Consider the following 72,089-nt stretch of genomic DNA (forward strand, 5'->3'; position numbering starts at 1 on the left):
ATGCTGGGGGCCTTGTCCCAGTAAGTATGTTTTCCAGTCAGACTCATGATAGAGGTTTCATAGACTAGACAAGTCAGTTATGTCATGTCAGACATTTGGAGTCGTATAGCCATTTTGGCTCACTCATGTTTAAACAAGTATTTTATTAAGTATTATGACTTAACATGTTTTATAAAGGCTCATCATCCATTCACGTTATATTCCGCATATGTTATGTATCATGATGATTCAGCAAGCCATGTGGTTCGCTCGGTCATATGCAGTCAGGCACCGAGTGCCGTGTTACGTCCAGGCCATGGTTCGGGGCGTGACAATATATGTCAATGAGACTAACATCATTTACACTTTATGTTTCTTTTATTTTATTCCCAACAAAAGTTGATTCGTGTTGACACTCGAGCTGGCTGACCATCCTTACCTCACAAGGTCAAAGACATCATCATTATCGCGACGTAGTTAGGCTATTCAAGGAAAAGAAATTATTATGTCTGATCCAGCCGCATCTATTTCAACTGGTTTGGAAAACATCGTGATCTCTAGTGATCCCCCCGAGACTTCCGAACACAGAACTACTATTCAACATGATGAACATATTGCCCGCCTGACTCAAGAAATTGAGAATCTACGTGGAGAACTAAATCGGGTTAGGGACTTGACCAATTTATCCCTCACACTCCAAAGTCCACCTCCTGAACCTAGAAATACTGCACCAAACCCCCTCGTTTCCCATCACTCGAATCTCCAGTTCCTCAGCATTTTCCTCCACAAAACAATGCACCTACCAATAACAACTTACCTCCGATCACCCCCGCAAATCCACCAAATCCATCATCCGCCTATACTCCCCCACAAAGTCAACCACCCACTTACACTAACTATACTCCTCCATAAAATCAACCACTCACTTACACTACCTATACTCCTCCACATATTCAACCACCCACCTACACTACCTATACTACTCCTAGTCCACCACCCGTCAACCCACCAAGTCAATCGCTAGTTCACACTCCCTATGTTCCTTTGCCCACCAACACTAATCCACCACCTACAATTACTCCTCTAAACCCACCAAATCAACTACCTTCAAATATCACTTATAACACACCACCTCCAGTCCAAAACACTCCCACCGTCCAAACTTATCCAACCCAGCATCTACAAGGGGCACATTTTGTCACTCCAAATACACAGTATGTGCCTCTGGTGTATGCAGCGGAAACACAAGCCTTTACCAACCCAGTAACGGTCAGGTTCCAACCCGAGGTAGATCAATATGAGGAAATGGAAAAGGATGCAAAAGCAGGGGCAGATAACATATTGCTAAAAGAGATCCACAGTCTCAAAGAAGCGATGAGAAACCTTCAAGTCGCCAGGGGAAGCAAAAGTGTAGAATACGAAGATCTGTGTGTTCAGCCTGACGTCGATTTGCCCGTAGGCTACAAGCCACCGAAATTTGATACATTCAATGGAATAGGAGACCCCCATACACACTTAAGGGCCTATTGCGACAAACTGGTTGGAGTAGGTAGAGACCAGAACATAAGGATGAAGCTCTTCATAAGGAGCTTATCTGGTGAGGCTCTTACTTGGTATACACAATAGGACGTCCGTAAATGGCGTGGTTGGAGCGACATGGCGCAAGACTTTATGGACAGATTCAGTTTTAACACCGATATCACGCCAGATAGAGTCTACATGACTAAGTTGACCAAGAAGTCAACTGAGACGTTCCGCGAGTATGCATTACGCTGGAGGTCAGAAGCGGCCAGGGTTCAACCTCCGATGAATGATAGAGAAATGACTGCTACCTTCATTGAATGCCAGGCTGGCGTATTTTATGAGAAAATGATAGGTATGATGGGACAAAAATTCACAGAAGTTGTCCAAATGGGAGAAGCCTTAGAAGAAGGAATCAAATCGGGAAAAATTCAGGATCTTATTGCTTTGCAAGCAATAAGCAAAGCTATTCAATCTAGTTCTGTCGGCGGGGTTAAAAAGAAGAAAGAAGATGTCGCTGCAGTCATGAATATCCAAGGGCATAAGCCGAGCCAAGCCATTACATACCTTAACCACCCACAACAACCTTTCTATCCTTACCACTACCCTGAACCCTACCTAGCTCCACTATCTCCTTACCCTATCTACAACACCCAAGCAAACTACTACCAACCCCGAGCACCTCCATATCAAAACCCACGTCCACATCAATCCGTTCAAGCTCCAACTTACCAAAATCGACCACACACTACACCTAAAGCCCGTCCAAACCATGACATCAAGAATACCCGTAAGTACACTCAGATCGCTGAACCCTTGGCTCAGTTATTCGAAAGACTGAAAGCTGCAGGTCTGATACGACTGGTTGAAGGGAAAATTCCCGATCCTATTCCAAGATGGTTTGATGGTTCCAAGCGTTGTGCATACCATTCTGGAGTTGCTGGGCACAACACTGAGGATTGCTTTGGTCTTAAAAACAAACTTGAAGCCTTGATCAAGGAAGGAGCGATCCAGCTCGCTGAAGCTAAGCCCAATGTGGTCCACAATCCTTTACCTACTCACGAAGAGGCCAAGATTTGAAAGAATCCAGTGTGTCAATTGGAAAGGTGGGAAGGGGACATGTCATCAACTTTTGTCGCTCCCGTAGGAACAATCCAAAGGCAAACACACATGAAGATTACTGCTACAACTACTCACAACACCGAGACACCTACCGAACTAGGAGGGACTCTGAAGAATTGGACTTGTACTCCGTCCCTGATTCGCCGGGAGTCTTGGTAGTATTAACATGTAGTGAACTTGTTTTTTAAATTGAGGCTTGAATCGTACCCAAAACTTTTGTTTGTTTTGCTTCATCTTTTGGAAGATTAAATTGCAAAAACTATGAATGCATTTCTGATTTTCCTTAATCATCCATTATTGTTATTTTCTACTTTATTTATCAAAACTGCCAACTCTACGATTGTGACATAAAATTAATGATGAATAACATAGTCTTGAGAAAATAATAAAGAATTTAGAGGATAAAACAAGATTCCAAATGAAAAAGATCGAAATAGACGATAGGTGATGGCATAAACCTCAAAGCTAGCAATTCAAGAAGAAATCAAAGTACGACATTAGGTTAGACAACCTAGTTTGCAACCTTTCCTTTAATACAAGTACGAACTACGTTCCGACCTGATTCCCTTGGTGGGATACGTAGGCAGCCCACATAGGGTTCGGTTGCATTATAACGAAAATCCAAAAATCCTTATGTAAGGAGAACTACGCATGGCCTGATTCCCTCGACGGGATTCGCGGACTATCAACATACGAACTGTCGTATTTAGTTAGAAATCCAACAAACCTTTAGCCATTTACATAACAGAACTACTCTAACCTGATTCCCTCGGTGGGATACGTAGGCAATCCACATCGGGTTCGGTCTCTTTATTAAATTATCAAACCATTTTTATGAACCTTACGAACTACGTTCTGACCTGATTCCATGGAGGGATACGTAGGCAACCTATATAAGGTTCGGTCACACCACAATATAAATTTAGTATACCCTTCTGAGCCAAAAACTGGGGCATATTTTGAAAAGATATAGACAAAAAAACGGTTGGACATCGACAATATTAAGGCTACTAGAAAGTATTATAGATGAATAACGTTTTCTATTGTTTCAGAAGTGTCACAATTTGAAGTTGGTAGAAATATTTTACAACTTACATACATATATGTATATATATATATATCTTTCCCTACATACATACATTTACATATATATATATATATATATATATATATATATATATATATATATATATATATATTTCACAATTTATATATAGTTAAGGCTACTAGAAAGTATTATAGACGAATAACGTTTTCTATTGTTTCAGAAGTGTCACAATTTGAAGTTGGTAGAAATATTTTACAACTTACATACATATATGTATATATATATATATATATCTTTCCCTACATACATACATTTACATATATATATATATATATATTTCACAATTTATATATAGTTATATTTCCTCATACATATACTTACATACCTACCCTTCAAATGAAATACTTTCTTTCAATTGATTCACTACTGTTCATCTACCGAGGCTTGAACGGAGATTACAAGATCCAAACAAACAAGACGAATGGAGAGCCAACAATGTCAAGCTTCGAGTCAACACGAATCAACTTCCCCTTCCCAAACTAAGAATTTTTCTTTGAGTGCAGGAATTAAAAGGCCGCGAGATCAACAGTCAAGTCTATCGATCACGGCTAAAAGCATCATGGCCTCGCCTTAAAAGCCAAACGAATTTATTTCCAACTTTATCTTTAATTTTATTTTATTTTTATCACAATAACTTTATAACTTTATATATCTATTTTTGTAGGTTGACAAAATTGAAGGCGAATTAAATCAGGATCACATGTCATCAGTTCGGCCTATCACGATACCATCAACATCATCAGCCAAACGGCTATGCTATCACCTTAGTCCATACTTTATCAATTATTTTATCATTCACTTTACCTACTTTAACCACTTTACCCTGAACTTTACAAGAATCAATATTAAGTCTTCGAAGACAACCGGAGGCATCATTTGGCTATTCAGCCTCTTTCGCATTAGTCAAACGGCTACACCACCACTTTACTTTACCAACTACTTTATCATTCACTTTACCAACTTTAACAACTTTATCCTGAACTTTGCAGGGATTATCATCAAGTCTCCGAAGACAACCGAGGGCATCATTCGGCTATACAGCCTCATATGTATAAGCCAGACGGCTACACTATGACTTTACCAACTACTTTATCATTCACTTTACCAACTTTAACAACTTTATCCTGAACTTTCCAGGGATTATCATCAAGTCTCCGAAGACAACCGGGGGCATCATTCGGCTATACAGCCTCATATGCATAAGCCAGACGGCTACACTATGACTTTACTCTCTACTTTATCATTCACTTTACCAACTTTAACGACTTTATCCTGAACTTTACAGGGTTTGCATTAAATCTCCGAAAACAACCGGAGATATCATTTACATTTTATCCTGAACTTTACAGGATTGCATCAAGTTTTCGAAAACAACCGGAAACATTATCCTGAACTTTACAGGGTTTGCATTAAATCTCTGAAAACAACCGGAGATATCATTTACATTTTATCCTGAACTTTACAGGATTGCATCAAGTTTCCGAAAACAACCGGAAACATTATCCTGAACTATACAGGGTTTGCATCATTAAATCTCCGAAAGCAACCGGAGACATCATTTACATTTTATCCTGAACTTTACAGGATTGCATCAAGTCTCCAAGGACAACTGGAGACATCATTTACAAACTGTAACGACTTTATCCGAAACTTTGCAGGGATTATCATTGAGCCTCCGAAGACAACCGGAGACATCATCCACTTTACGACTTTACCCAGACTTTACGAGAATCTTCATCAAATCTCCGAAGACAACTGGAGATATCATATCATCGAGTCCCGACAACAACCGGAGACATTACATGGCTACACGGCCTCATCTGCATAAGCCAAACGGCTACACTTTTACTTTACTCTTTACTTTATCACTTTACTTCATCATCTACTTTACCTTAAATTCTGCAGACATCATTTATCATCGAGTCCCGGGAGACAGCCGGAGGCCTTATTACTATCATCTTCAACTGCAACTAGAGATATTATTACATCTTCAGCATAAACATCAAGCATTCATTCAAGTCCCTGAAGACAACCAGAGACAACATTTGGACACGAGACTTCATTATAAGCCACACGGCTTCATCTTCAATCCCACACTAATACCTATTATCATTTTACACTCTTTATAAATTTTACACTTTCAACTTTACTCTAGACTTTATTACTAATTTTGACATGAATTTCAGTTTTGACAGAAAATACATACAGAGACAAAGCGCAACGTGGAACTTTATCTTACGCAGTGAACTGGGGCAAACATGCTGAAGAGGAATATCAAAATCACAAGCAAAGGTCATGGATCTACTCTCGAACTCGACTCCGCCTACGTCCACAAACAGGTGATACGTAGGTTATCCAAAAAAATTCTTTCATATACACCGCTAAGACTCTACTTAATCAAGTCCTCTCACAATCTTGTAAGTCTGTCTATATCCCAGTGTCTCCATAACTCAACACTGGGCATTTTGGGAGAATTTACATCGTGTCTAGTAGAGTCCTACTTATGGGTGTGTTGTGCACCACATTTAAAATTTGGAGGCTATAAACGTACGGTCCATTCTCAAACACTATCGTCATCTGTCTTCAACCCGCGAGGATACAAATGATATCTCCTCCAACATCTTTGCAAATCATTAACACCTCTCGATACTCTGTCAATCTTCGTTTCCCAACATCCTAAATTCCTTCTGCCCTCATAATATTTTTCACCAAAACCGTATTTCCTTACAAATTCGTATTTGTTCGTCGGAACAAAATTGGCTACTACGTCAACTTCTTCGCCCAAAAACTCTTACATCATCTCTGGTCGAAGAGGGGCATCTGTTGACACCCAATTTTGTCCCTCCTTTACTTCAATTTATTTACTCGGGCATCTAAATTTATTGAAAAGCTAAACACTTTATGCTCAGTATTATTAATTTTTTTACTATGTTTACTATCAACATTACTAGTATTACTTTATCACGAATTTTAAATGGTTCGTCATCGTTTCATCTTAGGATTTGTACTCGTTAAATTAATTTTACTTTATTAAACCCTTTTCTACATACTAATTATTATTTGTCTTCACATAATATATTTTGTATTAGTTATTAAGTTAAAAGCCCAAAGGAATTAAATTGAAGGAGAAAAGGCCATCATTCTAAATTCGGCCAGCCCAACTCAAAATGAGCATCCCATGTTTAATATTACCCGGTCCAGCCCAAACGAATTATTGACCCGGCCCAACTCCCCTTTTAACAAAATGAAACCCTAGGGTTTCATTTTTGTTTCCTCACCCGCCTCTTTCGTCCCTCACTCTCCTCTCCCACGTTCCTCTCCACCTTCATCTCTGCCATCTCCATGCCTCTTCCACCTCCACCTTTCCTTGTCCCCCCATGCCTCTGCTCCACACTTCCTCTTGTTCCCCACACCGTTCGTCTCTCTCCCACGCTCCTCTCTTCACTTTAACACAAACGAAACCCTATAAATCTGTGGCGAATTGAATCTTGAAAGGGGGGTGGGGGGGATTTTCAGGGTTCTGAGGGATTTTCTTGAGTATTTAGAGGATCTGATTTGAGTATTTCAAGGGAGGATGATTCAGTGTTTTGAGGGGATTTTGGGAGCAAAAACCTAACAAAAACAAGCAAGAACAGACCGGATAATCACAAACACAAGTTTCGGTCTCCTCAAATTTCCCCAGAAATCCTTAGATTTTACTTGATTATCATTCCAACTTTAAGACTATCAAATATTCATTTCTGTCTTGGTGGACTTTGGCCACGATAGAAATATTCGAATATATTCGAGTGAGGTTCGGTTCGTTCGTGTTCGAGCGTAGATTCGCGACTTCGACATCCCAGTTCATTGCGCACAAAACAGGTAAACCTCAATACATTTATTACTTCTAGTCTTTAGTTTCTGCTTTTAGTTAAATTTTAGCGGATTCTGCTATTTTCTAGTTATGTAGTTTCTTTGTCGTCATATTATTTCTTTGATGTTTGGGAGCTGTTAGGATAGGATGATAACTGCTAAAATGAATTTAAAAGACGTATACTGTAGTTTGATTGCTTAGACTGAATTCCCAGGAGTTAGAACCTATTTAAAGCCGAATATACATAGGATATACAGTGGGTATCAAGGTAAAGGGGGAAGGTATGCATTCGATATACATCTGATGTACACATCATGGTGTATATATCTTAGGTATATCACGTATATGATTAAAACAGGTAGTAACACATAAGGCCTACATGTTAAACGAGTAAAGTAAGATTTGCAGAATTGAGAGTACGAGTGCGATTTCGAACTTAGAATAGACAGTAGCCTCCTTTCATGTACTTTGATCAAGTTTAGTTTGTTTGTTTGCCGCATGTTTTCCAGAGTTTGTTCTATATCCATTTTACTACATGAACTTAGCTTTGTGTTACTTTCTTTAGATTGGTTGCTACTGGTTTTATCCTTTGTTCAGTTATAGAGTGAGCTTTGTGTTCTATATCTAATTTAACTATTTAATAGCTTTCTTCATCGTAAACTGTAAATCTTTGTTTAACTCCTATGTTGGGATTGTTTACTTTAGGGTTGGAATTCTAATTTTTATTTGAGATATTAACTTTGGACTAGGGAAATCAAGTCTAAAGCTATTTTAGTTTAAAGGTGGACGCATTCTTGTTGCATAATTGAATTCCATTTTCTTTTAAAACTAAAATAGATACTGATCCTAAAATTAAGTTTCTTCTGGCTATAAACTCGTTAATTGAAGCCCTACTAAAGGGCCATTGTTTCTAATTTAGAATATTAAAAGAACTTTTGCACCTGCTGATTATTGAACTATATCGAATAATCTGCTTCTTCCTGGGTACTGTCCATTAAGAAATTATTAACCACGTAGATGAGTAATTTAAAGAATATTGTGCCAACATTAGTGTCCTGTTCAGTTTGAAACTACTAGAAATGTTTGGATGCTTAACTAATAGGCTTGATGATTCACTTAATCTATGTGCGACTCAGAATTGTTATTTGATAGCATGAAGACATATCTAACTAGATATGCGCATTTGGTTCTCGGCCAGTAGAATTGGCACTTTCTGCCTAATAGCTAAAGGGCCCGACATATGTATATGAAGAAATAGTGGTCATCTAGATTGAAGAATATTAAATGTGATGCACTGTTTTGTCTATTGTGTTATTTTGCTCGGTACACTTCAGTTTGCTGCCACCCTTCTTTTTTTACATTCGCTGCTACTTTGAATTTTCATGGTGTTCAGTGTGCTGAAATGATTCTTTTTTACTGCACATGTACCTACTTTGATCTTTGCTGTATATGTATCTTCTGCAATCATTTTAGAGCATATTTTCCTTTAATCTCCAATGTGTACAAAATGGGAACAGTTTCATCCAACTGAGTGTACTGCTTCGGATGATATATTTTAGGATAGAGTATCATCATGCTCGAGTCTTGTCCTCCTTCCATTATGTGGAATGTTAGTTTACAGAATGCAAGTGATTTAAATGGTGGGACTGGTTCCTTTATATTTATAATGTCCCCTATGGTTGAAACACACGTCATTTTGCTTATGTGTTATATGCAAGTCCTTTGATAATGAGAAAATCTTTCGTTCGGCATTACTTGATATGACATCTGTTGAAAGAAGGCAAGCTAGTCATTAATTTGTTTAATTTATGATTATACCTGTTTGGTGTTACCTCTGCCTGCTGGTTTGAATATTTTGTGGTCACATGATGTTTGGATTGATTAGTCAAGCTACAGTTGTATGTACTCTAAATCTGCCTGCTATAATTCCCCTTAGTTTTTCCTCACTTCTAATCTTTGTTGTCATATTCTGGACTGAAACTGCTGTTTTGTTATACTTACTGCTGCATTTTGAGGATTAGTTGCTGCTGGTTCAGTCTGTGTATGCTTGTCATTGGGGTAGAGGAAATTAATATAGCAGGTTGTGGGTCGAAGAAATCATCAGAAGTTATTGTATTCATTCAGTTGACTGCTATACATCGGGCAGCGACTGAAAGAAAAAATGTCCGTTGAAGTATTAGTTTAATATCGTAGCATGTGGTTAAAATAACAATTTGTAGTCTGACTATAATGCCTTGAATATGTGTTGGCATACATTGTCATTCTCCTGTTTCTTCATGGCATTCTTTAAATTTGATTATGACGGTCTCTTTTTGGGTCAATCTACTGATTTGTTTTGAGTGTATATTTTACGTGTTTTATTCATCGATTATATACTAATCCTTTTCTTTTCCTTCATTTTTATGCATGACATCTCGCATATGAGTCCAAACGACCCGTCATCTCCTTTCGCACTCGGCGTTGGGCTAAAAGCCCAACATGATCTCCATCATATCAGTCCATCCGCAGCCAGAAAAAAATAAAAAAAAAGAGTTCTGGCCGAGGCCCATCACAGTGGCAGCTAACTGCAGCAGCAACCCAAAAAATGGGCTGAGCCGCCATATCATTATATATACATATTTTTGCACTCCTATTTTACTTTACGGTATTTAACTTTGTTTTGTTTTGACTAACACTTCATCTTATTCTTATTTTCTACTTAGCTTAGACGAATCATAGGAGAATTAGCATAGATAGTGTTAGAAGTAATGGGTAGTTAATTCAAACAGAAAACTAACAATTAGCTTCACGGGTTTCATTCCCCTTTTATGTCAAAAATTATTTATAGTATCTATAATATTTATCTTTTAGAATAGTTGACTTTCAAAATCATATGACCATATGTTTTGGCTAAAGGAATCATAGTTTACGCTTACTATCTTAGAAGTTAAAAACGTCACAAATTCTACACTAACGTTATCTCATTTTAAGAAATGAAAGGTCAACTAGTTTCAACGGATAACTCTTCCACTTTAGTTTCTTTCTAACACTTGAAATATATATTTGAATTAATAGTATTTCTATAAAACTTTATTAAATAACTCTTTTAAATTTGTTAGTCATTTTCTCCAAATACATATAAACATTGCACATCTTATTCCTTTTAGCTCATTTATGACTAAACTCTTTTATGCAACTATTACTTTTTTACAACTTTTATTTTAAATCACATTCTATTACTATCTATAACTTTAGCAATACTTACAAGATATTTTCTTAAATATTTACATATTACATCTATATTTCTAGCCTTAATTAAATAACATAAGTCCGGTCGGTTAACCATTGTTAATGAGTCTTAAAGGATGCCTAATACCTTCCCTTTAGACTAATTGAACCCTTACCTAGAATCTTAAGTTTCGCAGACCTTAAACAGAGTTAACTTTAAAATAACTTTAATAAACTTTAGGTGTCCTAATTCACCGTAAATAATTAGGTGGCGACTCCTTAAAATACAAAAAAAAAAAAAAAGAATCACCAATATGTCGTACTTCTAATTTCACCCGGTTAAAAAGGGGTATGACAATGAGATCACGAAAGTTACTTCTAATTTCAAAACAAATATTTAGTAACCTGATATTTACATAAAATCTTTTAAGATGAGAGGGCTATACTTCTAAAGAATTTTGCCTTTAAAGCAAGTAAACAATGGTAAATTTCTAGATTAAGTCTTAATAAAAAATCCTTTAAGAATTCAGTATTTTATGAAACATTGACACATGAACTTTCCCATGTTCTGAAGCTGCTTAATTTCTTAATGATATAAAGAAAAAGACTTATATTAGAAGGTAATAAAAAAATTCACAAGAAGCATTCTTTTATTTTCTCCATCAAAGAAGCATCAAATATACAATAAGCTTTTGCACACTACTCATCCGTTGTTTATAATATAATAACTAGTAAAGGGCTTAAGGTAAGGAAGGAAAACCTTGTGTTCTTGTTTGATTTGTTGATATAAAGAATAAAAATATTATATATATATATATCATTTTCATTAAGTTTTACAAACTTTTGTTCCTTTCCTTAGAAATTAAAATTGCTACTAGTTTCTTCTACAAAACAATTTCCTATAAGTATATAATAATTGTGTACATAATTACATATCTTTAAACCATAAAAAATACTCATGAATCTTTCTTCTCGTAGTGAATATTAAAATTACAATTTTTGTTCAATTCTTAATTTTAAGCCATGGCACCTAAAGTTTTTCTCTTTTCCCTCTTCTTCTTATTCTTTGCCCTCTTTTTGTGTAACACAACTAAAAGCCAGTCCATGCCCAAATTTACATCAATTCTTGTTTTTGGTGATTCAACAGTTGACACTGGAAATAATAATTATATATTCACTTTATTCAAAGGAAATCATATACCTTATGGAAAGGATTATTTTAACCATGTCCCAACAGGTAGATTTTCAAATGGAAAACTTGTACCAGATATAGTGGCTATGTTATTAAAACTAAAAAAATATGGTGTGCCACCATATTTAAATTCAAGTTTATCAGAAAATGATTTTAGAAGTGGGGTTTGTTTTGCATCAGGTGGATCAGGATACGATGATTTAACAACTTCAATTTCAGGGGTAATTTCAATGAGAAAACAGTTAGAATATTTTGAGGAGTATTTGGAGAAATTGAGAGGTTTTTTTGGACAGAAAGAAAAAGAAAGAATTGTGAAAGGTGCTTTGGTTATTGTTAGTTCAGGAAGTAATGATTTTATTTTTAATTTCTATGATGTTCCAACAAGAAGGATTGAGTTTAGCATGAAAGAGTATCAAGATTTTCTTCTAGACAAGCTGCAATATTTTGTCAAGGTTAATTCTCTCCATCACATTTATATATATATATATATATATATATATATACTTTTTTCAATGTTTTATAATAATGAAGGGGAGTTTTTGAGTAATGATAAAGTTTTCTCCGTATAATATAGAGATCACAACTCGAACATTAAAATCAATCACTAACACTTGTGTCAGGATAAGCTGCATATATTACACTTTCTTGGGATGAGACCTCTATCCGAATCCTGTGTGAACGCGAGAAGTTGCATACACTAGCTAGGTTGCAATGTTTTACAACTACGGTATTCGGGCCGGGCCATATTGGTGTAACATTTTGCCCTACCATTATATTAGTGATACTGTTCACTCTGGAATAAGGTTCCACCTCTCACTAAGGTGTCACTAGTGTTTAAGGCTTGAACATTTATACATATAATATCTTTTCCGTGTTTAAACCAACTCATATCATATTTTTTTAGAGTGTGATATTTGCGCAGACTTCAATTATTAAATCAAGTACTTATTATCTCCCATCAGTATCAATGTCACGAGAACTCTATCTACCAAAATTTAGAGAGACGGGATATGTTGCTTTTCTCAAAGGAAAAAAATTAGACAAACAAAATGAAATTACCTAGTATTGACATCTTTGTCTTCTTATCACTCTCTGTACATTTTTTGATGAATATCTTAGCAAAGTTTGAAGGTTTAATACTGTGTTTATGATGTATCAATGAATGTCTCCCTTTACATAGGTATCAGGATTAGCGTGTCATGGTCTTAACTTTCATGATTTTTTTTCAAAGTTGGACTTATTACTTTTGGTTAATAAAAAATAACATAATATACTGACAAAATAAAAAGCTTTTTTCACTAGCGATGAGTTTTGCATCTTTGATAACACGTTAGATAATATTATGTGCAAGTCACTACTTAATACTGAGTCTAACTCATATATATACCGATAGTGTAACAAAAATTACATGATCACGTGATCTTTACATGTTGTAGCGGGTAACTCACTTTATTTTCTAGATTACAAATCCCAGTCTTTTATGTATGATTATCAGTAAATGTCTTATGTACGATCTAATAGAGTAAAAATCACTCTAAATTATTGATGTTATTTATATTTATCTATAATTACCTTATAATTGATATAATTGTATTATTTTTTTACTACATAAAACTTATAGAATTTTTTATTTTATTTTGCTAGGAACTTTATGAACTTGGATGTCGTCAGATTATAGTGACTGGGCTTCCTCCAATTGGTTGTCTTCCCATTCAAATGACATTAAAATCTCCACTTCATAGAACTTGCATTGATAAAGAGAATTCAGATTCTCAATCGTATAATAAAAAACTTGAAGAATTGTTGCCACATATACAAGCACAACTTCCAGGAAGCAAAATATTTTATGCAGATATCTACACTTCTTTATCAGATCTGATCACTAATCCACATGAATATGGTAAGCTTTCAATTATATGTTGCTCGAATTCTTTAAAATTTTTACTGGATGCATATCGATTTCCTCAAAAATGAAATTTTTTTGAAAGATCCAATATAAATGCACCATTTGGAGAATCCGAACAACATAAATTTGCAATGCTTCATTTGAGTTATTTAGTTATGTAACGTTTACTTCTTTGTGTTCTCTTAATATTAATTAGAAAATATTTGTGTGAGTACATCACAATTCTATTACACACCCTTTAGAAAAGACTGTTTAATGTTAAGCATAGTTATGATTCTTTATCTCTTTTTAAATAACTAACTTAATTTATACTGACTGATTGGTACAATAAGGGTTTATTTGACAAAGGAAAAGAAAACAGATGATTTCTCGTCTCTTTAAAACCGCAATATCATTTAAAATAATTCAGTTTGTCAAAACAATTAATATTTAATACATGAGATTACATTATTATTGAAGAGGGATCAAATTCTATGTAAACTTTCCTTTTTATCCAATTTTAAAATGATTGGAAGTATTAGTTTGGAATAGTTGCGCCAGCCGCATTTTCATATATACACATAAGAAGGTATATTACAATTTCATATTACAAAATCGGGTAATATTTTAATGTATATTACAATTTCACACACTTTAACTATTTTATTGAGCATTTATTACTTTTACCAACACCTTTTTATTCTTCTTATTAATCTAAAATGCTTTTTGTTTTCTTATTTTTACATAATTATAACAGGATTTGAAGAAACAAAAAGAGGTTGTTGTGGAACTGGATTATTAGAAGCAGGGCCCTTGTGTACAAAAAAATCTCCAGTGTATTCAGATGCTTCACAATATGTTTTCTTTGATAGCATTCATCCCACTGAATCAACTTATTACCACATTACTGAGTATTTAGTGAAGGAGCTTCTCCCAAAATTCTCAACCATTGACAGTTTTTAATTTGCTACCCAAAATAAAATTTGTAAAACTTTTAGGTGTCATTTGGTTGCTCATTAGGAAGAGAGTTATTTACGTATTAAAATTAGTATAGCTATTTGGTAGCTTTTTAGTTGCTTTGAATAAAATTTAACAAATCAAATACGGTGTTTGGTTTGTCATCTTACAATCTCACATAAATAAAACATGTATAAGTTATGAATTCAATTTATGTTTCATTTTATGCAGGGTAGAATATGAAATCACAAACAAGGAATTAGTGATAAACAAAAAATATTTTTTTGATAATCGAGAAATATTCGAGGGTCGGTGTTCGAACCTCGGTGAATAATAATCCTGTCCCTCTACCCTTCTGCACTCAAAATACCAAGATATTGTCTGCAAAGAGTTCAAACTCATGACATGCGCCTAACTTACACATCACGTGCTAAGCTCTTACCATTATATCAAAGATCCGGCAACAAAAACAAAAATATATATTAGTTCATTGTCAAACTTTTTTGGCTCACTAAATCCTACTGAAATAAGAATATCTTTACAAAACTTAACCAAATGCAAGATTATGATTAACAGAAAAGGGGATAAAAACTCAACATTACAAAGAAAAACAAAAAGGACAATAACATGACCAGCTTGATTACATGATGTCCACAGAAAGGTAAGGAAACATAATTATGTATTATCTTTATCTTTCCCCAATAAATCCATATTTACCTAAAAAAAAATCACCTTTAAATGACCTTAAAAAATATTCACAAGAAGAAAGAAGCACAAAATGAGAATGAGTTTAAGTTAATTACATAGCATTGAGTGATCTAATATTCTGATTGTATAGTTGGATCCAGGATTTTAAGTTCATGGATTCTAAATCATAATCGTTTTTGCTTACTGGATTCTGCGTGGATTATTTATACATATTAAGCGAATTTTTTAATATGCATACAAGGTCTGGATCATCGCTATTAGGTTCTGCTGAACACGTAATTTTAGTGATAGATCTTCCCTTTCTTGATTGTATAAAAAATAATCTTTATACTGACAATATATGCACTCAAATTCGATGAGAATATATTGGAAGGTAGGAGATGTGACAGCCCAACAATTTTGTTTGCAACTAGAAAAATAGAAACAGAACACTAGTAAAAACAACACGTAGAAGACAGACAAATGTATTATGTAAGGTTAATACTATACCATTTTGTCATGTTTGGCCTCCCTCCAAAAAATCCAAAATAGCACAACAAATTTCAATGAATAACACTTACTTTCATATATATACGTAATAATTCAATTGTACTTTCCTTGTATTAAATGGTCTTGAAACTGCAATTCATTTGTTTTCTACTTCCTTGTGATTCCTAGGGCTAATCACAGCTCATTTGCACATCCATCCCTTTGGTTGTTGAATCGTAACTTAAAATCGATCTTGTTGTTTAGTAGTTTTGAGGCGAATCCTACACAATATAGGTCATGGTTTTTACTCACTTGAGTAAGGGGGTTTTCACGTAAAATTCTATTTGTTTATTACTTATTACACTTTACGTTTAGGTGTGTCATACACAATTCAACCCCTCACCCCCCCCCCCCCCCTCTTGTGCATCAGTGCACTCTAGAATAACAAACTGCAAGCAATTTGGGGTGTGTGTTGGTACAGACAAACATTTTTTAGAAAATATTTTTCAATTTTTTCATATTTGATTGGTTAACATTATTGAAAAATATTTTATCGAGGAATTAAGTTTCTTAAATATGAGAAAAATGACTTCTCTAGTTGACGTAGGAAAACAAGTTCCGCGAGTCATGTTGTTCCACATTGATTCTCTATCCCCACCCTCCAACACATCCATACTTACACCCCACCATCATAGCCCCATCCCCACCCACACTCCTACCCCGACTCCCACCTCCCATAGTGTCTGAGTAGATTATATATAAATATTTTTGGCAGAACACTTTTTATTTATATATTAAATATAAGAAAATAAGTAAGAAAATCACCTATATTCCAAAAAAAAACACTTTCAAGAAAACATTTTCCTTCGCACCAGACACACCCTTGTTCTCTACTTCCTTGTGATTCCTAGGGGCTAATCACAGCTCATTTCCGCATCTATAACTTCTCCACCATGCCTCTTTCAACATTTGATCATAAAAGACTCAGAAACTCAAGAAACAAACAAGACTCAAACACATCTTCCCAAAGAAATTATTATACTCAATTCTGTTTTGAATTTTCGTTTTTCAAACATGTCTACCAAAAATGGTTCAAGGGAATCAAAGAGTTCTTAAGTAGAAGGCCTCAAAAGAAGAAGACATTCATGTCATTAACCTTTGAAAAGCTTGATGTAAAGGAGATCATGTAGACCCTTGTAAGCCAATGAAGAAGAACATGGTCAGGAGAAAGAAAACAAGATTGTTAAGTGTCAAAAACCAAGCACATGTTGTAGTTGATACTCATTATATATGTTATGCTCCACGTGGGATTGGCTCTATTTCTGATGTTGTTCCTAGGCCTAAAATCACTTCTCAAATATCGAAAAACAAAGAGGTATATACAACTATCTTTTCTTCTCAATTGTCAATTTGTTAGTAATCTTGGTAACTTCTCTATTTGAGCTCATTCCGAGAATTGTTCCCTATCCAATTCTGAAATTTCTTGATTTTATAGTACATGTAAATTGTAATTCCACATTTTTTCAGCCGACCCCAACTAACCTGAGATTGAGTAGTAGTTGTTATATGTAATTCTGCAGTGAGTTTAATATCAGTGCACTAACAGTGTATAGCTAATTTGCACCATTAAATTAAGTACCTACATCAAGAAGATAATTAATCATAATAAGTTGTTGTAACATATTAAGATACATTAATAATGTAAAAAATCTTTATATTATAAACTGCATATAAGTTAAATCCTTTTGCAATTTTATCTACTGTTTGGACACAATGTGGAGTGATTCATGTTGCAAGCACTTCTAAATAGGTGATCAAAGAAGTTGTCTTTTTTTTTTTTTTTCCGGTTAGCCCCATTTAATATCCTCAAAGGCCATGTTTACATTTCTTGAAAAACAAAAACAAACAAACAAACAAACAAACGAAAAAAAAAAAAAACAAGCTGATGACAGGAAGTTCGTGAAATGTTCTTGAAAAAATTCAATTCCAGAAATAACTTATACTGTAATATATTTAGGATCAATGGGTTTCTCCAATTCATTTAATTTTGGTACGTTAATACCCTAACATACTCAAAGTATAACAAAATAAGTTCTAAATAGCAGAGTTCTCTGTTTCTAGTAGTTATAGTACTATCTTCAAGTTGCGTATGCCAGATAGTACTTTAAAATCGTCATTATAGTTTCTACTAGTGTGGAAACTTATGATTGTGCATACTTAATAACTGTGAATGAGACTAACAGTGATTAAATAGAGCAGACTTCTACCAACAATTATATATACAGTAATTTGTGTTCTCTGCATTGCATGCTCTAATACAAGGATTAATCACCACCCTCCTCCTCATAGTCGTCCTCCTGTAAGTATCACTAATTCACTACTCAGTCCTCTTTTTCTTTTTTCTTATTTTTGGTTATATTAGCATTTATTTTACGGGTTCGGCAGAATCTGTGTTTGACTTAAAATTTTATTTGTTATGTATAAACTATAAATTTAGAACTTGAGGAGTGACGCCTTGGCACATAAACAATAAAAGTAGTCACCTTGTGATCAAAAGGTCAAATATTACATGGAAATGCAAGATAAGACTGCGTATAAGAATATATCCAGTAGTTGATCCTGTTGGGCTTTAAAGACCTTGAATTGTTGGGCTTTATAGATGAAGTGGTGTGCATGAAAAATGGAGGGAAAAAGGAATGGATGGAAAATTGAAAATTTGAGCAAAGTTCTTTCTGGATGAGAACTTTGTCCCTCATTGGTGGTGGAAAGGAAGACTCGTGTGCTTATGTGTAGAAGCACATTTTTTAGCTCATAAGGAGTTGAGAAGAGAGTCTCCTCTCGCGCCGTTGTTCAACTTCAAATTTTCCTTCCGTTTGGAAGTAATTCATAACCTCGGGTACAATGAGGGGATTAAATTCCTTAAGGACACGCAGTTTATTTTGTGGTCTCGAATATTTTCTGCATTTCTGTATCTCCAGTTTTCGATTTTCTAGTTTACATAGGAAGTAATTCATAACCTCAGGTACAATAAGGGGATTAAATTCCTTAAGAACACGCAATGTATTTTGTGGTCTCGAATATTTTCTGTATTTCCAGTTTTCGATTTTCTGTTTTACTGGTTTTGAACGCAATTTACTAACAGATCCTTCCCCAGATCTTGCTCATAATGCCAGTTTAGTGCACCTTGCCCTTGTACAATCACATCTTGACTTTATATGAGTCTTGCAGGTCATGATTTTCATACAGAACGTCCAGTTTGCAAGAGAATTAGATGGTTATGATCAATATGGAGGCTGGAGATTCAATGTAGATGCTATGTCGTATGAGGTTTCTGTTTTAGATTTCACACATTTTCCCTTGTTTTGTACTAAAGAATGTTGGACTTGGTCTGAATTTATTTATTTTTGGCAGGAACTGGTTAAATTGAGTGATAGGATTGGGTATGTGGGCACAAGTTTGGGAGAAGAGAAAGTACTCCAACGTACAAAAAAGTTTAAGCACTCAACAATATCCTCCCCATTACTTATCTCCAAAAGCTGGAGATGCACCATTTGTGAAGTGAGTTCTTTTTAACACCTTCAATTAGTTATCATTTCTTGTCTTTCCTTTTCTTTCTTATTTTAACCCCATTATTTTCCCTAGGCTTTAAGTTTACTGAACAATAAAAGCTTATAGGAAATAGTACTTCTCTTGAACAGGACTCTCTCCTGAACTAATATAGATACGAGTTAACTATATGATGACAATGCAAAAGCTTTTTACAATATCAGGTAATTAAAGGTAAATAAAGGTAACTACATATAATAAGTGAAACTAGTAGCCTAAAAATGAGGCAAGCAACCTTCTAATGCAGTTTAAGTTACCCTAACTGTGTAAGCAATTATTTATACTATCAATGAATATAACTTTAACGATGGATATGTAATTCCTGCAGGAAAGGTACAAAGGTGGTGATGAAATTGGAAGACTTGATTGTGGAAACTACCATCACATTGAATGCATAAAACAATGGCATCTACAGAAGAATGCATGCACTCTGTGCAAAAGTGCAGTTGCACTCGAGGTTGGAGAAGCCGGTGTAGGATTATTCTTTAATGTACTCGAGCTTTATTTCATGTCTGTTAACTTGTTTCCCTCGTACTCTCCTTTCTCTTGTTTTATCACAATGTGAACTTATCTATGAGTGGAATTCTGTTGTTGACAGTCAAATTCTACAAGAAAACGAACTTTTCTCCTATTAAGATGTTTTGTTCATTTAGGGATTCTATGCGAGTGCAGGTAACCTATCTAGCCCAATCTAATATTAGGAATTCTTTTGTGCCTATTAATCAAATAAGCATAGAGCATTTCCCTAAACAAATGCAGATCCTCAACAGATAGCAACTGTAACTGCCAAAAGTTATCAGGCTGTGACTTCAGATGAATATTGGATTATACAAGGATATACATGTTCCACAGCCTGCAGACACCAGGAAGAGTAAAAGCTGTTAATGCAATAACAGTAACGGAGAAATAATAGCAACGCACAAAAGATGCTTTTTTCACGGAGTAGTAAATGACTTATACTCTATTTTCTAATCTAGGTATATTTAATTCTTCCGGTTTACATAATAAGAAAACAAAAAACATGGAAGGTGAATTCAAATGTGACTAGGCACCTCTCCTCTTCCATAGAGGTTGGTTGTATGAATCCTCTATATCCAGTCCGGACTATTCAAGTACATCTCATTCTAAATAACTTGCCTTTCGGAACAAATTAAGGTTCCTCTAAAACTCGCATTTATTCCCAAACAGAGAACTAGTTTATATCCATTCAGTTAGTTATCACCCATACAGCTCCTTCATTTCGATTGTATCCTGTCATTTATGTATTCCAAAAGAAGCTAGAAAGTATTAAGGATTTACATACCATGCGTCCCCCCACCAAGTCATAATGAGCATAATGACCATTAGCATCCCCCAATACTTTGTTGGTGGCCAAGTGCTCGGGGATAAGCTTTACAGTTTCTGCTAGAACCAATGTGTTGCAAGCAAAGAATTATTAGAAAACTTATCATCCTCATACAGAAGAATGAGCGAAAGTACTATGTGTCAGAGTGACACGTACCGTGTACTGCTTCTGGTGGGCAGATTATGTCTTTATCACCAGCAACTGCCAAGACGGGTACATTGCATTTGTGAAGATTATCCTTGTAGAATATTTTACCACTTCTGTCACGCAGTCCCCCTCCTCGGAAAGCGGTAGTCAACTGCAAAAGAAGTTTAGCAGGAATAGTACCTGCAAGAAGATCTCTAAGAAAATCTGTAATAAAAGGTTCATGTGCAATCTCAAGAGAACATAGAGATGGTCGTGACCCACCTAAAGAAACTTTTAACAAAAGAAAGTGAACTTTCTGGATCACCATCAGACTACAGCCTTTATAACTAGTAATGCATCAACTATCCCTTAATTTGAAGGAATTCCACAGTAAGAAAACAGTTATGCAGGAGTGCAACCTGTGTGATCAAAGAGTCAATAGCTCGTAGACCAAAGAGTCAACAACAACAACATACCCAATGTAATCTCACAACTGGAGTCTGAGGATGGTAGAGTGTACGCAGCCTTACCCCTACCTCGTGGAGCTAGAGAGGCTGTTGCCGAAAGACCCTAGGCTCAAGTACAGCAAATCAAAGTAGATATGAAAAAGGAGATATGGCAGTAACATGGCCACTAATAAGGAACGCAGTACAGAGCATTCGTAGACCAAAGAGCCAAATAAATATATTGACATATGCAGCTCTTTGACAAAAGTGAAAATATTTGGCTGGCAATGGACTATACAGCTGATGTGTACTTGATATAATTTTCTTTTTCCATCTGAAGATGTCAATAGTCCTTCGTCTCTCATACTTTATGCGAACAAATAAGAATAAGAATCAAATTTCACATAATCTCCATTCATTACCTTCATTTCTAAGAAGTCTATAAGGCAAAAAGTAGAAATCAAAATTCAATTTGGCTTGCCAAGGACAAACTTCAATAAGTAAATTTTCTTTCCCAACAGATACACATGAGAATGTATCTGAAACGTGGAAGATTTCAACTCATACTCAACATATCATCCAGACAGGGAGTGGAGAGGAAAAGACATTTTTAACAGCCATTGGTGCTACTATTGGTACACAAACACTGCAAACAGGAATTTGGGGCATAGCCGGATGGTCATTGAATCATTCTTCAGAACATGTTAGTTTCTCATACTGTTATCTCTAAAATATAACCCTCGAAATATCCATAACCTAGGTGATGAAACTTGAAACTTGCCTGCTCTCCATATAAAGAAGTAATAAAACAGGAGGACCATAAATTTGTACAGTTCACGATCAATTGAAAAGAAAATGTCTGCTTACTGTCCATGTGCGCACTTACAGAAGTTACTCATTACGAGCTTTTTCAGCAACTCTGGGTGCATCATGTCTGCAGCTGATATCAAATCATTAAGGGAAGATCTCCAACTTAGCCCAATACTAGCTCATTTTTAAGATTTACTTAAATTTAAATTTATTTGTTTAATATATATACTTTTCTTGTATCATGTATCTTATAAGTTTGTGCTGTGTTCAATGTGAAAGAAAATATTTTTCACGAAAAATATTTTTCTCAAAAAATATTTACCACGAAAATTGTTTTCTTAAAAATATTTTTCACGAAAAATCCGTAAATATAATTTTCAAAAAATAATTTTTTGGAAAAAATGTATTTCTAGAAAATATTTTTCTAGAAAATAAACCCTTCAAAAAAACTGGGTCAAGTTGGGCGGGTTATAGCCCAGCCCATTGTTAGTCCATTTCAGCCAAATAATGTTTGGGCCAATGTTAACCCAACTTATTTATTAACTCAGCCCATTTTATTGGGCCAATTTCAGCCCAACCGACCCATTTAATACTCCTATATGTGCTTGTCACAAATCTTAGCTACACTGCAGCTTAATTTATACTAAGACACCTGATTCCACATTTCTCTAATACTATTTTGTTGCTCATTCGGTGAAGTAGTCAGCATAGTATTAAAGCCTTAATCCCTCTAATTAATACCCTGCTTCCAGACTCTTCCAAATCTTACTGAAAAGAACTACAAATTTCCAACAGAAACAGCATAAGAGAAACTTATAATTAAGTACTGCAATTTCAAATACTGATTTTCTTTTCAACCACCCAGCAGTAGAAGAGATTTTAGCCTAGCCGAGCTAAATTTGCTTATTTTAAAAAGTATTCTACGTTAAAAATCAGCGTTTTCCAAAAAACAATTTAGATAGTAGCTATTTGTATTTCACTAATCAATTTGATTTTTACAAATATTGAGCAGCAATTGTGCTTAGTCAAGATTCCAAAAGTGCTTCGGGAGAGTTTCTAAAAAACAACTCATGCTACTAGATAAAAATACTTATTTCTTTTCCTAAGAACTTGATCAAACACTTTATTTTTTCCTTCTTTTTTTAGTTAAAGTCGTCACGAAGGTTTCGACATTGACTCATACCTTGTATATTAAGATCCAAAAAACGATTACATCAAGGAGGGGAACATAAAACCAACCTCCTCAAAAATTATATGTGAGTTGGACATGCCCAACTCAGTAAAAAAGATTGGAAAGAAGCTTTTGCATTTTTCAGCTAAGTTTTTCTTGTGATGGAGGCAAGGGGCAAAAATGGAAAGTGACTGCCTGTGGAAGGCAGAAGCATCATTGGGAACAAATTGGGGGAAAGCAGATTGCTTTAATTAATAGATGTCCCAAAACCAAAATAGGAGCCAAATGTTATCCTTGGCATTACTGGCACATATGGATTAAATTGCAGAGTGCTGCTCTGTATTATTTGGTTTCTGGCAGCTAGTAGAGTGGATGTTGAATGCCATGCTGGAAATCCATCCATTGCCATCACCTAGCAAGCAATTAATAAGTACATTAGCAATACTATGGCAATAAAACTAAATTTTTTGACAATTAAAAAATTATTTATCAACAATAAAACTAAGTTATTGCCAAATATAAAAACTTTTATTACGATTTCTATACTTTCTTATAGTGTCTTTAAAAATTTCAATATTTTACGTAACATGTTTTAACGACAAGATTCAGAAACATTTTAGTATATACATTACGCTCATCTTTAGTCTAAAATCACAAAATTTTAAAATCGTTTTTATGTTCTTAAAATTTGTGCTTAGTCAAACTAAGAAAGTTAGATTGAAATGGAGGGAGTATATGTTTTGTTTTAATCTTCACTTCCCTGCTTGCATTTTCTAATATATGATATAAGTTATATATATTGATACTGTAGAGGTTCTTTACATAATAATCAGTAACATTTTAACATGTAATAACAGGTTATTTACTATATTACCCCCTCGGTCCCAGTTTATACTAAGCACTTTGATTGGGCACAGAAGTTTATTTAAGAAAGACAAATTAATAAACTTTTGAAACCTGTGATCTGAAACAAATCATAAATATTTTTGAAACTATAAAATGAAAAGTTTAAAATTAAATTATTTCTGAATATTAAAATGAATCAATCTTTTTGGGTTAAATGGAAAAAAAAATTGTATCGCATGAATTGAGATAGAATGAGTATCAATTGCTAGTAGGATTTATGGTACGAGTCTTTTGGGACAAACTTGAAAAAACACTTCAACAAATTGACTTCTTTTTCTCTATTTATCTTCCTACAGTCGCGGATATTTTATTATGGAGGGACAGGACAATATCAGCTGCGATTCTATTTGGATTCACAATGACATGGTTCCTTTTTGAAGTAGTGGAGTACAACTTTGTTTCTCTTTTGTGTCACATTTCCATGATCTTGATGTTGATTCTGTTCATCTGGTCTACTGGGGCTGGACATATTGATTGGTAATTTTCCAAGCAATGGCTTCACAAAAAGATTATATTCCCTTTGTCTTAGTTTATGTGATATACTTTACTTTTAAATTTATTCAAAAAACAGATGTCATACTTCCTTATTCATAAAATTTTCATTTTATTTTTATTGAGATGATTTATAATAATACAAATATTTATGACTTATTATATACTCATTTCATCCAAATTTATGTTATATTTTTCGTTTTTCGAGAGTCAATTTGATTAACCGTTGATTGTATCAACTTAACATTTTGAAATAAAATTTGAATATTAAAGAAATATACAATAAGTATTATAAGTTGTAATTCTTCGCACATCAATATGATGGAAAAATATATTTTAAAATGTTAGTCAAAGTTCACATAGTTTGAATCTCGAGAAGCATAAAGTGTCACATACATTAGGACAGAAGGAGCATTACAAGTTTCAAAAGTCCTTCTTTCTTCATTAAGTCACGTGTCCAGTTAAATATCGCCACATAAATTGATACGGAAGGAGTATTTAATTTCGTTACATTTCTTCCCTGTTTTGAATTATGCTGATAATAATATGTTCCTCTGTTTTGATTCTTCAGGGCTCCTCCTGATTTATGTGCTATCATGGTATCAGATGTGTTTTGATAAATATATAGTTGGCGATAGTTGAGGTTGGAGACGTAAACACATGACATTTCAGGTAGAAAACACCCAAAAAAAAACTATACTTTAGGTGTGTTTTTGACCATTGTGTTAATTAATTATTTCCTCAAGTTTTAGGAGGTGTAGGATAATTTTATCAACCAAAAAAAAAAAAGAACAATATTAAATTTTATCGGATAGGTGTACTGTGTATGCATCCCACTATGTCATTATTTAACAATTAACATATATATCTTGGTGTCCGATAGCAACATTATCCTTTAGATTATTACCTCCGAACTTATGTTTTTGTCAATCCATCAAAAAGGCTCAATCATCAAATCTCGATCATATTGTCCGTTTCTTTTGGATGATAAAGACTCCGTTCTGGTTTTAAAAATATGTATAGATTCTTTAAATATAAAAAAGATAAGGTGTAAAAATAATACTATATCTTTTCCTTCCCTTTGGATACATTATTTTAATTTGCTAAAGGTCATCTAAAGCCATCAACAGTGAATGATTGAGGAAAAAGTGAAGTAATCAAAGTAAGATAATAGTTCTTTGCTTGTTTTTTTTATTCGTCTGCTTGCTTCTACCATGTCTCTCTAATTAGTTTCTTACTATTTTCAGTTCTTTTAAGAAAATTCACCCCCTTGAAGCATAACATTTAATAGACTTGCTCACAGAACTATTAATCTAAAATGTCATTTAAATCTCCTTAAATTTTTTACTTAATCGACACTCCACTGATTAGCATAACAAGGATAGGTTTGAAAAAGAATAGTAAAAGACTTTTCTTGTCACATCAATAAATTCAGCTCGCCAAAATGACTACTCCATTGTCACAATTTATAAGTGCAAGAGTATTAGTAGCACATGGAATTCAAAGCAAATAAGAAATCAAATTAACTAAAACTTGAAATAAAAGAAACTATGCCGCCCTAAGAACTTTCGACAGTAGGCACACGACTTTCCATTATTTGATTGCTCCTCCAACTCAAAACCTTGAGAATATGGAAATACAATCTTTCCTTGTGCAATCAACAATTTAAAACTACTTCATTAATGTATCAAATTTCTCCTATTATTATACCTATGTATGAAAATCTTTCCCCATTAAGATTAACAAAACCTACCTAAGTACTAATTCGTGTCACATTCAACCAAAATTCATACAAGCCTACTTAGCTTTATAAAATGAACACATTTAAGATTCAACACTATTATTAGATCCATTCATTAAGTATTAATTATCAAAATGCTCTAAAATCAACAATATCGGAACATTTTGACGATAGCCCTCTAAACGCAGACTGTCATAAGTCCAACCCTGAGCTTTTTTATTCACCAATCTCAACCTCCTCTCTCAACAGTCAACACAAATTCCTATTCTTTTTTTTTTTTTTTCAATTTTGAGGCTCCCCTTACGTTTTTCGCGCAACAAGAATTTAAGACTTAGGTTGTGTTCGGAGGAAAACATTTTTCATAAATTATTTTTCAATTTTTTTCAAGTTTGGTTGCCCAAAAGTTTTGAAAAATATTTTCTCTAGGAAAACAAACTTCTAAAAATAAGGAGAATGACCTCTCTAATGGATCTAGAAAAAACAAGTTACACAAATGACATTTCACACTAGTACTCCACCGTCTAACACACCCTAGCCCCACTTCCACCCCTCCATATATAGCTCCCATCCTCACCACCCACATCTTACCATCCAATCTCTACCCCACAATGTTTGCCTATATATATATATATATATATATATATATATATATAAAAGTAAGAAAACCACTTATTTTTCAAGAGAATTTTTCCCATGAAAAACATTTTCATTCGTACCAAACACATCCCTAAAGTCAACCATATAAAGCGAGCTAAAACTATCACTAGTTGATACAGTGCCCATCTTCTTAATTTCATGTTCAACAGGACAACCAACACCGCTCCCCATTTCTACATTGTGCCCCTTCTTACATCTCATTCTCCTTCAAATAAATGGGTAGTTGGATAAGCATAACTTTCTTTACTTGTCTCTTTTCAATATATTCTTTCAATTAAAGTTAACCCGGGACATGTGAGCTAAGTTTTCAAAACTAAATTAATTAACGAGGCAAAATAAGTTGTTTAATGCCCATTAAACGCAATTGTCTAATTTTGCGCATATTTTTCTTTATTCTTTACTTCAAAGTATTAAGTATTAATTGCGCATATATTTTTCTTTACCTTTCTCTTTTAATAAATTATGGTGATACTATTAAATATCTTCTAGTCCGTATCAATTAAAGTTAACTAGTGCCCATGTAAGCAAGTGTTCAAAATAAATTATTAGGGCAAAATGTTAATGCCCACTAATTATTTCTAATTTCCACTTGCATCGGATCACACCATCATGCTAACTGCAGATTTATCAAATTTAAAAAGTCATTAATTGCTACTGTATAGAGTTAACAATGGTTTTCCCTAGTAAATATAGTGGTGCAAATAGGCCAAAGAAGTTTTGGGCAGAGGTGAATAAGTGTCAGAGGACATGACCCTTGATAGGAGGATGTGAAGGTCGAGTATCAACGTAGAAAGTTCGTAGATTGCCGCACAGATCTCTTTTCCATACCAGGAGTATTAGTAGCTTTTTTCGTCTGCTTATTCTTAGATCTCTAGGGCTAACTGCTCGTTTCTTTCATTTCATTTATCTTATTATTTTACTGTCGTTAGTGTCTTTTATTACTGCTGCCTTTTCATCTTTTCTTGAGCCGAGGGTCTATCGAAAACCACATCTCTACCTTTACAAGATATGAGTAAGGTCTGCGTAGACTCTACCCTCCCCAGATTCTACCTGGTGTGATTATACTAGATATGTTATTATTGTAATTTTTATACATTTGAGAGTTGATAAACGATTTTACGGGTCACATTATAAAGGTAATTGAAAATAACTATAACCATACATAATCTGTGAAATGAGTAACATATAAAATAAGGCAAATAACCTTCTCTGTACATCAAGTTAAATTGCATCAACTGCGTAAAAAATTCATTTACTCTGTCAATGATTATAAAATAATTCCCATCCAAAATATCTGAAATAACGACAGCACAGTGGAAAATCTTCAACCTTAACTGTTTGCACAACCAAAGAGAGCAAATAATCCTTTTGCCCCTTTTGGCAATTAAAATTAAAAAATGTGGAAAAGAATTCTATAAATCAACTCGAGGACCACTTCGTTAAAAACTTCTCTAAAACCCATTATTTCCATTTCTTCAATAATTTGTGAGTTATGGCAGGAAGGTGGAATCTTGAAGGCTGCACTGCCCTTGTTACTGGTGGCTCTCGAGGCATAGGGTGAGCTTTTAATTATTATTATTGGTTTTGGATTCTTGATATATGCTAGAAAATTCTGCAATTTAAATCAAGTCTATATATATTGTACTATTTAACCTAAAACACTAGTTTAAGAAACTTACAGATTTCTCCTTTGCGGAAGTGGACCTGTAGCAATCACGACTTGTGTGTTATCGATAGACGGAAATCCTCACAAGACAAGAATTTCATTTCATCCACAGCCCAAATATCCTTTAGAAGCTGAACGTTCTTTTTTGATTTTTTTTTTTTAAAAAAAAAAAACTTAGCCGTCATATTATGAGGGACAAGCCTCTCTCTTCAAACACTAGTAATGATATATTTATACGTTATAGGAAGAGTTCAGGAGGAGGACAAGCTAATGGACTAACATTCTAATTAGTTAGCAGAATTTTATGAATTGACCGGACCCAATACATGCTTCCAACATATAGTAATGATCATTTAATTTGTTGATGATATTTATCATTTAGGTATGGGATCGTAGAGGAACTAGCAGGTCTTGGAGCATCAGTTTATACATGTTCACGTAATCAAAAGGAGCTTAATGAGTGCTTGACTCAATGGAGAAGTAAAGGTTTTAAAGTTGAAGCATCTGTTTGTGATTTATCATCAAGAACTGAACGAGAGGAGTTTATGAAGACTGTCGCCAATCATTTCGATGGCAAGCTCAATATTTTGGTAAGTTTGATGCATTTCTAACGGTATAGTTCACTAATTAATCCAATCCCGTCTGTCTCAATTTATGTAACACATTTTTTTTTTCTTTCCCCAAAAGAATGTGATTGGTTTTGCTATATATATAAAAATAATAATTTAACTTTATTTTTTTTTAATTTATTCTGTAGTCACAGAAGTATATATGACATGTTTTAAACTATAAGATTTCAAAAATCTTTGGCCCACCTAATAGATAATGAGATTCTCGATCAAATTTCATACTTTCTCACTATTCAGAATATTGGAGCTTTCGATGAAGATCTTCTTATTTTAGCTTATGTTTCAGTCTTTTTATAGGAGGGCAGACGCATCTCTTCATATTTTTTTTTTTTGTATTTAGGTTATGTTTCAATCCTTTTATTAGTTCAATACTTGCTTTTTTTCCACTTTTTCTTTTTAAATTTTTGTGTGTCTAATCAAACACCTTTTATGTAAATTCGGACGGAGGGAGCATCAAATTTTATACGCTTTTCTTAATGCCAGCTGCTCAAGCCAATTTCCATCTTAAGTCGAACATGGTCAATTAGAAATTATAATATATGCAATTTTTCATTCATCAATGGCTAACAAATTTGAGTTTTTCATTATACCATATGGGGCCCAGAAATGGGTTGATAACAAATCAGCACAAAAATGATTGATTAAGTTCAAACATGAGACGATCACTCGTTAAGGACGGTTTACGGATCATCAAAACATGCACTCTGCTTTTAGAGAAGGGAAAAGGGTCAAATATACCCCTCTACTTTAGTTTATTAGCTAACTTTATCCCCCGTTAGCCAAAATAGTCAAATATACCCCTCCCGTTACAAGTTGCGCCAAATATACCCCTGCCGTTGGCAAAGTTTCAAAAATACCCCTCATTTCTAACATATTTCCACATAAACAAGTCTAATTATTGGAACTTGGTGATATAGACGCCACATGGCATTAAACTTATTCTATGTGGTGCCTACGTGACAATTATTTTTTAAAAACAATCTAGAAAATTGATTTTCTAAAAAGAAATCTGTTAAAAATGGCTTTTATTAAAAATATGATTTTTATTTTATTTCATAAAACCCGCTTCTTAAAAATAATATTCTGGAAAATTGGAAATGATTTTTTTTAATCAATTTTTCAATTTTTTTAAAAATTAATCCAGATTTTTTTAAAAAAATTAGGAAACTTTTTTTTTTAAATACTTTACAGTTTTCTAGATTTAAAAAAAATCATTTTTCATATTTTTTAACTAAAATATCCAATTTTCGAGAATATATTAAAAAAAAAAAGGGGTTTTATTAAAACAAAAAAGTTTTTAGATTTTTAATAAAAGCCACTTTTTTTCATGTTTGTTTTAAAAAAATAATCAAATTTCTAGCTTGTTTTTTAAAAAATTGCCACGTAGGCACCACATAGAATAAGTTAAATGCCATGTGCTGTCCATGTCACCCAATTCCAATAATTAGACTTGCTTATGTAGGAATATGTTAGAAATGAGGAGTATTATTGAAACTTTCCTAACGGTAGGGGTATATTTGGCCTCACTTTGTAACGTGAGGGGATATTTGACTACTTTGACTAACCGAGGGCAAAGTTAGCCAATAAACTAAAGTAGAGAGGTATATTTCACCCTTTTCCCTTTAGAGAAAGATGTGGCATCTTGACCATTTTTTTTTTTTTCAATTTGTTTGTCTCCCTAGGTAAATAATGCTGGTATTGTCATATACAAAGAAGCTAAAGATTACACTATGGAAGATTACTCTCTGATCATGAGCATCAACTTTGAGGCTGCTTACCATTTGTCTGTACTTGCACATCCCTTATTAAAGGCATCAGAAAGGGGAAATGTTGTCTTTATTTCTTCTATTTCTGGTGCTTCTGCACTTCCATATGAGGCTGTTTATGGAGCAACCAAAGGTAATGGATGTATTACTCATTTCGTTTCGATTGATGTGGCACCTGTCAGATTTCAAAAGTCAAACGAGTTTTGTTCACCTCTATTTTTTACATGTTAGGTAAACATTTTAAATTGTTAATTATTGGGACTTGTAGTATTATTTTACATAATTTTCAAATATGTGAATTTTATTTCAAAAAATTTAAAAATTATGGCCGAAATCATGGTTAAAGTAAAAAAATAAAAAATTGAATGGCAAAATCTAAACGGTACCAAATAAATTGGAACAGAGGGATATGTTTTGTGAAATTTTCAGTTAAAAAAAAAAAAGAATCAAGAATTTTGCATATTGCTAATACTTTGGGTTAATTAACTAATTTAATTTATTGGCAATAGGAGCAATGGATGAACTCACAAGATGCTTAGCGTTTGAGTGGGCAAAGGACCATATTCGTGTCAACGGTGTTGGACCAGGGGTTATTGCAACTTCTCTTGTCGAAATGACAATAGTAAATATCATCCACTTAATTAGTGTTTCTTAGATTTACAGTATTTTTTGCTAAACTTTCAAAATATGCTTATTTTAAAAGTGTTATGTTACAAATACTTTAAAAAATTATTTTTTGAAAATAGCAATTTGTGTTTGATTAATCAATTTGAAAAACACTTTTTGAGAATATTGGAGTAGTACTCTGTACTTAGCTAATGTTCTAAAAGTGCTTATGGAAAAAACTATATTTTCTAGCTTCTAAAAAAATACTTCTGATACTATTCAAAATCACTTATCTTTTTTCCCTAAAAACTTGGTCAAACATCTAAGTTGTCTAATATTGCATATTTTGTTTTTCAAAAAAGTACTTTTAGCTTTCCAGAAGCTTGGCCAAATTAAACAGGCTATCAGTAACTTGAAAAATTGAGTAATAGAACATGTTATAACTAATTAAATTATATATATATATAATTATTTGCACGATCAATGTATATAAGTTAATAAAACTTTCTAATTCTTAATTAGATTTGTTTGTTGCAGCAAGATCCAGAGCAAAAAGAAAACTTGGATAAGTTGATTGATAGATGTGCGCTCCGTCGAATGGGAGAGCCCAAAGAACTTGCAGCAGTGGTTGCATTTCTTTGTTTTCCTGCTGCTTCATATGTCACAGGCCAAATTATATATGTTGATGGTGGCTTTATGGCTAATGGTGGTTTTTAATCATCCTTCAATTTGCCTTTACTTTTGTAAATTATCAAATAAGGGAAAGAATTGAACTTCCTATTTCGGCCGGAGAGAACAAGTCATTCAACTATTCAAAGTAATCTACTTTATTAGTGGTGGAATAATTCCGAAAAAGAATTTCAAGTTGACTTTTTGCGAAAGGGATTATGGCTTTTTGTCAAAGAATAATCATGTAGAGAAATATAGCAGAAGAAAAGTTAATTGGGGAGACCTTCTGCTAGCCCGAGATTGTTAACTACGATCGGAAGATTCAACTAAAGAAGAGGAAGCTTTGGAAAGGAGAACTTTGTAATGGAAGAAGACTCTCTTGAATTAGCTTGAATGACTTACAATTGGGTTTTTTATGGGTTGATTACAAATGACTAAGGTCGCCCCTATTTATACTTGTGTAGGGATGGTTCTAGAAATTCTTCTAGATGCATCCATTAGAAAAATCTAGTTATCTTTATCTCCTACCACTACTCTAGAATTTCTTGATATTATTCTAGATATAGATAATTCTATCCTCAACTACAAATATCTAAGTGTCTAGAATTTCTAGACATTTCCTAAATACAATATATATCAAAGATATTGCATTATAGCTTTCTAGAAACTCTTCTAAATATCTATGATATTTATTCTACCAATAAATTAACTTTAATTTTGGACGTGCCTTGGTGAAGATCTCAGCAATGTTTTCCCGACACTTCTTCCTTCTTCAAATGATAATGGTTTTTCGCTAATAATTGGGCCTCCAAAGAAACATGAATACGTCCTGATAAAATTTTCATTTCTGTAGCGGACAGACTTGCCACCATTTCTTTTTGGCCTTTGCGAACCACGCGTATCATCTTCATGCTGAACTTCACATTCTTGAGTTTCCAGACTCCCCCTTTCTCTTAACTCCTTAACAATTGTGTTATCTGGAGAAACGCCTAAGTCGGTGACGATCTGACCATGAATTTCCTTTGAAGCCTTAGTACCAGCATATGATCTACTACTAAATTCCCTTTTCAGTTCGTCAATAAATTGTTTGGCAGCTTCAGAGCTTCCAAAAATCATATTGTTTGTATCTCCATATGAAATTGAGCCTCCATGGTCAACCTCTTCATTTATTTGACCGTCGGCTTCTCCATCTGCTTCCAGTATTTGATATAAGCTAGTGATTGACTTTGATACGGTAGATGATTGACCAGAGACTTCAACTTCCACTACAATTCCCTTAATGCTTTCTTCGGAATGGTCACCATTTCCATATATAGTTTCAGACACTGTCTGCTCAGGTTCTACTTCAACATCCCTCACGTCCAGGCTTTTATTACCAGCTTCAGGATTTGCTTCGTTGATTTCCTCGATAGCAGATACCATGTCACTAGTCTGAACGTCTTTGGAATCTGCTTGCTTTTTGTTGATGACACCAATGCCTTCCTTCTCCACGTAATGGACCGTATTATCTCTTGAATCCATGATCTCTTTTGAAATTAAAGGAAGACAGGGCATCTACTACTCGAGCCTTAGCTATGAAGCACCTTCCCTAGTCCTCTTCTTCTTCAGCTGCTTTCTCAACTTGAGCCATGTTGCTCTCTTTTGTTCGGCAATATCTTTTTATGTGTCCTATTTTACCACACCTGTAACATTTGAGAGTCTTCTTATAGTTATTAGCAGACTCTCTCTCCTTTTCTAGCGAGCTGGAAATACTTTGAGATCGAGAGTGTGGCGTATCTCTGAATGTTTTTTCTTTGAAGTTCCTCTTGTCGGCTACAAAAGCATTTCCTTCCCCTTCTTTAAAACATACACTAGCCATCTATTTGACTAGTAGCTCCAGTGATAACAACAAATTCTCAAACTTCTCCAAGGATGGTAGTTGAGCCCATCCTTGAATTGATATAACAAAAGGAATATATTCTGGCTTCAAACCACGAATGATAATTCTTCTCATTCGTTCTTCATAGATAGCCTCGTCGGGATTTAAAAAAGAGATCTCTGAACATAAATTCTTAATCTTCAAAAAGTACTCAGCAATAGATAGATTACCTTGAGTGGTGTTCGCCAATTCATTCTCCAATATCTATAGTCGAGCTTCATCCTTCTTGTTGAACAGCCGATCGAGAGTTCTCCGTATCTTATGAGCTGATTTTCACCTAATAATATGACCAAACAAGTTGTGAGAAATGGACCTCTTTAGGATGAACTCCGCTTTCGCATTAATCTGCTTCCACTTCTTGTATGTGCTGCTATTTTCCGGTCCTTTGGAAGGAGGACTTGTGTAACTTTCATTGACAGCATGCCACAAATCCTTACCCACAAGGTATGGCTCCATACGTGTCTTCCATACCTTGTAATTAGACTGGTCTAACAATTCCATCCCCAGTCCATTAGCACGACCGCTCAAATCCATTTATAGAAACTAGGTGAATCTAACACTGACCCGATCTTGAAACAAAATCCAGAAGCCGACGTATGGTTATGGCCCTGATACCATATAGAGAAATATAGCAGAAGAAAAGTAAATCGGGGAGACCTTCTGCTAGCCAAAGATCGTTAACTAAGATCGGAAGATTCAACTAAAGAAGAGGAAGCTTTGGAAAAGAGAACTTTATAATGGAAGAAGACTCTCTTGAATTGGCTTGAATGACTTACAATTGGGTTTTTATGGGTTGATTACAAATGACTAAGGCCACCCTTATTTATACTTGTGTAGGGATGATTCTAGAAATTCTTCTAGATGCATCCATTAGAAAAATCTAGTTATCTTTCTCTTCTACCACTACTCTAGAATATCTTGATATTATTCTAGATACAAAATGATCTAGATAATTCTACCCTTAACTACAAATATCTAAGTGTCTAGAATTTCTAGACATTTCCTAAATACAATATATATCAAAGATATTACATTATAGCTTTCTAGAAACTCTTCTAAATATCTATGATATTTATTCTTCCAAAAAATTAACTTTAATTTTTCACAAATCAGATTCTTTATGTAGTTGAGAGTCATTATTTTGCAAGTGCATGGGAGACATTGTTGTATGTTTTCTAGTTATGACCATTATTGTGTGATTCCTTTCGAGCAGTTTCTTCTTCTTCTTTTTAATGATTTAAAGATGGCGACTCTTTGTGCGTACTGTGGAGGATCAAAAGTTATAATTATTTTTTGTTTTATTTTTAAATTTTTATTTAATCATTCTTGCTTCAGCCTTGACATAACGATACAAGTTATTATCGTGTTATCAGGAGGCCATCTATTAAGTCACGGAACAACACTAACATAATTACAAGACTAGTACATAAGATTAAATATGGTCCGACCTTTCTCGAACATCATGTATAGAGGGAGTTAATACATTGAGCTGCATCTTTTTATTCATGCATCATTCTATCTTTTGTTTGTCCATATAAAAGATATTGAGGGTTTGTTTCGTGTGACATGAATCATTTTCGACGAAAATATTTTTTCATGGGCAAGTCATTTTACTGTCATAGTACCTTCCGCTACTTTTGTTGTAATTGCTCTCAGATGTCACTAAGCCACCTCAACAGCTGAGAATTTCTAACCTTTTCTATCTATCTTTGGAAGTAGCGCGAGTGAGTCAATCCTGGTGTTTAATTGCTAGAGGAATATTTTTCCATCAAAAATGGGAGAGACGACTTTACTTATAGATGAATATCAGTTACCTTACTAACATGCTAACTTTTAATTTCATATATTTGCTTCAATTAACACTTAGACATTATTATTGATTTTTTTCATAAAAAATTAATTATAAGATACACATGGAGAAACATAAATATCCTACTTTTCTTTAGCTTAATTAAAGACCAAAAACATGGTATGTAGATCATATGGAGCCTATTTGGGTTAGCTGGGTGTCATAGCTTATAAGTATTATTAAGGGTTTAATTTGAATTAATTTTATGAATAAACAATTATGTGTTTGGATAAAGGTGTTGAAATTAATAATAAACAATTAATATTATGTTCAAAAAAGTGATGATAAATTATTCTTTTGACAAAATGACTAAAATATTCTTCATTTCTTGTAAAAATCTAAAGTATCTTTGTAAGGAAAAAAAGACGAACAACATATATAAATCCAGAGGAAGTTAGGAGTTATTTTATTTAGGAAAAGGTATTTTGAGAATAAAAAAATATGTATTGAGGATAAAATAGTAAAAATTTGGTCAGGGCTTATAGGCTGAAAAGCTATAAATTGGGATGACCAACTTATTGACATTTAACTGAGCATTTTGACTTATAAATACTTTTGAGTTTTTAGAAATCGCATAAATAAACCAAGATGTAATTATAAACAAAAGACAGTGTAGATCGAGACAGCCAAATTAGAAAATGTTTTTTGCTAGATGTACTACGACACGTAATGTAAATACAACTCTGAACTCTGAGGTGCTATTTTGTCATCAATTCGATGTTTTATATATATTGGATATGGACAAATCTTATTTGAATGAATATTAGGGGTGACTTTTGTCTCGTTCTTTATTTCTGTTCCTTCGTCAGATCATGAGAATTGAGATATAATAAAATAACGATCCATGATTTATTCTTCTTATTTTATTAATTTCAGCAACTTGAACTTGTTTTGTGATGTAATATTTTCTTTAATTTTTGTTTCTTCAACTTGCTCAATATCAATGGAATCTATCATCTATATATACGTAACGAATTGACGTGGTATATATATATATATATATATATATATATATATATATATATATATATATATATATATATATATATATATATGAATAGTAAAAAGCTAGCATTGTATATATCAAGAGAGAGATTTTCCTAAGACCATTTACTAGTATTACAGAAGGTTTTCCAAGGAAGAAGACTCACGTATAGGTTTTTATTAATACATGTTACCAAAATATTAGTTCATATAGGAGCGGGCCTAAAATCCAGCTAACGAGTTCGGTCCAACCTAATAGCTTAGGTCTAAATTCTACATTGTTTTTAAGAAATTCATTGAATATATGTACACATTATTACATTTAGAACCTCAAATCATTACTTTTAGTGCACAATAACTTTAAAAGATTAGAATCCTAACTCATAAGATTCAAAGATTGACTCTGCCTCTGAGTTTATATGTGTTTAATTTATAAGAAAGTAGGAATAGATTGAATGTAAAGAATGAGGGTAGAAGTAGAATAAATACTTCCTAAGTACAAGAAAACAACTAAAACGAGAAGGAAATAATTAAGTGTTAAAATTTTGGGCAAATCATATAAATTAACAGCAATATAAAGTACAAGTAACCAGAGCATATATCTAAATATAAAAGATACAAAAACCCTGTAAATCTAAAGTTTAAGAAAAATAAAAATTTGAAGGATATGAGGCTAATATATCGAAAATATACAAGATAATGTTGGCTATTCTTTACGTTCTAGTTGATAGGAAATGTTGGTTAATTTTTGTCAATATTGAAGAGTGAGACACTGATTTTCTTTCATTACGTTTTTTCAAGTTCTTATTATAATTTCCACTTGATTTAGGGAACAAATGTACAGGAATATATTAGGTTTGACAATGGCGTATAATATAGTTTTTATATATTAGGGGTGACAACAGAAATGCAAAACTTTGGCAACCGTTAATAAATTAGTCCAAAACCTAGTGCTGAACAACGCATATGAGCCAACAAGTCGACCCACCGTGGAAGCTTCACCCCGTTCCTTTGTTTCACTGAGGATCAAGATTAATTCTACTTCACATCTAAATTTACATAATACCTTTTCTATGTTTGTGATAGGAATTGGTCGGAAACAGCAGGACGAGTCTTTATACAAAATTTGAGGAAGATTTGAGGTGATTTGAACTGATTTGGAGTAAATCAGATTTGAAAAACGCTAATGTGCAAAATCGTATATCGTGTATATCAGTTTATGTCACACATAGATATACAGGTAATCAAATATACATGATGATATGAATATACCTAAGGATATATATATATATATATATATATATATATATATATATATATGAAATACACATACGGAGTAAATCTCGAAGTTTTATTCTAATAATCAGCTCATATCCGCCTCCATTACTCTCCAAATAAAATACCTTCAAAATTGATATTGAAATTGTTTGATCCTTTGAGAGTTTCCAAGAAAACTCGATATCACCTAATAGAAACAACTCATAAGTACACAGATGTGTAATTGCCACAGCATGGGCATTCTTCTTAGTATTGTAGTAGGATAATGACTAGGAGGATTTGAAAAGCATTATAGCATTACGATTTCCAAAGTTTACCCAAGGCTTAGCTCAGAACCCCACTACTCGTCATCCTTGGTTTGATATTGCCACCGCACATGACTTCAAGAGTCAAGATGATATTACTAAGGAATATCTTTATCAGAATATTTTTGCTTCTCACTTCGGTCAATTAGCAATAAATTTTCTGTGAACCTTCGAAAATCTATTTCATGTAGCTTGACAAATGAAATTTTGAGTCGTGGTTACAGACCCTTTACATGTAAGACCTATTGTTCACGCAATTTGGGCGAAATTTTTTAACCAAACTTCAATTGTTTTTAATGATGTCTTCAAGTCCTTCTTGAAGTTTCTTCTTCCCAAATACATCATTCTTCATCATATATTTGGTCGTTGAGTTGCAAGTTTATGTGAAAAGAAAGTTCCTTTATTGTTCTAGTGGGGTTGTTTGATTAGATCTGTGACTAGGGACTTAAATCTAAAGTTGACGACATAGATTAGCAGGTTGGGTTGGAGTTTGGGACGTGACAGATAAGTTATTGTATAGGAAAATAATTTCATTTTAAATTTTCTATTTTCTATTTTACTATTAATGAAATGATTTATAGCCATTATATATGAATTATTTTAAAACACAATTTTTTTCAAACCTTTCTTCTTAAATAACATGTCTAGTCAAAATGCATTGCATAAATTAGGACGGAAAAGATAAATAGTTTTATCAAAAAGCATTTAGAGAAATACTATTTTGGCTCATCAAAAGGATAGATATTTTATAAATAATGATTATTAAATACTGCGTACTACGTATTACAAACCTGAGGAAAGGTTCTATTGAACTTCATTTTTTCTTTGATAAGCAGGATAAGGTGAGATATTCCAGGATAAGTTTGAAATTAAATTTATATTGTATTTAATTGACGGTATAAATTTATGAAATTTTTACCAACTACACCAGTTAATAAGAATTATATACAAGAATAACATATCATTTTAAAAGTAGCAAATATAACACATGTAATAACAAATATAGCATTTTGAAAATAAATAAATAAATTATAAATTCCATTTAAATATTATCCCTCTACATTAATATATGAGATCTATTTCCATCAATACAATTAATGCATTTACTCTTTTCTCTCTCTTCCATAGCACTCTCTCTTCCCCCACAATTTTCTGATTTTCTTTTTCACAATTATTTTTATGCTAATAGCTTAGTTTTAAAAAAATTATTAATATATTTTAAGTATATTATACTGTAACTTTTTATATAATGTTAATACTTCATCAATATATATATATATATATATATATATATATATATATATATATATATATATAGAGAGAGAGAGAGAGAGAGAGAGAGAGAGAGAGAGAGAGAGAGGGGGGTATGACCCGTATATATCTTTGGAATAGAAAATACAAACTACTTATCAAATTTGTAATATGTTAAAATAATATATATAATATCCAAATTCGAATTTTTAAAAAGTCGCTAGTATTAAAAAGAAATAAAGACGCTAGAAAAAGGAAAGGTGAAAAAAAAAAGTTCCTAGTCTAAAAAGAAAATAAGAACGGAAGAGAATAGGAAAAAAAAAGAATTTTTTTTAGTCAACCGCTATTAGCATTTTTTGAATTTGTTGGAAAAAAAGGGGGATATATTTATGATAGATATCTTTTTTTCTCATTTAACAGGGGTTATGCTTAGGAGTGTTCATGTTTCGGTTTAGGTGGAGTTTTTGTTAAAACCAAAACCAAACCATTTTAGTCGGTTCTTTAATTATTAAAACCAAATCAAACCAAATATAATACATATCAATCGGTTTGGTTGTTGTCGGGTTGGTTCGGTTTGGTTTCGATTTTTCGGGTTTTATGAAATATGATGGTATTTCTCTATTTCATTCCCCCCTTAAAATTAGGCAAGAATTTTCGTCATTTTCCAACTTATAATCCGTTATTACCCTTTTATTAAGGTAACTATAATTTTTTTGGACTATCGAGGAAATGTCTTAAGATCTATAAGTTTTAATCAAGTGAATAAAGTTTATACGAAATACAATTTTTCTTTTAGGTAAATCTTATAGTTGTTTTTTTGAATAAATGAGTTTGGATTCATGGCTTTCTTTTAAGAAATGGGCTTAAGGAATAAAATTCATTAGCCTATTAGAGATAAATAAAATTTTGATGAAAAAGTATATAAAGTACTTAAAATTATTTACAAAAATTGATATATGGTATATAAATATAGCTATAAAAAAATGTGTATATGATTTGTCGGTTCGGTTCGATTATTTTTTCGGTTTGTTTGTTAAAAAAATCAAAATCAAACCAAATATTATCAGTTTTTAAAAAGTTAAAATCAAACTAGACCAAACCCAAATAAATATTGATTTTTTTAATCGGTTTAATTTAGTTTTCGGTTTGGATCGGTTTTTAACCAAACCGTGAACACCCCTAGGACTTATGCTAATACTATGCGGGATCTTTTTTTAGTTTTTTCAATAGGAGCTATGTTAATATGGTAAATATGGTAAATATTACTTGGCTAGAATTGATACAATCAATTTTACGCTAAAAATTAGCGATGTCAATTTTAAGATTTCTTACTTATGTAACTTCCTGTAAATTTATGGCTTTGATTAGTCATTAGAATTATTACAAATTTTATATAATACCGAATAGAAGATTTCTAACTTGGAAAAAGAGGTGGAACCGTAATGCTACAGTTCAAATTCTAGCCTCTAATCTGTTCCCACTGAACTACATTAAAATAGTTAATAATATTTCCTAGTCTAGACAAATATAGCTTATTAAAATACTCAAATATTAGACATAAGATGGTGGATATCGGGTTCTTCGTTGATTCAAACTGGGCCATCCAAGGCAGACGGCCCAAGATAATTGGAAACTAGAACTTACAAGTTACGCAAACTTACACAAATAACTATCTTTTTCATATTTGAATGTATCTTGGGGCAGAGCCATACCCAATAATCACTCTAGCTATGACCGCTTGGTATATTTTGGTATAGTTATATATGGTAATTTACAAATCACTGTAGTTACTAAATATTAATAAATTAAAACGTAGTTATTATTAATAATTAGCTCTGCCAAGTAATTATCCTACAAGCTAACCATTGAACCCTATTCAAACCAATCTGAAACTTTCAAGTTTGGAGTTTAAGCCGACCAATAAATATCTTGAATATTCTACCAAACTGTCTCCTCGGGGATATCTTATCAAATAGGAACAATACAGAGAAGATTAGATTCTACCAGTTCTATTCCATTTTCTTCCTATCACTGCTATTTATATTATATTTTCTCCGTCTTAAATTAGCTATAACTTTTTTCTTTACATGCCCCTTAAGAAATATTAATTAGAAGAGGTATTTCACTAACTTTACCCTTATTTATGCTTAAGTTATAATCTCTCCACTAAATGTTTACTCTATTTGTGTGTTATTTCCATTAATTAATGACAACATTCTACTGAGAGTAAAATGGAGAGAAAATAATTAATTGTGTTTTGGACTTCTAAACAACAAATAATTTAAGACAATTATTTTTAGTAACTATGACAAATAATTTGAAACTTTGGTATCTCTAGTTTGAGCAATTATTTTTCTCTATGGCAGAAACTGAATAACCTTAAAAGTTGTGCATTCTAAATCGTAATAGGTATTCCTTCCGTTCGCTTTTACTTGTCTTCTATACTTAAAGTACATTTTCATTTTTTACTTATCACTTTTAGCATGTTAAGAGAAAAACATATTTGTTTTAATGTTTATCCTTAGCATTGATTACTTATTTCTCAAATCATTTCTCATGATCTAAGACTAAACATCTATTAATATGAATATTGTGGTCAATTATTGTTTCTAAAATGATGTGCAAAGTCTAAACAGGACAAATAAAAGTGAACGGAGGGAATTTTTGGTGTAAGGCTAATGTTACGTAGGAATTTGTATTTGAGTGTCGCTGTATATAGTTGATGAATGTTAGGAATATAATTATTCCCTCATTAGGAGTCCTTAGCAATGACTATTGATGTATCTGCTTCCAAGAATTGTAATATGAGAAGCGTTTTCTACATGGTATCAAGAGCCATTAGAGGTTAAACCAACCAACCAAAAAAAATAAAGAATCAAATATCAACACACTTCCATGGGTGAAAACAGTAGCAGTTCGATAACTTCAACCTATCTACTCTCTCATCTTCTCCAAACCTCGCACATCAATTGCCTGTGAAACTCACATCTTCGAACTTTTTATTGTGGAAGACACAGTTTATGCCTATGATATATGCGTGTGGTTTGAAACATCATATTGATGGTAGTATAGAGATGCCAAACTAATTTTTGGACGATACCAATACCAAACCCAACCTGACATATACGGTTTGGTTACAGGAAGAACAAATTATTTTAAGTTGGGTTGTTGCTTCTGTTTCAGAAAATATCCTGCCTCAGTTAGTTGGAGCAGCGATTGCTCGTGCAGCTTGGGACAAACATGTTGTTGCATATGCTTTAGGATCAAAGCCACAGATTCATGACCTCAAGGCGCAATTGCACTCTTTGCGTCGTGATAATGCTAGTATTGAGACGTATGTGCAAAAGGCAAAGGGAAGAGCACATATGTTGGTTGCATTGCAGCATCCGATTAACAATGATGATCTGGTAGAATTTGTTCTTGCGGGACTAGGACCTACTTGTTCTTGCGGAACTAGGACCTACTTATTGTCCTTTTACCAGGTCACTTGAATCACGTCAAGAGGACATCACTTTTGATGCATTTTATGGGTTGTTTTTTAATGAAGAACGACAATTAAAAAGGGATAAAGCCCTTACACTCATTTCACCAACAATATAATATACTCAAAGTTCCTTTTTTACCACTCTTGGACGTGGTAGAGGTCAAGGGGGTCGAGGCCGTGGGTGCTCCTCCAATCAAGGGTTTACTTAATCGTCTCAAAATCATAGATTTCAGAACTCTGCTCATTCCAATTATACTCCATCCCACGCTTCAGATATGTCTGGAGTTATTCGTCATAATTGTGAAGGTAAAGGTCACATTGCACGTGTGTGTCCATCTCCTAAGACTAACAATGGCAACAAAGTGTCCGAACCATCTATTTCCAATTTATCAAGAACTTCGTCTCCACAAAATTGGTTAATGGACAATGGCATCACATGTCACCTCACATCTGATCTTGATAACCTGGGTTTCATCCGAGTACCAAGGCCCTGAAGAAGTTACGCTAGGTAATGGTTCCAAACTTCCTATTTCTCACATTAGTAAAAGTTCAGTTGTTATTTATGATAAAAAGTAATACAATCTTGATGACATCCTGCATGTTTCTATTGCTACTCACAATTTATTAGCTATTAGTTCCTTTGTTAAGTCTAACCAAGTTTCAATTGAATTCTTTCTTGACTTTTTTGTTATTAAGGACTTGGTGACGAGGGACATACTGCACAGAGGCCTGAGTGAAGCTGGACTATATTCTCTTCCTATGTTGAAGTCATCTGGACCTGCGGCTTATGCTGCATCCCTTGGGGTTTGGCATGCTCGTTTGGCTCATACATACTTTCCTACAGTTCGTCAAGCATTGTAATCTAGCGTCATTGTCCCTTCATTTAAATCTTCTAGTTTATGTTCTACATGTGTTGTTAGTAAGAGCCATAAAGTTTCTTTCCACGAGTATATTTTTCAAGCCTCTGGGCCTTTAGATGTAGTTTGTTCGGATGTTTGGGGCCCTGCTGCGGTTGTTTATAATGAAGGGTAAAGATATTATGTGATTTTCTTTGATGACTTTCGCAAATATACATGGATTTATTTTCTTCATTTTAATTTGAAGTTCTTTCAATATTAATGCAATATCGTACTATTGTTGAGCAATACTTTGGTTGTCCCATTGAAAGTTTTCAAGCAGATTAGGGAGGAGAATATCAAGCCCTCTCAAATTACTTAAGAGATAATGGCATTGCGCAGCGTTCCTCGTGTTCGTATACCCCGGAACAAAATGGTTGTGCCGAAAGAAAACATAGATATATTATTGGAACTTGCCGAGTATTACTACATCACGCCAATGTCCCACACAAATTTTAGACGAATGCATTTGATACCGTTGTGTATACTATAAATCGCTTACTAACTTCACGCTTAAAAAATAAAACCCCATTTTACGTGTTGTTTAACACTGATCCAGATTACTCTCTGCTGCGTATTTTTGGTTGTCGTTGTTTTTCGTGGCTTCGTCCTTATACAAAGGATAAATTGTCTCTTCGATCTAAACCGTGTGTGTTTCTGGGCTATAGTAAGTTACACAAAGGGTACAAATGCTTTGACCCAATTTCCTCAAAATTTTACATATCTCGTCATGTAATCTTTGATGAAAATATTTTCCCTTTTGTTTCACAGGATGTCGTGGTACCTCCATCTATAACCAATGAAAAATCAGAACCTCTTAATGTCACGTCACCATTTCAGCCTTCTGTTGCTCCTTGAAGCATTCGACCGACTCTGTCACAATTGAAACAACTTTCACCCTCTCTGCCTATAAAATCCTTGACAAAAGACACATCCTCGTCACCTGTTGAACCTATTCCTTGACACACAACTGCTACAGATCGGCCTTCAAATGATGGAGTTTCGCATGGTGTAGACATGATGTCACCGACTGAAGTTGATGAACATACTCGATCTCTTAATACTATGCACTCTACTGATCTTGGAGACACTCCAACTACTAGTACGTTGCGTCCAGTAGCTTCTCCTGTGCAAAAAATAGTCACACAGACACAAACAGGTTCGTTCAAGCCAAAGAAACCATTTTCAATGTCTGTTGTGACACAATCATCGGCAATACTAGAACCCTCTTGCTATTCACAGGCTGTTAAGGATGTTCACTGGCGTCCTGCCATGTTCGAGGAGTACAATGTAATTATTCAAAATGGTACTTGGGAACTAGTTGCACCATCACCATCTCAACATGTAATTGGTTGTAAATGGTGTTTTAGACAAAGTTAAAGTCGGATTGTTCATTAGATCGCTATAAAGCACGGCTTGTGGCTAAAGGATATCATCAACGATCAGACATCGATTTTGCTGATATATTTAGTCTAGTGGTTAAGTCGGCTACAATAGGATTATTGTTATTCTTGACTGTGTCTCATCAGTGGCACATCACTCAGCTAGATATTTCCAATGCATCTCTTCATGGGCACTCAGATAAGACAGTATATATGTCTCAACCTCCCGAGTTTGTTGATCCTACTCATCCCGACTATGTATGTTTACTTAAACGGTCTCTGTACGGCCTCAAACAAGCTTCGCATATGTGGAATAAACGTTTAGCGGATGTACTTCTTTCTCTAGGTTTTGTGGGATCGAAAACTGATAGCTCTTTGTTCTACATGCCGAATGCTGCTGATAATTTGTTCTGTTTAATCTATGTTGATGCTATTCTGGTTATGGGTTCTAAATCCGCTCATATTGCAGCTCTTATTGCCAAATTGAAAACTCATTTTGTCTTTAGAGATTTGGGAAAATTATCCTATTTCTTGGGCCTTCAAGCCAACTGGACAAGTGAAGGATTGCATTGGACCTCCTTAATCGTGTGCAAATGGGGTCGTGTGGTCGATTCTCGACACCAGCTTCATCCTCATCCAAGCTCTCCAATACTGGTGGAAGTCCATTTCATGATCAAACTCTATATAGGAGTACTGTTGGAGCTCTACAATACTTGACGTTTACGAGACCTGATATAGCATATGCAGTAAATAAAGTATCACAGTTTATGCATTGTCCTATGGACTCTCACTGGGTTGCTGTCAAACGTATTCTTCGTTATGTCAAGGCTACTACTTCTCATTGCTTATTCTTTTCTAGTGGATCCTCTACCTTACTTCATGGTTATAGTGATTCGGATTGGGGGGGGGGGGGGGGGTGATGTTGATGATCGAAAGTCTACCACGGGATTCACCATTTTTCTTGGCTCCCATTTGATTTCATGGGGTTCTTGGAAGCAAAGAGCTGTATCGCGGTCGAGCATAGAGGCTGAGTATCGTGCACTAGTTCCTGCCATCTCTGAGATGACATGGATCGAGCTTCTCCTCTGCGAGATTAGATGCTTCACCACTGCTCTTCCTATTCTCTGGTGTGATAGTCTTAGTGCCACCTACTTAACTACTAATCCCATTTTTCATTCCCGAACAAAATATATGAAAATCAATTTTCATTTTGTTCGGGACAAGGTTCGTGCGAAGTCCTTATCAGTCAGGTATGTGAGTTCCCATGATCAAGTGGTTGATGCTCTCACCAGGCCTTTGTCCAAGGTCCGGTTCCAGGACTTGAAGCACAAGTTGACAGTTGTTCCATACCATGCTCAACTTGAGGGAGCATGTAAGGATAACGTTATGCAGGAATTTGTATTCGAGTGTAACTGTATATATAGTTGCGGAATGTTATGAATATAACTATTCTCTCATTAGGAGTCCTTAGGAGTGACTACTTTGGAGTAATAGTCTCCAAGAAACTTATGTATATATTGATGTATCTGCTTCCAAGAATTGTAATGTGAGAAGCATTTTCTACAGTTAGAGGCCGTTTGGATTGACTTGGTCAAACCAACTTATAAGACATTTTTTAACTTATTGGGGTGTTTGGTAAAATACAAAATAACTTAAATTAAGTTAAAAAGTGCTTAAAATAAGTCAAAACCAAGAAGTTGCTCAACCCTAATTTTTTTTTTGGGGCTTAAAAGCTATTTTGGTTTGACCAACAACTTTACCCTTTTATCCCTTATATTTTCTGTTAATTTCAATACTACCCTTACCTCTAAAAACCCTTCAAGCACTTTTATCCAAACACATAACTACTTATTTATAAAATAACTTTCAGTACTTAAAAAGTACTTTAAGCACTATGCTTAAAAGCCCCTTTTTTCCAGCTAATCCAAACTGGCTCTTAGTATGTTTTTGCAATTTAGAAGATGTAATCATATTCAGAAGCGACTTAAAAAAAATTAAGTCAAGATTAATATATTCAGGGAAAACAAAAATCACAGCAAAGAAAGAAAAAACCAACTTTTACATCTAAATCGTTCAACTTGCAAACTTTCGAGGGAACCATCACATGGATTAGAGGATTAAGTAATAATCTTCCAATAATAAAGAGCATGCTCCATAAGAGAAGGGAAAGGTTTCATGATGTAAAGCAATATTCCATGCAAAGCTAAAGCCGTTCCTTTCTTTGCTTGTATCGGTTCTCTTAGCTAGCAACCAATTAGCTTTTGAATTGCAACTACTTATAAAAACCCTACTGTTCTAATGAACTCTCATCATCATCTGTATCTACCATTATTATTAACAACTTGTACAACATCATTTGTCCCTCAAAGTTATAATAAAAAATGCCGATCTATTCTTCTGATTCTGATGATCCCCGCCCTTCATATTCAGCACCTCCCAAAAGATTATTTGCTCGTCAAAGACCCATGCATGCAATTCTTGGAGGAGGAAAAGGTGACTTACCTTTTTCTTAGTACTTCCTTCTTTTCAATTTCAGTATTTTAGTTTCCTTTTTAGTCTATTTAAAAGAGAATCTTTTCTATATTTGGTAATTCTCACTACAAGAAAAAAATATATTTGACAACAATTTTTTTTTTGTTGCCATAGATTGATTATTGTTGCAAAAAGTACTTTTGGCAACAAAAAAATATATTTTGTTGCATGAACTTTTGTTGTTGCCAAAAGTACTCTTTGCAACAATAATCAATACTATAACAACAAAACTAAATTCTTTGGCAACAAAAAAATCATTTGCCAACAATAAAACTAAGTTGTTGCCAAATATAAAATTTTTTGTTACGATTTCTATACTTTCTTGTAGTGTCTCTAAAAATTTCAATATTTTACGTAACATGTTTTAACGACAAGATTCAGAAGACATTTTGGTATATACATTACACTCATCTTTAGTCTAAAATCACAAAATTTTAAAATCTTTTTTATGTTCTTAAACTTTGTGCTTAGTCAAAGTAAGAAAGTTAGATCGGAGGGAGTATATGTTTTGTTTTAATCTTCACTTCCCTGCTTGCATTTTCTAATATATGATATAAGTTATATAAATTGATATTGTAGAGGTTCTTTACATAATAAAACATTTTAACATGTAATAACAGGTTATTTACTATATTATCCCTTCGGTCCCAGTTTATATTAAGCACTCTGATTGGGCACAGAAGTTTATTTAAGAAAGACAAATTAATAGACTTTTGAAACCTGTGATCTAAAATAAATCATAAATATTTTTGTAACTATAAAATAAAAAGTTTAAAATTAAATTATTTCTGAATATTAAAATGAATCAATCTTTTTGGGTTAAATGGAAAAAAAAATTGTATCGCATGAATTGAGATAGAATGAGTATCAATTGCTAGTAGGATTTATGGTATGAGTCTTTTTGTGACAAACCTGAAAAAACACTACAACAAATTGACTTCTTTTTCTCTATTTATCTTCCTACAGTCGCGGATATTTTATTATGGAGGGACAGGACAATATCAGCTGCGATTCTATTTGGATTCACAATGATATGGTTCCTTTTTGAAGTAGTGGAGTACAACTTTGTTTCTCTTTTGTGTCACATTTCCATGATCTTGATGTTGATTCTGTTCATCTGGTCTACTCGGGCTGGACTTATTGATTGGTAATTTTCCAAGCAATGGCTTCACAAAAAGATTATATTCCCTTTGTCTTAGTTTATGTGATATACTTTACTTTTAAATTTATTCAAAAAATAAATGTCATACTTCCTTATTCATAAAATTTTTATTTTATCTTTATTGAGATGATTTATAATAATACAAAAATTTATGACTTATTATATACTCATTTCATCCAAATTTATGTTATATTTTTCGTTTTTCGAGAGTCAATTTGACTAACCGTTGATTGTATCAACTTAACATTTTGAAATAAAATTTGAATATTAAAGAAATATACAATAAGTATTATAAGTTGTAATTCTTCGCACATCAATATGATGGAAAAATATATTTTAAAATGTTAGTCAAAGTTCACATAGTTTGAATCTCGAGAAGCATAAAGTGTCACATACATTAGGACAGAAGGAGTATTACAAGTTTCAAAAGTCCTTCTTTCTTCATTAAGTCACGTGTCCAGTCAAATATCGCCACATAAATTGAGACGGAAGGAGTATTTAATTTCGTTATATTTCTTCCCTGTTTTGAATTATGCTGATAATAATATGTTCCTCTGTTTTGGTTCATCAGGGCTCCTCCTGATTTTCGTGCTATCATGGTATCGGATGTGTTTTGATAAATATATAGTTGGTGATAATTCAGGTTGGAGACGTAAACACATGACATTTCAGGTAGAAAACACCCAAAAAAAAGTTATACTTTAGGTGTGTTTTTTACCATTATCTTAAATTTTATCTGATAGGTGTACTGTGTATGCATCCCACTATGTCATTATTTAACATATATATCTTGGTGTCTGATAGCAACATTATCCTTTAGATTATTACTTCCGAACTTATGTTTTTGTCAATACATCAAAACGGCTCAATCATCAAATCTCGATCATATTGTCCGTTTCTTTTGGATGATAAAGATTCCATTCTGGTTTTAAAAATATGTATAGATTCTTTAAATATGAAAAAGATAAGGTGTAAAAAAATACTATATCTTTTCCTTCCCTTTGGATCCATTATTTTAATTTTCTAAAGGTCATCTAAAGCCATTAACAGTGAATGATTGAGGAAAGAGTGAAGTAATCAAAGTAATATAATAGTTCTTTGCTTGTTTTTTTTTATTCGTCTGCTTGCTTCTACCATGTCTCTCTAAGTAGTTTCTTACTATTTTCAGTTCTTTTAAGAAAATTCACCCCCTTGAAGCATAACATTTAATAGACTTGCTCACAGAACTATTAATCTAAAATGTCATTGAAATCTCCTTAAATGTTTTACTTAATCGACACTCCACTAATTAGCATAATAAGGATAGGTTTGAAAAAGAGTAGTAAAAGACTTTTCTTGTTTTCTCTAGTACGGCAAAAAAAAAAAAAAAAACATCAATAAATTCAGTTCGCCAAAATGACTACTCCATTGTCACAATTTGTATGTGCAAGAGTATTAGTAGCACATGGAATTCAAAGCAAATAAGAAATCAAATTAACTAAAACTTGAAATAAAAGAAACTATGCCGCCCTAAGAACTTTCGACAGTAGGCACACGACTTTCCATTATTTGATTGCTCCTCCAACTCAAAACCTTGAGAATATGGAAATACAATCTTTCCTTGTGCAATCGACAATTTAAAACTACTTCATTAATGTATCAAATTTCTCCTATTATTATACCTCTGTATGGAAATCTTTCCCCATTAAGATTAACAAAACCTACCTAAGTACTAATTCGTGTCACATTCAACCAAAATTCATACAAGCCTACTTAGCTTTATAAAATGAACACATTTAAGACTCAACACTATTATTAGATCCATTCATTAAGTATTAATTATCAAAATGCTCTAAAATCAACAATATCGGAACATTTTGACGATAGCCCTCTGAACGCAGACTGTCATAAGTCCAACCCTGAGCTTTTTCTTCACCAGTCTCAACCTCCTCTCTCAACAGTCAACACAAATTCCTATATTTTTTTTCTTTCAATTTTGAGGCTCCCCTTACGTTTTTCGTGCAACAAGAATTTAAGACTTAGGTTGTGTTCGGAGGAAAACATTTTTCATAAATTATTTTTCAATTTTTTTCAAGTTTGGTTGCTCAAAATTTTTGAAAAATATTTTCTAGAAAAATAAGCTTCTAAAAATAAGGAGAATGACCTCTCTAATGGATCTAGAAAAAACGAGTTACACAAATGACATTCCACACTAGTACTCTACCCTCTAACACATCCTAGCCCCACTTCCACCCTCCATATATAGCTCCCATCCTCACCACCCACATCTTATCATCCAATCTCTACCCCACAATGTTTGCCTATATATATATATATAAAAGTAAAAAAACCACTTATTTTTCAAGAGAATTTTTCCCGTGGAAAACATTTTCATTCGTACCAAACACATCCCTAAAGTCAACCATATAAAGAGAGCTAAAACTATCACTAGTTGATACAGTGCCCATCTTCTTAATTCATGTTCAACAGGACAACCAGCACCGCTCCCCATTTCTACATTGTGCCCCTTCTTACATCTCATTCTCCTTCAAATAAATGGGTAGTTGGATAAGCATATTTTTCTTTACTTGTCTCTTTTCAATATATTCTTTCAATTAAAGTTAACCCGGGACATGTGAGCTAAGTTTTCAAAACTAAATTAATTAACGAGGCAAAATTAGTTGTTTAATGCCCATTAAACGCAATTGTCTAATTTTGAGCATATTTTTCTTTATTCTTTACTTCAAAGTGTTAAGTATTGATACTATTAAATATCTTCTAGTCCGTATCAATTAAAGTTAACTAGTGCCCATGTAAGCTAAGTGTTCAAAATAAATTATTAGGGCAAAATGTTAATGCCCACTAATTATGTCTAATTTCCACTTGCATCGGATCACACCATCATGCTAAATGCAGATTTATCAAATTTAAAAAGTCATTAATTGCTACGGTATAGAGTTAACAATGTTTTCCCTAGTTAATATAGTGGTGCAAATAGGCCAAAGAAGTTTTGGGCAGAGGTGAATAAGTGTCGAGGACATGACCCTTGATAGGAGGATGTGAAGGTCGAGTATCAGCGTAGAAAGTTCGTAGATTGCCGCACAGATCTCTTTTCCATACCAGGAGTATTAGTAGCTTTTTTCGTCTGCTTATTCTTAGATCTCTAGGGCTAACTGCTCGTTTTTTTCATTTCATTTATCTTATTATTTTACTGTCGTTAGTACCTTTTATTACTGCTGCCTTTTCATCTTTTCTTGAGCCGAGGGTCTATCGAAAATCACATCTCTACCTTTACAAGATATGAGTAAGGTCTTTGTAGACTCTACCCTCCCCAGATTCTACCTGGTGTGATTATACTAGATATGTTAATATTGTAATTTTTATACATTTGAGAGTTGATAAACGATTTTACGGGTCACATTATAAAGGTAATAGAAAATAACTATAACCATACATAATCTGTGAAAAATAAGTCAAATAACCTTCTCTATACATCAAGTTAAATTGCATCAACTGCGTAAAAAGATTCATTTACTCTGTCAATGATTATAAAATAATTCCCATCCAAAATATCTGAAATAACGACAGCACAGTGGAAAATCTTCAACCGTAACTGTTTTGCACAACCAAATTAAGAGAGCAAATAATCCTTTTGTCCCTTTTGGCAATTAAAATTAAAAAATGTGGAAAAGAATTCTATAAATCAACTCGAGGACCACTTCGTTAAAAACTTCTCTAAAACCCATTATTTCCATTTCTTCAATAATTTGTGAGTTATGGCAGGAAGGTGGAATCTTGAAGGCTGCACTGCCCTTGTTACTGGTGGCTCTCGAGGCATAGGGTGAGCTTTTAATTATTATTATTGGTTTTGGATTCTTGATATATGCTAGAAAATTCTGCAATTTAAATCAAGTCTATATATATTGTACTATTTAACCTAAAACACTAGTTTAAGAAACTTACAGATTTCTCCTTTGCGGAAGTGGACTTGTAGCAATCACGACTTGTGTGTTATCGATAGACGGAAATCCTCACAAGACAAGAATTTCATTTCATCCACAGCCCAAATATCCTTTAGAAGCTGAACGTTCTTTTTTGATTTTTTTTTTTTTTAAAAAAAAACTTAGCCGTCATATTATGAGGGACAAGCCTCTCTCTTCAAACACTAGTAATGATATATTTATACGTTATAGGAAGAGTTCAGGAGGAGGACAAGCTAATGGACTAACATTCTAATTAGTTAGCAGAATTTTATGAATTGACCGGACCCAATACATGCTTCCAACATATAGTAATGATCATTTAATTTGTTGATGATATTTATCATTTAGGTATGGGATCGTAGAGGAACTAGCAGGTCTTGGAGCATCAGTTTATACATGTTCACGTAATCAAAAGGAGCTTAATGAGTGCTTGACTCAATGGAGAAGTAAAGGTTTTAAAGTTGAAGCATCTGTTTGTGATTTATCATCAAGAACTGAACGAGAGGAGTTTATGAAGACTGTCGCCAATCATTTCGATGGCAAGCTCAATATTTTGGTAAGTTTGATGCATTTCTAACGGTATAGTTCACTAATTCATCCAATCCAGTCTGTCTCAATTTATGTAACACATTTTTTTTTCTTTCTTTCCCCAAAAGAATGTGATTGGTTTTGCTATATATATAAAAAAAATAATTTAACTTTATTTTTTTTTAATTTATTCTGTAGTCACAGAAGTATATATGGCATGTTTTAAACTAAAAGAAATCTTTGGCCCACCTAATAGATAATGAGATTCTCGATCGAATTTCATACTTTCTCACTATTAGAATACTGGAGCTTTCGATGAAGATGTTCTTGTTTTAGCTTATGTTTCAGTCTTTTTATAGGAGGACAGACGATCTCTTCTTATTATTTCTTGTATTTAGGTTATGTTTCAATCCTTTTATTAGTTCAATACTTGCTTTTTTTTGACTTTTTCTTTTTAAATTTTTGTGTGTCTAATCAAACACCATTTATGTAAATTCGGACGGAGGGAGCATCAAATTTTATACGCTTTTCTTAATGCCTGCTGCTCAAGCCAATTTCTATCTTAAGTCGAAGTGTCGAACATGGCCAATTAGAAATTATAGTATATGCAATTTTTCATTCATCAATGGATAACAAGTTTGAGTTTTTCATTATACCATATGGGGCCCGGAAGTGGGGTTGATAACAAATCAGCACAAAAATGATTCATCAAGTTCAAACATGAGACGATCACTCGTTAAGGACGGTTTACGGATCATCAAAACATGCACTCTGCTTTTAGAGAAGGGAAAAAAGGGTAAAATATACCCCTCTACTTTAGTTTATTAGCCAACTTTGTCCTCCGTTAGCCAAAATAGTCAAATATACCCCTCCCGTTACAAGTTGGGCCAAATATATCCCTACCGTTAGCAAAGTTTCAAAAATACCCCTCATTTCTAACATATTTCCACATAAACAAGTCTAATCATTGGAACTGGGTGACATAGACGCCACATGGCATTTACTTTATTCTATGTGATGCCTACGTGACAATATTTTTTTTAAAACAATCTAGAAAATTGATTTTCTAAAAAGAAATCTGTTAAAAATGGCTTTTATTAAAAATATGATTTTCATTTTATTTCATAAAACCCGCTTCTTAAAAAAAAGAAATTCTGGAAAATTGGAAATGATTTTTTTTAATCAATTTTTCAATTTTTTTTAAAAAATTAATCCAGATTTTTTTTTAAAAAATAGGAAGCTTTTTTTTTTTTAAAAAAAAATACTTTACAGTTTTCTAGATTTAAAAAAAAAATCATTTTTCATATTTTTTAACTAAAATATCCAATTTTCGAGAATATATTTAAAAAAGGGTTTTATTAAAACAAAAAAGTTTTTAGATTTTTAATAAAAGCCACTTTTTTTCATGTTTGTTTTAAAAAAAAATCAATTTTCTAGCTTGTTTTTTAAAAAATTGCCACGTAGGCACCACATAGAATAAGTTAAATGTCATGCGGTGTCCATGTCACCCAATTCCAATAATTAGACTTGCTTATGTAGGAATATGTTAGAAATGAGGAGTATTATTGAAACTTTCCTAACGGTAGGGGTATATTTGGCTTCACTTTGTAACGTGAGGGGTATATTTGACTACTTTGGCTAACGGAGGGCAAAGTTAGCCAATAAACTAAAGTAGAGAGGTATATTTCACCTTTTTCCCTTTAGAGAAAGATATGGCATCTTGACCATTTTTTTTTTTTTCAATTTGTTTTTCTCCCAAGGTAAATAATGCTGGTATTGTCATATACAAAGAAGCTAAAGATTACACTATGGAAGATTACTCTCTGATCATGAGCATCAACTTTGAGGCTGCTTACCATTTGTCTGTACTTGCACATCCCTTATTAAAGGCATCAGAAAGGGGAAATGTTGTCTTTATTTCTTCTATTTCTGGTGCTTCTGCACTTCCATATGAGGCAGTTTATGGAGCAACCAAAGGTAATGGATGTATTACTCATTTCGTTTCGATTGATGTAGCACCTGTCAGATTTCAAAAGTCAAACGAGTTTTGTTCACCTCTATTTTTTACATGTTAGGTAAACATTTTAAATTGTTAATTATTGGGACTTGTAGTATTTTTTTACATAATTTTCAAATATGTGAATTTTATTTCAAAAAATTTAAAGATTATGGCCGAAATCATGGTCAAAATAAAAAAAAAAATTGAATGGCAAAATCTAAACGGTACCAAATAAATTGGATCAGAGGGATGTACCAAATAAATTGGATCAGAGGGATATGTTTTGTGAAATTTTCAGTTAAGAAAAAAAAAAAAGGAATCAAGAATTTTGCATATTACTAATACTTTGGGTTAATTAACTAATTTAATTTATTGGCAATAGGAGCAATGGATCAACTCACAAGATGCTTAGCGTTTGAGTGGGCAAAGGACCATATTCGTGTCAACGGTGTTGGACCAGGGGTTATTGCAACTTCTCTTGTCGAAATGACAATAGTAAATATCATCCACTTAATTAGTGTTTCTTAGATTTACAGTATTTTTTTGCTAAACTTTCAAAATATGCTTATTTTAAAAGTGGTATGTTACAAATACTTTAAAAAATTATTTTTGGAGAATAGCAACTTGTGTTTGACCAATCAATTTGAAAAACACTTTTTGAGAATATTTGAGTAGTACTTTGTACTTGGCTAATGTTCTAAAAGTGCTTATGGGAAAAACTATATTTTCTAGCTTCTAAAAAAATACTCTGTTACTATTCAAAATCACTTATCTTTTTTTCCTAAAAACTTGGCCAAACATCTCAGCTTTCTAATATTGCATATTTTGTTTTTCAAAAAAGTACTTTTAGCTTTCCAGAAGCTTGGCCAAATTAAACAGGCTATCAGTAACTTGAAAAATTGAGTAATAGAACATGTTATAACTAATTAAATTGCTCGGAAAACAAACATATATATATATATATATATATATATATATATATATATATATATATATATATATATATATATAATTATTTGCACGATCAATGTATATAAGTTAATAAAACTTTCTAATTCTTAATTTGATTTGTTTGTTGCAGCAAGATCCAGAGCAAAAAGAAAACTTGGATAAGTTGATTGATAGATGTGCGCTCCGTCGAATGGGAGAGCCCAAAGAACTTGCAGCAGTGGTTGCGTTTCTCTGTTTTCCTGCTGCTTCATATGTCACAGGCCAAATTATATATGTTGATGGTGGCTTTATGGCTAATGGTGGTTTTTAATCATCCTTCAATTTGCCTTTACTTTTGTAAATTATCAAATAAGGGAAGGAATTGAACTTCCTATTTCGGCTGCAGAGACCAAGTCATTCAACTATTCAAAGTAATCTACTTTATTAGTGGTGGAATAATTTCGAAAAAGAATTTCAAGTTGACTTTTTGCGAAAGGGAAGATGGCTTTTTGTCAAAGAATAATGATGTAGAGAAATATAGCAGAACAAAAGTAAATTGGGGAGACTTTCTGCTAACCCAAGATTGTTAACTAAGATTGGAAGATTCAACTAAAGAAGAGGAAGCTTTGGAAAGGAGAACTTTGTAATGGAAGAAGACTCTTTTGAATTAGCTTGAATGACTTACAATTGGATTTTTTATGGGTTGATTACAAATGACTAAGGCCGCCCCTATTTATACTTGTGTAGGGATGGTTCTAGAAATACTTCTAGATACATCCATTAGAAAAATCTAGTTATCTTTATCTCCTACCACTACTTTAGAATATCTTGATATTATTCTAGATATAGATAATTCTATCTTCAACTACAAATATCTAAGTGTCTAGAATTTCTAGACATTTTCTAAATACAATATATATCAAAGATATTACATTATAGCTTTCTAGAAACTCTTCTAAATATCTATGATATTTATTCTTCCAAAAAATTAACTTTAATTTTTCACACTCCCCCTTAAAGTAATTTTTTAGAAGCTATCCTGAACTTGTCGCGGAAGAACTTAGACGAAGCTTTTGAACGTGCCTTGGTGAAGATCTCAGCAATGTTTTCCCGACACTTCTTGATGATGGTTTTCCGCTAATAATTGGGCCTCTAAAGAAACATGAATACGTCTTGATAAAATTTTCATTTCTGTAGCGGACAGACTTTCCACCATTTCTTTTTTACCTTTGCAAACCACGTGTATCATCTTCATGCTGAACTTCACATTCTTGAGTTTCCAGACTCCCCCTTTCTCTTAGCTCCTTAACAATTGTGTTATCTGGAGAAACACCTGAGTCGATGACGATCTGACCATGAATTTCCTTCGAAGCCTCAATACTAGCATATGATCCACTACTAAATTCCCTTTTCAGCTCGTCAATAAATTGTTTGGCAGCTTCAGAGCTTCCAAAAATCATACTGTTTGTATCTCCATATGAAATTGAGCCTTCAAGGCCAACCTCTTCATTTATTTTGTCACGATCCAACCCCATAGGCCATGACTAGTGCCCGAACTGGACACTCGTATACGAATCTATTAAATATAGTCAAACTAAAACTAAGGACAATATGGAAACTTGTAAAAACAAACGAAGGATTCACAACACCACATATCATAAACCTGTCTCCTGAGGAGTCATGGCTAGCCACAACATAACAAAATACGCAAGCCGACGAGGCTGCCACTATACACGGGAATATCAAAAGCAAACCATATCGACACAGCTGACCAAAACCTATATACAACCCACACATATCTACAGACCTCTAAGAGTATAAAAGTGAAATATGACGGGACAGGGCCCCGCCGTACCCCTGGACATATACATAAGTCTATATCAAAATATCTGTACCAAAATAGTCTAGGCTCCGGAACAATAGAGCTCTCCAAACAGCTGAGCAGAAGTCCTAAGCTGGAAGATCACCAAACCGAGTGTCTGTACCTGCGGGCATGAAACGCAGCCCCCCGGAGAAAGGGGGTCAGTACGAGATATGTACTGAGTATATAAAGCATGAAATACAATAAGGAAACTCATAATTGAATAAAAGATTACAGGAGGCAAATATGATAATCAAAGATACCAATGCACCTGTGCCTTAAGAGGTGAGAATCATCCATGTTTATATCATATACCATACCTGGCCCATTATGGGACTCGGTGAATAAAGTCATCATATACCATACTCGGCGCCATAATCACATCATCATATATATATATATATATATATATATATATATATATATATATATATATATATATATACCGTACCCGGCCCTCTAGTGAGGGACTCGGTGAACAATGCAGTGAAACTGTGCACGAAAACATACCCGACCCGGGACTCGGCGAAAGATATATTAAGAGAATGCACGAGCAGAGTAGTGAGCAACTATATGCAAACTAAGTCATGTCTAAGACTCCATAGAATAATTATAATGAGCTATCATTTGAAAATCAAAGACAATAGTCATGTCATGTACCCTTCGAATGTCACTATGGATTATATCAAATAGAACTTCAGGAATCATAGACACGTATCAAGACATAATGAAGTAGGTTCTGGAAATCAAGAACATTAGCCATCCTAGTGTCTCTAAGAACAGGAGCTTCTTTGGAGTTATATGTTCGTCGTCTGTTTGTTTCATAAAGATCATGCCAAAAAGAAGGAAGGGATAGCCTTAACATACCTGTTATAGATCAACCGTAACCAAGCTTGCTTCGTCGCCCCTTTAGCCTATTAATATGAGAGTGACACTATTGTTAATAAACTACGACTTCCAAACTTATAAATCTACAACCAATCACTTATGGGAATCACTTCTTAGTTCATACTTCTTGATTCGTATTTTAATTAGTTAAGAACTTAACGGAAATCGGGCAGCATTTCCTCTATATAATTCGCCTAACCCGAACTTTCAATAAATCTCCGATTAGCACAACAATACCAACAACAACGATAACAACTCAACTACCATCCATGTACAAGAAAACTACTTCAATGTCATTTTAATAACAAGCTCGAAACAGTCCACCAAGACTACAACATCGAAATACAATTTTCGACCTTTACTTCGCAAAATTACAAACACATAGAAAAGAGCATAATATTGCCATGAACAACACCACCTATACTTATCTATAACTATATTTCCAGCCCTCCAACATAAACAAATTACCCTCAAATACAATACAACAATAACGACAACACTAATCAAACTTAATCCACCATTATTAAATTGGAACAACCCCAACACGGTCCAAACAGAACCTTAACATTAACGTGTACAATTCCTTGCATCCAATTCCACTTAATAAGGGTTAATCTCTCAATTACAACATCATCTACTCCAATTACACCATAAAAAGAGAAGATCTTACCTTAATTTAGTTAGGACAGATCCTACAATCACTTGCACCAATTGCACCACTTCTTTTTCGTCAACTAAATATTCTTATGTTGCTGCCTCCTTGAACATTTAAAGCACCTTGGGATTTAATTTGAATTTTTTTTTGCTATCAAGATGGTGAACTGCCATGGCCGTGAGCTGCCATGGCTGTGTTATGAACTTTGCTTTCAAGAAATGTGAAGATGAAGTTGTAATTAATGAGTCGTCCATGAAATATATATATATGCACTCAGCCATGTTGACACATGTCCCACTATGGCATAGACCAATCAGATTTGGCCATGTTGTAGTGGGGTCCATTTAGCACTATAATTAACTTAATTAATTATAAATCCCCACTTAATAATCTAATCATGGTTAGTTAATCCCTAATCTCCACTAATATTTCTACACAAATTAAAATTTACAAACAAATCGTGCACTTATTAATATCGGGATTAAAAAGTCCTTGTCTCATATCTCAAAATAATCTTGTCCTTGAACTTATGTCGATTAACTTACGAATAATCCAATCGTACAAAAATACGGGATATAACATATTTGATCGTCGGCTTCTCCATCTGCTTCCAGTATTTGATCTGAGCTAGTGATTGACTTTGATACGGTAGATGATTGACCAGAGACTTCAACTTCCACTACAATTCCCTCAATGCTTTCTTCGGAATGGTCACCATTTCCATATATAGTTTCAGACACTGCCTGCTCAGGTTCTACTTCAACATCCCTCACCTCCAGACTTTTATTACCAGCTTCAGGATTTGCTTCGTTGATTTCCTTGATAGCAGCTACCACATCACTAGTCTGAACGTCTTTGGAATCTGCTTGCTTTTTGTTGATGACACCAATGCCTTCCTTCTCCACGTAATGGACCGTATTATCTCTTGAATCCATGATCTAGTCTCTTTCGAAATTAAAGGAAGACAGGTCATCTACTACTCAAGCCTCAGCTATGAAGCACCTTCCCTAGTCCTCTTCTTCTTCAGCAGCTTTCTCAACTTGAGCCATGTTGCTCTCTTTTGTTCGGCAATATCTTTTTATGTGTCCTATTTTACCACACCTATAACATTTTAGAGTCTTCTTATAGTTATTAGTAGACTCTCTCTCCTTTTCTAGCGAGCTGGAAACACTTTGAGATCGAGAGTGTGGCGTATCTCTGAATGTTTTTCCTTTGAAGTTCCTCTTGTCGGCTACAAAAGCATTTCCTTCCCCTTCTTTAAAACATACACTAGCCATCTATTTGGCTAGTAGCTCTAGTGATGACAACGAATTCTCAAACTTCTCCAAGGATGGTACTTGAGCCCATCCTTGAATTGATGTAACAAAAGGAATATATTCTGGCTTCAAACCACGAATGATAATTCTTCTCATTCGTGCTTCATAGATAGCCTTGTCGGGGTAAAATAAAGAGATCTCTGAACATAAATTCTTAATCTTCAAAAAGTACTTAGCAATAGATGGATTACCTTGAGTGGTGTTCGCTAATTCATTCTCCAATATCTGTAGTCGGGCTTCATCCTTCTTGTTGAACAGCTGATCGAGAGTCCTCCGTTTCTCATGAGCTGATTTTCACCTAATAATATGATCAAACAAGTTGTGAGAAATGGATGAACTCCGCTTTCGCATTAATCTGCTTCCACTTCTTGTATACGCTACTATTTTCCGGTCCTTTGGAAGGAGGACTTGTGTAACTTTCATTGACAACATCCCACAAATCCTCACCCACAAGGTATGACTCCATACATGTCTTCCATACCTTGTAATTATACTGGTCCAACAATTCCATCCCCAGTCCATTAACACCACCCTTCAAATCCATTTAGAGAAACTAGTTGAATCTAACACTGACCCGATCTTGAAACAAAATCCAGAAGCCAACGTATGGTTATGGCCCTGATACCATGTAGAGAAATATAGCAGAAGAAAATTAAATCGGGGAGACCTTCTGCTAGCCCAAGATCGTTAACTAAGATCGGAAGATTCAACTAAACAAGAGGAGGCTTTGGAAATGAGAACTTTGTAATGGAAGAAGACTCTCTTGAATTGGCTTGAATGACTTACAATTGAGTTTTTTATGGGTCGATTACAAATGACTAAGGTCACCCCTATTTATACTTGTATAGGGATGGTTCTCGAAATTCTTCTAGATGCATCCATTATAAAATCTAGTTATCTTTATCTCCTACCACTACTCTAGAATATCTTGATATTATTCTAGATACAAAAGGATCTAGATAATTCTATCCTCAACTATAAATATCTAAGTGTCTAGAATTTCTAGACATTTCCTAAATACAATATATATCAAAGATATTACATTATAGCTTTCTAGAAACTCTTCTAAATATCTATGATATTTATTCTTCCAAAAAATTTACTTTAATTTTTCACAAATCGGATTCTTTATGTAGTTGAGAGTCATTATTTTGCAAGTGTATGGGAGACATTGTTGTATGTTTTCTAGTTATGACCATTATTGTGTGATTCCTTTCGAGCAGTTTGTTCTTCTTCTTTTAAATGATTTAAAGATGACGACTCTTTGTGCGTACTTTGGAGGATCAAAAGTTATAAGTATTTTTTGTTTTATTTTTAAATTTTTATTTAATCATTCTTGCTTCAGCCTTGACATAATGATACAAGTTATTATCGTGTTATCAGGAGGTCATATATTAAGTCACGGAACAACACTAACATAATTACAAGACTAGTACATAAGATTAAATATGGTCCGACCTTTCTCGAACATCATGTATAGAGGGAGTTAATACATTGAGTTGCATCTTTTTATTCATGCATCATTCTGTCTTTTGTTTGTCCATATAAAAGATATTGAGGGTTTGTTTCGTGTGACATGAATCATTTTTGACGAAAATATTTTTTCATGGGCAAGTCATTTTGCTGTCATAGTACCTTCCGCTACTTTTGTTGTAATTGCTCTCAGATGTCACTAAGCCACCTCAACAACTGAGAATTTCTAACCTTTTCTATCTATCTTTGGAAGTAGCGTGAGTGAGTCAATCCTGGTGTTTAATTGCTAGAGGAATATTTTTCCATCAAAAATGGGAGAGACGACTTTACTTATGGATGAGTATTTGTTGGGTGTGCGAACAAAGTACCGCATTGATAGCTGAAAAGAAAAGCGAGTTATTTATAAGGAGTTGGATACTCTTAATGATGTGAGGCTTTTTTGGGGAAAACCGTGCGGGCTTGGCTCAAAGCGGACAATATCACATCATGTTAAGAGTATCTTTGGGCCGTTTTAGCCCAACAACTGGTATCAGAGCCAATGGTTTGGCGGGATGAGTATGAAGATGGCAGAGTGTGGCGTGGAGCCCGGCTTAGTGCCTTTGCCCGTCTATGGGCCGGTTTACGACCTTTACCCGTAGCTTTGAAGACACATTCACTGCCTTTGGGCTTCGGTGACCGTAAATACTCTGACAGTGTGGGTGACACACAGACATGTTGAATCTCTGACTCGTGGTATGATAATGAGCCACGTGGAACTTAGTTCGAGGGGGAGATTGTTGGGTGTGCGAACAAAGCACCACATTGATACCTGAAAAGAAAATGGAGATATTTATAAGGAGTTGGATACTCTTAATGATGTGAGACCTTTTTGGGGAAAACCGAGCGGGCTTGGCCCAAAGCGAACAATATCACATCATGTTAAGAGTATCTTTGAGCCGTTTTAGCCCAACAAATTACCTTACTAACATGCTAACTTTTAATTTCATATATTTGCTTCAATTAACACTTAGACATTATTATTGATTTTTAGAACTCAAAAGCTTCATAAAAAATTAATTATAAGATACACATGGAGAAACATAAATATCCTACTTTTCTTTAGCTTAATTAAAGACCAAAAACATGGTATGTAGATCATATAGAGCCTATTTGGGTTCGCTGGGTGTCATAGCTTATAAGTATTATTAAGGGTTTAATTTGAATTAATTTTATGAATAAACAATTATGTGTTTGGATAAAGGTGTTGAAACTAATAATAAACAGTTAATATTATGTTCAAAAAAGTGATGATAAATTATTCTTTCGACAAAATGACTAAAATATTCTTCATTTCTTGTAAAAATCTAAAGTATCTTTGTAAGGAAAAAAAGACGAACAACATATATGAATCCAGAGGAAGTTAGGAGTTATTTTATTTAGGAAAAGGTATTTTGAGAATAAAAAAATATGTATTGAGGATAAAATAGTAAAAATTTGGTCAGGGCTTATAGGCTGGAAAGCTATAAATTGGGATGACCAACTTATTGACATTTAACTGAGCATTTTGACTTATAAATACTTTTGAGTTTTTAGAAATCGCATAAATAAACCAAGATGTAATTATAAACAAAGGACAGTGTAGATCGAGACAGCCAAATTAGAAATTTTGTTTTTTCTAGATGTACTACGACACGTAATGTAAATACAACTCTGAACTCTGAGGTGCTATTTTGTCATCAATTCGATGTTTTATATATATATTGGATATGGACAATCTTATTTGAATGAATATTAGGGGTGACTTTTGTCTCGTTCTTTATTTCTGTTCCTTCGTCAGATCATGAGAATTGATATATAATAAAATAACGATCCATGATTTATTCTTCTTATTTTATTAATTTCAGCAACTTGAACTTGTTTTGTGATGTAATATTTTCTTTAATTTTTGTTTCTTCATTTTTAATCAATTTGGCTCAATATCAATGGAATCTCATCATCTATATATACATAACGAATTGACGTGGTATATATATATATATATATATATATATATATATATATATATGAATAGTAAAAAGCCCGCAATGTATATATCAAGAGAGAGATTTTTCTAAGACCATTTACTAGTATTACAGAAGGTTTTCCAAGGAAGGAGACTCACATATAGGTTTTTATTAATACATGTTACCAAAATATTAGTTCATATAGGGGCGGGCCTAAAACCCAGCTAACGGGTTCGGTCCAACCTAATAGCTTAGGTCTAAATTCTACATTGTTTTTACGAAATTCATTGGTAATATGTGCACATTATTACATTTAGAACCTCAAATCATTACTTTTAGTGCACAATAACTTTAAAAGATTAGAATCCTAACTCATAAGATTCAAAGCTTGACTCTGCCTCTGAGTTTATATGTGTTTAATTTATAAGAAAGTAGGAATAGATTGAATGTAAAGAATGAGCGTAGAAGTAGAATAAAAACTTCCTAAGTACAAGAAAACAACTAAAACGAGAAGGAAATAATTAAGTGTTAAAATTTTGGGCAGGACAAACCTGAGGAAAGGTTCTATTGAACTTCATTTTTTCTTTGATAAGCAGGATAAGGTGAGATATTCCAGGATAAGTTCGAAATTAAATTTATATTATATTTAATTGATGGTATAAATTTATGAGATTTTTACCAACTACACCAGTTAATAAGAATTATATACAAGAACAACATATCTTTTTAAAAGTAGCAAATATAACACATGTTATAACAAATATAACATTTTGAAAATAAATAAATAAATAAATTATAAATTCCATTTAAATATTATCCCTCTACATTAATATATGAGATCTATTTCCATCAATACAATTAATGCATTTACTCTTTTCTCTCCCTTCCATAGCACTCTCTCTTCCCCCACAATTTTCTGATTTTCTTTTTCAAATTTATTTTTATGCTAATAGCTTAGTTTTAAAAAAATTATTAATATATTTTAAGTATATTATACTGTAACTTTTTATATAATGTTAATACTTCATCAATATATATATATATATATATATATAGAGAGAGAGAGAGAGAGAGAGAGAGAGAGAGAGGTATGACCCGTATATATCGTTGGAATATAAAATACAAACTACTTATCAAATTTGTAATATGTTAAAATAATATATATAATATCCAAATTCGAATTTTTAAAAAGTTGCTAGTATATAAAAAGAAATAAAGACGCTAGAAAAAGGAAAGGTGAAAAAAAAAAGTTCCTAGTCTAAAAAGAAAATAAGAACGGAAGAGAATAGGAAAAAAAAAAAACTTTTTTAGTCAACCGCTATTAGCATTTTTTGAATTTGTTGGAAAAAAGGAGGATATATTTATGATAGATATTTTTTTTTCTCATTTAATAGGGGTTATGCTTAGGGGTGTTCATGTTTCGGTTTGTGTTGGGTTTTTGTTAAAACCAAAACCAAACCATTTTAGTCGGTTCTTTAATTATTAAAACCAAACCAAACCAAATATAATACATATCCATCGGTTTGGTTTCGATTTTTCGGGGTTTATGAAATGTAATGGTATTTCTCTATTTCATTCCCCCCTTAAAATTAGGCAAGAATTTTTGTCCTTTTTCAACTTATAATTCGTTATTACCCTTTTATTAAGGTAACTATAATTTTTTTGGACTATCAAGGAAATGTCTTAAGATCTATAAGCTTTAATCAAGTGAATAAAGTTTATACGAAATACAATTTTTCTTTTAGGTAAATCTTATAGTTGTTTTTTTTGAATAAATGAGTTTGGATTCATGGCTTTCTTATAAGAAATTGGCTTAAGGAATAAAATTCATTAGCCTATTAGAGATAAATAAAATTTTGATGAAAAAGTATATAAAGTACTTAAAATTATTTATAAAAATTGATATATGGTATATAAATATAGTTATAAAAAAATGTGTATATGATTTGTCGGTTCGGTTCGATTATTTTTTCGGTTTGTTTGTTAATAAAATCAAAACCAAACCAAATATTATCAGTTTTTAAAAAGTTAAAATCAAAACAGACCAAACCCAAATAAATATCGATTTTTTTAATCGGTTTGATTTAGTTTTCGGTTTGGATCGGTTTTTAACCAAACCGTGAACACCCCTAGGACTTATGCTAATATTATACGGGATCTTTTTTTAGTTTTTTCAATAGGAGCTATGTTAATATGGTAAATATTATTTGGCTATAATTGATACAATCAATTTTATGCTAAAAATTAGCGATGTCAATTTTAAGATTTCTTACTTATGTAACTTCCTGTAAATTTATGGCTTTGATTAGTCATTAGAATTATTACAAATTTTATATAATACCGAATAGAAGATTTCTAACTTGGAAAAAGAGGTGGAACCGTAGTTCAAATTCTAGCCTCCAATCTGTTCCCACTGAACTAAAGGTGTCAACCGGTTCATTGTAACCGGTTTTAACCGGACCGGTTAAACTGGAACCGGAACCGGAACCGGTATAACCGGTTAACCGGATATTAGTTTACCGGTCCGGTTCCAAATGTTTTTTAACCGGAACCGGTTAAACCGGTTAAAATTTAAAAAAAAAAAATAAAAAAAGGAAAGAGCCGTTGGGCCTCGGTAATAGACCGTTGGCAACGGTCCATTTGCAAAAATGGCCGTTGCCAAACGGTCATTTTCTTAATTTTTGGCCCCCAAATATTTTTTTTTAACACTTTAACCCCTCCCCCACCCCTATATAAACCCTTCTTCATTTTCATTTCAATTCACTCTTCTTCATCTTTCTCTCAAATCTCAATCTCTCAATTATAGTTACTTTGCAATAATTAGCCACAAAGTCTTATTATAGTTTCAACTTTCAATTATTAATTTTGCAATTATAATATTGTTGGTGGAGTTGGTGATTTTGCAACAATCCGAAGTAGCTTTGGTGGATTTGCAATTCTAGCCGCCTTCGCTTTGTTGGAAATTAATTCGGCAATTTGGTACCTTCGTTCCAACTCTATCTTTAATTTTCGCAATTTAATTCTAGCAATTTATTTTTCGAAATTTAATTTACGCAATTTAATTCTAGCAAATTTAATTTGTTGTAATTTATTTTCTTGTGATTTATTTGATTGTGATTTAAATTATTTCTATTTAATAATGTCAAAGAGATTAAGACGTGGTGCCGGTAGTAGTAGTCGTACTGTTAGGGGTGCGCTTAATGAGGAAACATTTGTGGAAGAAACACCTAATTTAGGTATTGATGTTGGTGGAAATAATCCACTTTTAGGTCATGAGGCAATGCAACAACATTTTACCGACACTTTTAATGAAGACTTAGATGATGATGATGATGAAACACAACCCCCCGAAAATCCCATAGGAGATACAGGTCCTGCACAATCACATACACAAGACAAACCGCCTAGAACTCGTAAGCCAACAGCTAAAGTTTGGAAATATATGACTAAGGATAGGGAAAACCAATCAGTTACATGTACCCTATGTGCACAAGTATTTAGTTTTAAGCAAGGAACTGGTAAGGATGGTGGAACGGGTACACTAAATGCTCATATGAGAACCAAACATATGGATATTTGGGGAGAACAAACGGGTTCAAATGTGGGGGGGATTCAAATGACGATAGACCCACGAACCGGTAGAAATTTTAAGTATGACAAGAAAAAAGAACGCGTAGAAATAGCTAAAATGGTAGCTTATGATTGTTTACCATTTTCCTTTCCCTCGGGTTTGGGGTTTGTTACTTACATTCAACGTTGTTATAACCCGTTATTTGAGGGTATTCCTAGAAGTACTTGTAGAGCCGATGTTATAGATTTGTTTAAAAAATATAGATTTTATTTGCGCCATGTATTTAATTCTTTAAATTGTAATGTTTGTCTTACTGCTGATTTGGGTCTTAGTATTAACCATTTAGATTTTTTTGCTATTACATGTCATTGGGTTGATGACAACTGGGTTATGCAAAAAAGAATTATAGCTTTTTTATACGACGAAGGAAAAGGTCGTCACGATGGAAAATTTTTAGCCGATTCAATGTTTACTATAATGAGATTTTTTAACATTTATAGAAAAACACTTTGTATTGCTTTAGATAATGCTTCTAATAATACAAAGGCAATTGGTCTTTTAAAAAGAGAAATAAACCCTCCTCTAAGAAATATTTTTCATGTAAGATGTAGTTGTCACATTTTAAATTTAATTGTTAAAGATGGTCTTATGCATTTTGATGATTCAGTTCAAAAAGTTAGAAATGCTGTTGCGTTTCTTTTTTGTAATGCTAATAGGGGAAGAATTAGAGATTTTAAGAATGCTTGTGTGGAAAATAACCTTAGACCTAGGAAAATTCAAGTAGAAATTGAGACTAGGTGGAACTACACTTACATTATGCTACAACAAGCATATGAGTATAGGATTCCCATACAACAAGTTCACAACAAGTATAATATTGATAGTGAGGATTGGTTAACTTTTAGGCATTGGGAAGATGTTAAAGAATGTATTGAACTCTTAGAAAATTTTTATAATGCAACTCTTGCTTTTTCTAGACAATTCTATCCCACGGTAACCGGAATTTTAGCCTACTTAGCGGAAATAGCTAGAGTTTTACAAGAGTATAAATATAAACCCGATTATCAAGTGGCTATTTTTGAAATGATAATCAAATTTAAGAAGTATTTTTTTCCCATCCCAACTTTATTTATATTGGGTTCCCTTTTAAATCCTTGTTTAAAAGTGTCTTATACTAAAAATTTGGTTAGTCAAATTTATACATTTTTAGAAATTGAAGAGGGAGTTCAACCATCTTTAGCTGAAGTCGATCTCGCTATTGATGATGAGTTTAGAAGAGTTTTTACTCATTATTCTAGTTTGGAAGAACGTGCTACACCCGTTGCTCCACGCCCTACTACTTCTCAGAGTAGCAAAAAGGGCTTGTCGGGTTTAAAAGTTTTACATTCACAGCCAACTTCTTCTTCTACTGCAAACTTTGATGAATTTAACTTTTATTTGATGCAGCCAAATGTGGATATCAAGGATGACTTGGACGTCTTAGCATGGTGGAAGAAGTACAAGGCAAGCTATCCGGTACTTTCAAGAATGGCTCGAGATATCCTTACGGTTCAAGTATCAACCGTGGCTTCGGAGAGCGCATTTAGCCAAGGAAGACAACAAATTGGAGACCATAGACATTCATTATCCGGCTTTAGCTTGCAAGTACTAGTGTGCATTCGAGATTGGATTAGATCGGAGCGACGCAACCAAAACTCAGAAGCGGAGCAAGGCGAAGAGGAAGAAATTGAAGATTTGATAGCTAGTGGACCGGACCAAATGGAAGACTTTGAAGATATTTCCATGACCGAATATGATGTGGGGAAAATTAACGAAATGGTTCAAAATTGGTGATTTTATTATTCTACTATTTTTGTATAACTCATGTATTATTTGCAAGTTAAAAAAAAATACAACTTGCAAATAAATGTTATCCAAGAATGAATAAAATATATGGCTCATTGAGCTTTCTTCTATTTACTTGTGTTCATATTTTTACTTTTATTAAGTTAGGAATATAAGTATATATAGTATATAAGTAAGTATATATAGTATATATAGTATATAGTACATATATACAAGTATATATAAGTAAGTATATATACTATATATATTAATTTATACACATATATAAGTATATATAGTATATAAGTAAGTATATGTACATATATATAAGTATATATAGTATATATACTATATATATTAAGTTATACACATATATAAGTATATATAGTATATAAGTATATATATTATATAAATATATATAGTATATATATTAAGTATATATTGTATATATAGTAGATATGTATATATAGTATATATATTAAGTTATACCTATATATAGATATTAAGCTATACCTATATATAGTATATATATTAAGTTATACATATATTTAGTATATATATTAAGTTATACATATATATAGTATATATATACTATTAAGTTATACATATATTTAGTATATATATTAAGTTATACATATATATATACTATATATATAAGTTATACATATATATAACTATATAAGTATATAGAGTATAGTATGTAAGTTATACATATATATGTGTACGAAAAGCACTATTCTGTATTGCTGACTTGCTGTTAGGCTGTTAGTCAGTAAATATTTAAACTTTAATTATAAAGTTGTATAACATATGTAAATATACCTATAATATACAAATAAATACTATAATATATATATATATATAATACAAAAAACAAAAAAAAAAAATTTTAACCAATCCAAACCGGAACCGGTTAAACCGGAACCGGTTAGGCGGTTCCGATTTTGGAACCGGAACCGGCCGGTTTCCTAACCGGTTCCCGGTCCGGTTCCGGTTGGAACCGGTTGACAGGTCTACACTGAACTACATTAAAATAGTTAATAATATTTCCTAGTCTAGACAAATATAGCTTATTAAAATACTCAAATATTAGACATAAGATGGTGGATATCGGGTTCTTCATTGATTCAAACTGGGCCATCCAAGGCAGACGGCCCAAGATGATTGGAAACTAGTACTTACAAATTACGCAAACTTATACAAATAACTACCTTTTCCATATTTGAATGTATCTTGGGGCAGAGCCACACCCAATAATCACTCCAACTACGACCGCTTGATATATTTTGGTATAGTTATAAATGGTAATTTACAAATCACTGTACTTACTAAATATGAATAAATTAAAACATAGTTATTATTAATAATTAGCTCTGCCAAGTAATTATCCTACAAGCTAACCATTGAACCCTATTCAAACCAA

General features: G+C 33.2%; 5 protein-coding genes across 9 annotated transcripts; 4 read left to right on the forward strand and 1 right to left on the reverse strand.

Moving 5' to 3' along the window:
- Positions 1-11,781: 11,781 nt before the first annotated feature.
- On the forward strand, positions 11,782-14,989 carry LOC132613487 (GDSL esterase/lipase At1g58430-like). The gene is made up of 3 exons (XM_060327519.1): positions 11,782-12,434; positions 13,627-13,882; positions 14,625-14,989. The coding sequence occupies exons 1-3, from the start codon at positions 11,814-11,816 to the stop codon at positions 14,828-14,830; spliced, it is 1,083 nt and encodes a 360-aa protein (XP_060183502.1). The 5' UTR covers positions 11,782-11,813; the 3' UTR covers positions 14,831-14,989.
- Positions 14,990-16,858: 1,869 nt separating this feature from the next.
- On the forward strand, positions 16,859-20,221 carry LOC132615984 (probable E3 ubiquitin-protein ligase RHG1A). Its single transcript, XM_060330584.1, has 4 exons — positions 16,859-17,375; positions 19,229-19,327; positions 19,412-19,558; positions 19,935-20,221. Exons 1-4 carry the CDS (start codon positions 17,205-17,207, stop codon positions 20,169-20,171), a joined length of 654 nt encoding a protein of 217 aa, XP_060186567.1. The 5' UTR covers positions 16,859-17,204; the 3' UTR covers positions 20,172-20,221.
- On the reverse strand, positions 20,216-22,512 carry LOC132615985 (uncharacterized). Of its 4 annotated transcripts, none has more exons than XM_060330587.1 (4): positions 22,410-22,512; positions 21,108-21,278; positions 20,910-21,007; positions 20,216-20,459 (listed from the first exon to the last, which is right to left on the reverse strand). In XM_060330587.1, the coding sequence occupies exons 1-4, from the start codon at positions 22,453-22,455 to the stop codon at positions 20,403-20,405; spliced, it is 372 nt and encodes a 123-aa protein (XP_060186570.1). In that variant the 5' UTR covers positions 22,456-22,512; the 3' UTR covers positions 20,216-20,402. The 4 variants fall into 4 exon arrangements, with proteins under 4 accessions (XP_060186570.1, XP_060186569.1, XP_060186568.1 ...); XM_060330586.1 differs by having other exon boundaries at positions 21,360-22,476; XM_060330585.1 differs by having other exon boundaries at positions 21,108-22,476.
- Positions 22,513-28,656: 6,144 nt separating this feature from the next.
- Positions 28,657-32,745, forward strand: LOC132615635 (tropinone reductase 2-like). 2 transcript variants are annotated; one of them, XM_060330253.1, is made up of 5 exons: positions 28,657-28,857; positions 29,349-29,556; positions 31,278-31,494; positions 31,871-31,983; positions 32,490-32,745. In XM_060330253.1, the coding sequence occupies exons 1-5, from the start codon at positions 28,793-28,795 to the stop codon at positions 32,682-32,684; spliced, it is 798 nt and encodes a 265-aa protein (XP_060186236.1). In that variant the 5' UTR covers positions 28,657-28,792; the 3' UTR covers positions 32,685-32,745. The 2 variants fall into 2 exon arrangements, with proteins under 2 accessions (XP_060186236.1, XP_060186237.1); XM_060330254.1 differs by having other exon boundaries at positions 28,668-28,857; positions 32,505-32,745.
- A 20,593-nt stretch (positions 32,746-53,338) lies between these two features.
- LOC132615530 (tropinone reductase 2) lies at positions 53,339-58,046 on the forward strand. The gene is made up of 5 exons (XM_060330132.1): positions 53,339-53,497; positions 53,988-54,195; positions 55,928-56,144; positions 56,549-56,661; positions 57,248-58,046. The coding sequence occupies exons 1-5, from the start codon at positions 53,433-53,435 to the stop codon at positions 57,425-57,427; spliced, it is 783 nt and encodes a 260-aa protein (XP_060186115.1). The 5' UTR covers positions 53,339-53,432; the 3' UTR covers positions 57,428-58,046.
- The last annotated feature ends 14,043 nt before the right edge of the window (positions 58,047-72,089 follow it).

The sequence above is a fragment of the Lycium barbarum genome, chromosome 10 (genome assembly GCF_019175385.1).
Source record: "Lycium barbarum isolate Lr01 chromosome 10, ASM1917538v2, whole genome shotgun sequence".
Taxonomy (NCBI): domain Eukaryota; kingdom Viridiplantae; phylum Streptophyta; class Magnoliopsida; order Solanales; family Solanaceae; genus Lycium; species Lycium barbarum.

Bases quoted from the DNA above. Each gene is read 5' to 3' on its own strand.
- LOC132613487 (XM_060327519.1), top strand. From the start codon at position 11,814: ATGGCACCTAAAGTTTTTCTCTTTTCCCTCTTCTTCTTATTCTTTGCC. The intron at 12,435-13,626 runs GTTAATTCTCTC...TTATTTTGCTAG, and splicing joins AGCTGCAATATTTTGTCAAG to GAACTTTATGAACTTGGATG. The intron at 13,883-14,624 runs GTAAGCTTTCAA...TAATTATAACAG, and splicing joins CACTAATCCACATGAATATG to GATTTGAAGAAACAAAAAGA.
- LOC132615985 (XM_060330585.1), bottom strand. From the start codon at position 21,405: ATGGTGATCCAGAAAGTTCACTTTCTTTTGTTAAAAGTTTCTTTAGGT. The intron at 21,008-21,107 runs GTACGTGTCACT...TGGTTCTAGCAG, and splicing joins CCCACCAGAAGCAGTACACG to AAACTGTAAAGCTTATCCCC. The intron at 20,460-20,909 runs GTATGTAAATCC...TGGTGTCTGCAG, and splicing joins ACTTGGTGGGGGGACGCATG to GCTGTGGAACATGTATATCC.
- LOC132615530 (XM_060330132.1), top strand. From the start codon at position 53,433: ATGGCAGGAAGGTGGAATCTTGAAGGCTGCACTGCCCTTGTTACTGGT. The intron at 53,498-53,987 runs GTGAGCTTTTAA...TTTATCATTTAG, and splicing joins GGTGGCTCTCGAGGCATAGG to GTATGGGATCGTAGAGGAAC. The intron at 56,662-57,247 runs GTAAATATCATC...TGTTTGTTGCAG, and splicing joins CTCTTGTCGAAATGACAATA to CAAGATCCAGAGCAAAAAGA.
- LOC132615635 (XM_060330253.1), top strand. From the start codon at position 28,793: ATGGCAGGAAGGTGGAATCTTGAAGGCTGCACTGCCCTTGTTACTGGT. The intron at 29,557-31,277 runs GTAAGTTTGATG...TTGTCTCCCTAG, and splicing joins ATGGCAAGCTCAATATTTTG to GTAAATAATGCTGGTATTGT. The intron at 31,495-31,870 runs GTAATGGATGTA...TATTGGCAATAG, and splicing joins TGTTTATGGAGCAACCAAAG to GAGCAATGGATGAACTCACA.
- LOC132615984 (XM_060330584.1), top strand. From the start codon at position 17,205: ATGAAGAAGAACATGGTCAGGAGAAAGAAAACAAGATTGTTAAGTGTC. The intron at 17,376-19,228 runs GTATATACAACT...TGAGTCTTGCAG, and splicing joins AAATATCGAAAAACAAAGAG to GTCATGATTTTCATACAGAA. The intron at 19,559-19,934 runs GTGAGTTCTTTT...TAATTCCTGCAG, and splicing joins GGAGATGCACCATTTGTGAA to GAAAGGTACAAAGGTGGTGA.